Source organism: Ranitomeya variabilis, chromosome 4 (assembly GCF_051348905.1).
Source record: "Ranitomeya variabilis isolate aRanVar5 chromosome 4, aRanVar5.hap1, whole genome shotgun sequence".
Lineage (NCBI taxonomy): Eukaryota > Metazoa > Chordata > Amphibia > Anura > Dendrobatidae > Ranitomeya > Ranitomeya variabilis.
This window is the reverse complement of record NC_135235.1, coordinates 407,048,558-407,109,505: the sequence shown is the minus strand read 5'-3', so window position 1 is coordinate 407,109,505 and position 60,948 is coordinate 407,048,558. Positions and strand designations below refer to the sequence as shown.

The following is a 60,948-nucleotide window of genomic DNA, read 5'->3' as shown; positions in this document are numbered from 1 at the left end:
TTGTTTTATTTTGAATGGGGCGAAGGGTGGTGATTTGGACTTTTTTATAATTTTTTTTTCACTTTTTTTTTTTTTTTTTTCACTTTTGGCATGCTTCAATAGTCTCCTTTGGGAGACTAGAAGCTGCCATAACCCGATCGGTTCTGCTACATACAGGCAATGATCACCACCGGGCGGAGTTCATAGCAATCCGGCAGTGACAACCATAGAGGTCTCCAGAAGACTTCTGGTTGTCATGCCAACCCATCGGTGACCCGCGATCTCGTGACGGGGGTCACTAATGGGCGGATTTCTGGCGCGATTGCCGGAATTGCATGTTAAATACCGCTGTCAGTGTTTTACAGCAGCATTTAACGGGTTAACAGCCGCGGGTGGCTTCCACCCGCAGCTGTTCCAGGCACATGTCAACTGTTCAAAACAGCTGACATGTGCTGGGTAAGATGTGGGCTCACCGCCGGAGCCCACCTCAAAGGGAGGGTGTCGGACATTGGCATACTATTGTCCCAATGTCAGAAAGGGGTTAAGACTTGTGACTAGTGATGGGTGAACCCGAACAGTAAAGTTTGCCGTCTGTACCGAACACCTACTGTCTATGCACGGAGCCATGTGTGCCAGCAGCTGTGACCGGCGGTAAAAAGGTTACGGACGGTTAGGTCACGGTCATCATCTTGCATCTGCCCTCTTTCTCACGCAGCGAGCGGTGACATCAGTGAAGTGACCGGGGTTCGTCACTAGTGATGAGCGAGTGTACTCGTTGCTCAGGTTTTCCCAGAGCACGCTCGGTGACCTCCGAGTATTTGGAAGTGTTTGGAGATTTAGTTTTTATCACGGCAGATGAATGATTTACAGCTACAAGCCAGGCTGAGTACATGTGGGGGTTGCCTGGTTACTAGGGAACCCCCACATGTAATCAAGATGTTTAGTAGCTGTAAATCATTCAGCTGAGGCGATGAAAACGAAATCTCTGAACACTAACAAATACTCGGAGGTCCCCCGAGCAACGATTACACTCGCTCATCACTATTCGTCACTAATTACGCTCCTGTCCGTGTGTTCTGGCTGGCTTGCTGAGTGGTCGCATCATGCCACTGTTCAACAAACCACCCAGATGTAGCAGAGCTGGAGTTTTGGGGGACAGGTATGGATTATTTTCTGGTCAGACAGGTAAGGAATATGGTGGTTTATTATTTTTAATTTTTTAAAATAGGTAAAAGGGTGGGGAGGTTTTTTTTTTTTTTTTTTCAAATAAAGGACTTTATTTTGGATGTGTTTTATTACAATAGGACTATGGGGTTATTAATGGGGGAAGTCTTATAGATACCTCTCCATTACTGACCTGTGGGCTTGATATCAGCTGACATCAACTTCACAACTATTACCCCACTTGCCACCACACCAGGGCAAGTGGAAAGAGCGAGACTAAGCGCTAGGATTCGCGCACATAATACTTGCACCATTTCTGGGGTGGCTGAGAGCTGATGGTTTTTAGTCTGGGAGGGGGCCAATATTCTATTCCTGGCCCTTTCCAGGCTATCGATATCAGCCCACAGCTGTTTAATGTTGGCTGGTTATTGATTATATGGGTTACCACGTCATTTTTTTTTTTTTAGGTGGGGTGGGGTCTCCCTTATAATAACCAGTAAAGGCTAAGTAAACAGCTGTGAACTGATATTAATAGTCTGGGAACCTTTATTGCTATTGGCCCGTTCCAAGAGTATTAACATCAGCGTTCCCTCTGCTGGCTATGAAAATTACGGGGAACCCCACACCCATGTTTTTTTTTTTTAATTAACAAGTACAGTAAAATTTACATCTAGGGGTAACCTTAGTTAACAGCCTCCTGGTGTTTCAGCAGCTGGAAACACAAGTAACCGTAAAATGTCTCAAAGTTTCCCATGAGGTTTCTGTGCCTTGCAGCTGACGGGAGACCTGGTGGCTGTGAACTCTGGTAAGTTACCAGAGTTCACAGCCAACGGGTTTTACGGTAGCTCGAGTAGAGGGGAACCCACACCATTTTTATTTATTGCAGAGGTGCCGACTAATGAATACTCACATCAACCTCGCCTGCACTCGCTGCTGTAGGATGATGAGAGTAGTACTTTCAGCTAACGGCTGTGACCAGCGGTAACCTTTTTACTGCCAGTCACAGCTGACTCGCGCTGTTATCTGCATGGGAACCGCAGCACTCTGACTTGTAACGATCTTTGCGCCGATCAGAGCCCATGTTTCCCGTGCTGTTACGCAGATGACAGTGTGGGAAATAACGGATGTTTGGGTCCCCCATATGAATGGGGGTCCGGTTTTGAATTCTGGTACCTTAACTGAGCTTATTTTAGATGTTCGGCCAGACACGAACATTCATGGGTTCACCCATCACTACCTGTGACCCATGTATGCCTTCTAGCATGAAGGGTTAGCTTTTACTGAAAGCGCTCTTCTCTTTTTAGTGCAGATGTCTTATAAACCACCTCTGTAAGCTGTCTACAGATCAGTATCTGTACCTGATAATCCAAGTTATGGTTGAAGGCTCTTTAGAGGATGGTCACACAAGTTCTGAATACAAAGGATTATGCTATTCGAGTTCTGAACTTATGAACGTAATCCCTAAAATGTTTTTATTGCAGATCTAAAAGTGTTCACACTGGTTTTCAGCTCAGTTTTATGGGAGTGAGTATATAGTTACATAGGTTGGAAAAAAGACCTAGGTCAATCAAGCTCAACCTTCCTCCACCAATTGGACATTTTGCCACTAAGATAAGAATAACCCACAATGTTATGTGTATCGAGGAAATCATCCAGCACTCTTTTAAAGGGAACCTGTCACCTGAATTTGGCGGGACCGGTTTTCGGTCATATGGGCGGGGTTTTTTGGGTGTTTGATTCACCCTTTCCTTACCCGCTGGCTGCATGCTGGCCGCAATATTGGACTGAAGTTCATGCTCTGTCCTCCGTAGTACACGCCTGCGCAATATGCTTTGCCCAACTGCGGGCAAAGCTGAAAAGCATTAGTGCGCATGCGCCGGCGCACTATGTCCCGGAAGTATTTCGTTGTGTTCCGGGACATGGTGCGCCGGCGCATGCGCACTAATGCTTTTCGGCTTTGCCTGCAGTTGGGCAAAGCATACTGCGCAGGCGTGTACTACGGAGGACAGAGCATGAACTTCAATATTGCGGCCAGCATGCAGCCAGCAGGTAAGGAAAGGGTGAATCAAACACCCGAAAACCGGTCCCGCCAAATTCAGGTGCCAGGTTCCCTTTAAAAGCTGTTCTAGTGTCTGCCATTACTGCATCTTGCATTAGGGCATTCTACATTCTGACTGCTCTAACTGTAAAGAACCCTTTCCTATTTAGCTGCCAGAATCGCCTTTCTTCTATCTGTAATGAGTGTCCCCTGGTCATAGTCATGTGCAGGGGACCTCGCATCCCCTAGTCATGTGCAAGTACCTTGTACCCACCACACATATACCGTATTTATACATGTAAATGAGATCCTTTCTGAGGCGTCTTTTTTTTTTTTTAAGCTAAACAAGCCCAACTATTCATCATATGAGAGGCCCTCCATCCCTTGTAATAATCAGGTTGCCGCCTTTGAACTGACTCTAACTTCTGAATATCCTTTTTAAAATGTGGAGCCCAAAACTAGAGCCCATATTCTAGATGTGGCCTCACAAGTGATTTGTAAAGAGGTACTAATGCGTTGGGATCACAAGATTTTATCTCTTTATACATCCTAAAATCTTGTTTTGCTTTTGCAGCTGCTGCTTGACATTGAGTACTGCTGCTCAGCTTACTTGTAACCAAAATGCACAAGTCCTTCACCTGTTCTGTAGCCCCGTGTATACTCCCATTTAATGTACATGCAGCAATAGGATTACTCCGTCCTACAGAGGGGGAAATAATAGATGCAAAATCCACTGATACATATCAAAGTATCCTAAATGGCCATGTGCCAATTACATAGACCAATTATAAATAATATGGACACCCCAACCGATCATATATCCTACACAGAAAAACGGAGTATAAGTCCAAACAAGTTTTTTTTCTCAAATTGAAAACCCAATAATTTGATTAATAAATATGGTAGCTAACATACAAAACTAAGTAAACAGAAACAGACAAGGCACTTACAAAAACTCGTGTGGAAGGACACCGCTACTATTGTAACAGAGAACGATGGCTCGCAAGCCTTAAGGACACAATCCATAGCAAGTACTGCAGTAACAAGAATTGAGTAAAGTGCATAATGCAAGAAAAATATTAATAATGATCCATAAGTGCAATAGGCATGAGATGGATCCTGAACCCTCATTCTAAGGGCAGAGACACATGGCCGTATTTCTCCTGTGAGAATCGCATCGTAAAACTCGTACTGTCGGCTCTCCTGACCTGAGCTTGACAGCTGCATAGTAACCCATCATGCTGTCATGCTCCGGGCAGGAGAGGTGCCGGCCAGTCCGTGCAGTGCGGTGCGATCCTCACACGAGAAATCCGGCAGTGTGTCTCTGCCCTTACCTGCAAACTCCCTACAAAGTGTAAGGAACTATCCCTTTAAGGTTTGCTAGACTCACCCATATAAATATCTGTCAGTGAGTGTCCTATAGTGGCCCCAAGGGGAAGGGGAAATAATTATTTGATCCCTTGCTGATTTTGTAAGTTTGCCCACTGACAAATACATGAACAGTCTATAATTTGAAGGGTAGGTTAATTTTAACATTGAGAGATAGAATATCAAAAATAAAATCCTGAAAATCACATTGTATAAATTACATACAGTGGGTACGGAAAGTATTCAGACCCCTTTAAATTTTCACTCTGTTTCATTGCAGCCATTTGGTAAATTCAAAAAAGTTCATTTTTTCTCATTAATGTACACTCTGCACCCCATCTTGACTGAAAAAAAAAAACAAATGTAGAAATTTTTGCAAATTAATTAAAAAAGAAAAACTGAAATATCACATGGTCATAAGTGTTCAGACCCTTTGCTCAGTATTGAGTAGAAGCACCCTTTTGAGCTAGTACAGCCACGAGTCTTCTTGGGAATGATGCAACAAGTTTTTCACACCTGTTAAATGTCACTGTCAAACGCTGACAGCGGCATTTACCATGCGGTTCCCGCAATCGAGCCGCAAATCCGCCCATCGGTGACCCCCATCACGTGATCGTGGGTTACTGATGGGTTGACATGACAACTAGAAGTCTTCTGGAGACCTCTATGGTTGTCACTGCCGGATTGCCATGAGTGCCACACAGTGGTCGGCGGTCATAGCAACTGAGGTATTATGCAACATACAGGCGATCTGATCATCACCTGTATGTAGTAGAGCTGATCGGGTTATAGCAGCAGCTAGTCTCCCATGGAGACTGTTGAAGCATGCCAAAAACACACACATATTTGGTATCACCGTGTTCAGAATCGCCCGATCTATCAATATAAGAAAAAATTAACCTGATCGCTAAACGGCGTAATGAGAAAAAAAAATCAAAACGCCAGAATTACGTTTTTTGGTCGCCAAAACATTGTATTAAAATGCTATAAAAGGGAAATAAAAATATTGTAGCTATACTAAAATGGTATCATTAAAATCGTCATCTCGGTGCGCAAAAATTAAGCCCTCACCCAACCTGAGTTCATGAAAAATGGAGACGCTACGGGTATCAGAAAATGGAGTAATTTTTTTTTTTTTTAAACAAAATTTGGATTTTTTTCAACACTTAAATAAAAAAAGAACCTAGACATGTTTGGTGTCTATGAACTCGTAATGACCTGGAGAATCATAATGGCAGGTCAGTTTTAACTTTTGGTGAACATGGTAAAATCCAAACAACTGTTGTGGAATTGCACTTTTTGGTTTGCAATTTTCCCCGGACTTTGGAAGTTTTTTAGTACACAATATGGTAAAAACAATAGTGCCGTTCAAAATGACAACTTGTCCCTCAAAAAACAAGCCCTCACATGGCCATATTGACGGAAAAATAAAAACAATATGGCTCTGGGAAGAAGGGGAGCAAAAAACAAACGCAAAAACGGAAAAGGGCTTCAACTCAAAGGAGTTAAAGACAGCTGTCTTACATAGTCACCTTTATAATAGACTCCTGTGCACAGACTCAATTAATCAGTCAGACTCTAACCTCAACAACATGGGCAAGACCAAAGAGCTTTATAAGGATTTCAGAAGATCATAGACCTGCACAAAGCTGGAATGGGCTGCAAAACCATTAGTAAGACGTTGGGTGAGAAGGAGACAACTGTTGGTGCAATAGTAAGAAAATGGAAGAAATAAAAAAAATGACTCAATAGACATCGATCTGAGACGTCATGCAAAATCTCACCTCATGGGGTATCCTTGATCATGAGGAGGGTGAGAAATCAGCCTAAAACTACACGGGGGGAACTTGTTAATGATCTCAAGGCAGCTGGGACCACGGTCACCAAGAAAACCATTGGTAACACATTACACCATAAACATTTAAAATCCTGCAGTGCCCGCAAGGTCCCCCTGCTCAAGAAGGCACATGTGCCGGCCCTCCTGAAGTTTGCCAATGAACACCTGGATGATTCTGTGTGATTGGTAGAAGGTGATGTGGTCAGGTGAGACAAAAATTGAAGTCTTTGACATTAACTCAAATCGCAGTGTTTGGAGGAAGAGAAATGCTACCTATGACCCAAAGAACACCGTCCCCACTGTCAAGCATGGAGGTGGAAACATGCTTTGGGAGTGTTTCTCTGCTAAGGGCACGGGACTACTTCACCACATCAATGGGAGAATGGATGGAGCCATGTACCGTAAAATCCTGAGTGACAACCTCCTTCCCTCCGCTAGGACATTAAAAATGGGCCGAGGCTGGGTCTTCTAGCAACACAATGACCCAAAACATACAGCCAAGGAAACAAAGGAGTGGTTCAAAAAGAAGCACATTAAGGTCATGGTGTGGCCTAGCCAGTCTCCAGACCTTAATACCATAGAAAACGTATGGAGGGAGTTGGAAGCTCCGAGTTGCCAGGCGACAACCTCAAAATCTTAATGATTTAGAGATGATCTGCAAAGAGGAGTGGACTAAAATTCCAACCTGACATGTGAGCAAACCTCATCATCAACTACAAACAACGTCTGACTGCTGTGCTTGCCAACAAGGGTTTTGCTGCCAAGTATTACGTCTTGTTTGTCAGAAGGATCAAATACTTATTTCTCACTGCAAAATGAAAATAAATGTACTGTATATAATTTATACAATGTGATTTTCTGGATTTTATTTTTGATATTCTGATTCTCTATGTTAAAATTAACCTGCACTTAACATTATAGAGTGCTCATGTCTTTGTCAGGGGACAAACTTACAAACTCAGCAAGGGATCAAATACTTATTTACCGCGCTGTAGGTCCGTTACTCTCAATTTATCTACATTAAACCTCATTTGCCATTCTGACATCTTATCCAGATCGTTTTGCAAAATTGTAAAGTCCAAGTCAGATTTTAATATCCTACATAGTTTGGTGTCGTCAGCAGACTGACTCTTTACTTTCAATCTCATCCACAATGTCATTAATGAAGCGGTTACAAAGAATCGGTCCTAGCACAGATCTATGCGGTACCTCGCTGTTGACTAGATCTCATTTAGAGAACGCACCATTTATGACAACTCTTAGTTTCCGGTCAATTAGCCAATTCATTACCCATCTGCATATAGTTTCCGCTTCTGTAACTTTAGTATAAGGTTGTTATGTGGTACAGTATCAAATGCCTTTGCAAAGTATTTCCTCAAAAATGCCCCATTTATGTTCGGTATCCCCAATTACCATGACATTGTCCCAGACTATTTGATTAAGTTCTTCCCTTAATTTGTCGAAAATCAGCTTTCTTAAAGTTCCAGATTTTGACATTTCCCTTTTGAATGTTTGACTTAAACTTACCATATTATGGTCACTGCATCCATGTCCCATTGAATGTCTGGATAGTTGAAATCCCCAATAGTAAGGACCCAATTATTATCTGCTGCCTTGTTAATTTGTTGTAGCATTTCATCCTCGACCTGTTCAGTTATAATAGGAGGCTTGTAGCAAACGCCAATTAGCATCTTTCCTTTATTGTCTTCCTTTACAGGAATGTGTAGTGATACAATCACTTTTCTTCACATTCTAAGCCCCTTCCCCATAGTGTGACTTCCGGTGTTACCGCCATCTGGTTCTCTACTTATGCCTATGAGCGTACAACTTGACACAAACTCAACGACATTTATGAACTCTGGACATCTTCCGCTTTTATTTTTGGAGCAGTTATGTGCCTCCAGGACCATCCTGAGTACATTTTAGCCACAAGGACGACACTTTGTGTATTGTTTTTAACACTTTAGGTTTAGAATTCAGGTTTTATTTCTGTTAAAATATGTTCCCAGCAATAAAAACCTCATCCCCTCATGTGATAAGCGTTAACTCCTTAACAATTTTAATGTTTGCCATCATTTTTTTTCCTTTCTCCCCTTTTTCAAGAGGCATAACTTTATTTTTACATAAACAGACATTTGAGGGCTTATTTTTTGTCAAACTATAGTTTACCTTGTGATGTTTGGAAAATGGTGAAACAAAATTCCAACTGAAGTGAAATGGCGACAAAATAAAATTAGCTTTTTAAAGTGTTCATTTTGAGGTGCAAATGACCTAGGAACACAATTCTACATGTCAGTTTGATTACAGAGATTCCAAACATTTTGTATTTTTTTTATTTTTTTTTACTATTTTAGTGGCTTAAAATGAAAAAAATCTGAAATTTGAAAAAAAAAAAAAAAGTTTAATTTTTTGGGAGCTGCAACTTATTTTTTCGTCACATCAAGCTATAGTTTCTAATAATATCATTTTGGGGTACATACAGTTTATTGGCTTTTTTTAATGTATTTTTTTTGTGGAAGGTTTGGGGGTTCCTAAAAAAGAAAAAAAAATCATTTTCAGTATTTTTTTCCCCCTTTATGACTTATTGTATGGGTTAAAATATATTTTTTGTAAGTTGGACTTTTACAGATGTGGTGATACTAAAAATTTTATTTTTTTTTTTACTGTTTTTCATTGGGAATATGGGAGTGATTTTTTTTCCCTTTACTCCCCATAGGGGGACTTAAACCTGCTATTGTTTGATCACTTGTTCCATGTGCTACAATATTGCATCATTTCAATATATAGTAAAAATTCCATGACGCTTTCTCAGATTTCTGCTGTTAGAGGAATATGCTAACTAACCCGACCAGCGTGTGCCCCGAGGAACCTAATTCACACACCCTGACCGGCTCAATGTGTCTGTCTTGGGAGTGTAACAAAGTTGGCTGGTTAGAAGATATTGATGACCTATCATAAGGATACATTGTCAGTGTAAGATCTATAGGGGTCTGGCGATCCACTCGTTAGCTTTTATAAGGACCATCCGATATGAACACATTGAACAGAGCTGCATTCCATAGCTCCATCCAATGTAGTGGCCGCTGCCGGATACTGCAGAACAGCCATTATTCCAGGACAATCCTGTACACAGAAAACACTGCTGACATCCTTAGATCATCATTTCCACCCTTTAGGAGGGTCACAGGCAGGGAAATGGGAGACTAGAAAAATGGCCATACATAAGGGGTCTGGTTTTCTACAGTTACAGGTTCTGGAGAACGCAGACCATTTTTCCTAATCTGAGATAAGCCATTAATGACGCTCAGGAGAATATACAGAGACTTCGGAAATGGTTAGAGAGGAACCCTTTATTATAGCCTCTCACGGAATAAATCGGCAATGTTCATGGTTTGGATTACATGACTCTTCTAGTCGTGAGCAGACGTCACAACGTACACATAATGGCCGGCAGAGTCGCAGTTCCGTCTTGAAGATGTTGGCAAGAACGAGCAGAAATAGTGCAACAGTGGAGGGAGGACCGACACAAATGGAGAAATCACAGTCCCCTGGGCTGCCTCTTAACTATACATTCATTAAAAAAAATTGCCTTGACGAGGTTGAATGAAGAACTTGAAATCATTAATAGAATGGTAGTTCTATTCTATTTACAAGAGGATGGAGGAACATGAGCAGCAGCCCCCAAGTTACTGGTCCTTCTTGCTCTCAATTGGGGGATTCTCCTTTGCTTCTGCCTCATCTTGGTTCTTATAGGTCTTCTTCGCTTGCTGGTACAGCTCGTTCAGGTTGAACTCTCTAATAACATTTTCCTGATATACAAGGAGATAAAAAAACAAATAAATTTTAGATGCAGTCTATACCCAAATGGGACATCTTCACCAGAGGACCGGCTGCTGTCCAGCAGTAAGAGGACAGCCATTTAGAACACGACTCCTCCAGAGCTGCAGTTTGCAGGGACTCAGTAATAGGAATTCCACTCGAGTCTTCCCCAAAATTGAGCAAAACCAATATGGCTGCTTCAAGAATTGACAGACATTTAGGACACAACCATTTAGCTGTCATATTTTTCCAGTCTGTGGTAATAATTCCTGGTCCTGACCAGGGGCCTCCTGCCCGGACCCACAGTCCTCATTCATAGGAGTGGTTCCAAAATACAGAAGAGATGTAAATCTCTCTATTACTGGCTCTGCCTCTGGTCTTGTTCAGCCAAACATATAAATGGTCCGTGTGTGCCATGGGGGGTGTACTGCTGAGACAAGATATGCAGGATTACACATGGCTCTATTCACGCTTGTGCTTACAAAGAAAGTTACCTGAGAGAAGCTCCAAGACACCGCTCGCCCCTTTTTATCCACCTGTGGTCGCCGCAAGATCTCCTTGCCACCTTGAAACAAGATCAGTGTGGGAAGTTGCTTGGAGAGCGGAAAGGTGCTGACGTTGTACCTGTAATACATACATCATGTGAATGGTGGGACGCAGCAGTCCAGGAATAACAGGAGATGCTGCAGGGCAGAACGATTGTGAAGGCACCAGCCAGATGTGGGAGCCTCAATGGCCACAAGTGCTGGAGGCAGCCATTCTTACCTAGTGCTGACGTCTGGATATCGGCCTATATCCACTTTACCAAACTTCAGACCGGCACAGTTATACCTGTGGGCAGGAACGAGAAACATCGGGTCAGGAGAAAGCACATGTGTGTGTGTTAGAGTGCGCGACAGAATGGAAAGAGGACATACTTTAGTGACAGCTCTGCGTAAATGGGGGCAAATGACTGACATTCAGATGACCAGTTTGCAAAATATTCCACAATCCATGAAACGCGTCGATCCGATTGCATCTCCTCCTGCAAAGAAAGGGTAGATGATGTATGAACTTGATGCTGCACTCCGGTCATCACAGGAGTGACAAGAACTAGTGATGAGGTAAAGTGCTCGCTACTAGAGTTTCCTAGGGTGCTCCAGTGACACTTTCGAGTCCCCACAGCTGTTAGAGTCAGTACTGCTGAGGGGACGCACGACTTCCTAGATTTTTGTCAAGCAGTCTGTGCAATTTACATTCCACAACTAACCCCTGGTAATGAAAGGCCCCCGGGGCATTTACCTCGATTGTTTTGTCACTGAAATATTTGATATGCTCAGGGCCCAGATAGAGCGGGGGCTTACACGTCATCAGGAAGACTGCGGAGGAAAACAGTGACAGCAGTTCACATTTAACAATAGTAATAGCGTTCTTTTAAGAGTTAATTTGGGGGACTACAGAAGGGCCTGCACACATTACAATAGGTCTTTAGGACTCACCTAGGCACAGGGTGACATACAATAGGCCCATACGGATATCCAAGCGGAAGAACAGAATTGTGTTGGCCACCTTGCTGAACATGAAGATATTCCCAATGTGTTGTTCAATGGTGACTGAAAGAAAGAAATGGGTTCAGGCACTGACAATGCGGCATCACAACCAGTGCTGCCCCGTGCCATCCCACATCAGCCACAGCTGAGCAGAACAGCTGTCAGATCCTCATACTGTATGTCTGAAATATCACTTATATATCTGATGTTAAAAAAAATAAAGTTTCTCCTTGTGGAGATTACAAAGCCAGTGTAAGGAGACTTACAGTTATATGACAGTTTGGGCACCCCTATTAATCTTAAGCTTAATGTTTTATAAAATTTTTTTTTTTTGCAACAGCTATTTCAGTTTCATATATCTAATAACTGTTGGACACAGTAATGTTTCTGCCTTGAAATGAGGTTTATTGTACTAACAGAAAATGTGCAATCTGCATTCAAACAAAATTTGACCCCGGAGTTGGAAGGGACCTCCTGGGTCATTGTGTCCAACCCCCTGCTCAATGCTGGATTCACTAAACAACCTCAGACAAATCTCTGTCCAGTGTCTGTTTGAAGACTTCCACTAAAGGAGAACTCTCCACCTCTCGTGGTAGACTGTTCCACTCATTGATCACCTTCACTGTCAAAAAGTTTTTTCTAATATCTAATGTGTAACTTCTTCCTTTCAGTTTCATTCCATTGCTTCTTCTGTTTCTTGCTTATCTTTCTCGAATCCTTTTATTGTACTCTTGCAGATCTGGCTGGCAGTCTTTGGGGGTATGTTTCCTTGGGAAAATATCCAACATATCTCTCCCCAGAAGGAAGGAATGAAACTCTACTAGCCTCTCTTTAGGCGGCATAGCTTTGTAGTTTGTCGTCAATGTTGAATTAGGATTTCTTTGTTTGCACATTTGTTTGTCACAAAGATCTTTCAAGATGTTGTGCCCTTATTGTAGGTTGGCCATCAGGTTCCAGAAGCCGGTTTCTTCCTTCAGGGAGAATCAAACTAGATTTTCAGGCCTGTGGGCTACATTTATTGGTTCGATACCAGAACACAGACAAGTCTCCTTAGAGAAGAGACGTATTGTTAAAAACTCAATAGGGTGTGGGAAAATAAGTCTTTGCTCAGCATAAATGAGTACACCCTGTACTCATTCTGATCAGTATCTCACGGGATTCAAGAAAAGGGTCCAAAATTTTGACTAGGCTGAGTTTTATGGGTTAAAAAAAATGTTGTATAAGATAATAAGGTTAATATACGGTAACTTTCATTACAAAATCTTCAGTTACACTCAAATTAGTTGGTGCAAAAATGAATAAACCTCACATGAAAAACATGGAGGTCATACGAAATACTTGATGTAGTTGTTTTTGAAGGACAGCACAAAGTCTTCCAGGCATATAATTAACAAATTGGCGACCTATTGCAAAATCTATCTTTCGACATGCTTCTAGAATTACCTCTTTTAGGGCCTGGATGCTGGATGGAGAGTGATGCTCAACTTTTCAGTGTTTCAGTTGGGGTCAGATCAGGAGACCTACTTGGCCACCAAATCACTCTCATACTGTTCTTCAGAAATGCAGTTCTCTTGTAGCTGGAGTGCAATTTCAATTGTGGATGATGTTTGACAGGGAGATTCCGAAACCATGTGAGAATGAGATAAAAACTACGGTACATTATATCCAGTAGCTGTGGGGTAGAGATGGGTGGATGGTTATGGGGTAATGATGGATGTGAGATAAAGGTCGCCTACCAGAAGTCAAGAGACTGAAACTCCAGAAGAATGTATAAAGAGGCCAAGAGTGTTGATAATTATATTAGTGACAGGTTGGTTTTTTTTGCATTGATATGGTAAAAAGAATGCTTTGCATCACTCCAGAGATTATTTTTTTTCCTTAGCAATTCCACTTTAACCCCTTCATGTCTGGAGGTATTTTAGGTTTTGCATCTTCGTTTTTTGCTCCCCTTCTTCCCAGAGCCATAACTTTTTTTTATTTCCTGTCAATATGGCCATGTGAGGGCTTGTTTTTTTTGCGGGACAAGTTGTACTTTTGAACGGCATCATTGGTTTCAACATTTTGTGTACTGGAAAACGGGAAAAAAAAATTCCAAACGCGATGAAATTGCAAAAAAAGTGCAATCCCACAGTTGTTGGTTTTTTTGTTTGGCTTTTTTGCTAGGTTCACTAAATGCTAACATTGACCTGCGATTATGATTCTCCATGTCATTACGAGTTCATAGACACCAAACATGTCTAGGTTCTTTTTTTATCTAAGTGGTGAAAAAAAATTCCAAACTTTTTAAAAAAATTCCATAATTTTCCGATACTCGTAGTAGCTCCATTTTCGTGATCTCTGGTCTGGTGAGGGCTTATTTTTTGCGTGCTGAGCTGAAGTTTTTAATGATGCCATTTTGGTGCAGATACATTCTTTTAATCGCCCATTATTGCATTTTAATGCAATGTCGCAGCGACCAAAAAAATGTAATTCTAGCATTTTTAGTTTTTCTCGCTACGCCGTTTAGCGATCAGGCTAATCTTTTTTTCTTTCATTGATAGATCGGGCTATTCTGAAAGCAGCGATACCAAATATGTGTAGGTTTGATTTTTTTATTGTTTTATTTTGAATGGGGCGAAGGGTGGTGATTTGGACTTTTTTATAATTTTTTTTTTTTACTTTTTTTTTTTTTTTCACTTTTGGCATGCTTCAATAGTCTCCATGGGAGAATAGAAGCTGCCATAACCCGATCGGTTCTGCTACATACAGGCAATGATCACCACCGGGCGGAGTTCATAGCAATCCGGCAGTGACAACCATAGAGGTCTCCAGAAGACTTCTGGTTGTCATGCCAACCCATCGGTGACCCGCGATCTCGTGACGGGGGTCACTAATGGGCGGATTTCTGGCGCGATTGCCGGAATTGCATGTTAAATACCGCTGTCAGTGTTTTACAGCAGCATTTAACGGGTTAACAGCCGCGGGTGGCTTCCACCCGCAGCTGTTCCAGGCACATGTCAACTGTTCAAAACAGCTGACATGTGCCGGGTAAGATGTGGGCTCACCGCCGGAGCCCACCTCAAAGGGAGGGTGTCGGACATTGGCATACTATTGTCCCAATGTCAGAAAGGGGTTAAGACTTGTGACTAGTGATGGGTGAACCCGAACAGTAAAGTTTGCCGTCTGTACCGAACACCTACTGTCTATGCACGGAGCCATGTGTGCCAGCAGCTGTGACCGGCGGTAAAAAGGTTACGGACGGTTAGGTCACGGTCATCATCTTGCATCTGCCCTCTTTCTCACGCAGCGAGCGGTGACATCAGTGAAGTGACCGGGGTTCGTCACTAGTGATGAGCGAGTGTACTCGTTGCTCAGGTTTTCCCAGAGCACGCTCGGTGACCTCCGAGTATTTGGAAGTGTTCGGAGATTTCGTTTTTATCACGGCAGATGAATGATTTACAGCTACAAGCCAGGCTGAGTACATGTGGGGGTTGCCTGGTTACTAGGGAACCCCCACATGTAATCAAGATGTTTAGTAGCTGTAAATCATTCAGCTGAGGCGATGAAAACGAAATCTCCGAACACTAACAAATACTCGGAGGTCCCCCGAGCAACGAGTACACTCGCTCATCACTCACTATTCATCACTAATTACGCTCCTGTCCGTGTGTTCTGGCTGGCTTGCTGAGTGGTCGCATCATGCCACTGTTCAACAAACCACCCAGATGTAGCAGAGCTGGAGTTTTGGGGGACAGGTATGGATTATTTTCTGGTCAGACAGGTAAGGAATATGGTGGTTTATTATTTTTAATTTTTTAAAATAGGTAAAAGGGTGGGGAGGTTTTTTTTTTTTTTCAAATAAAGGACTTTATTTTGGATGTGTTTTATTACAATAGGACTATGGGGTTATTAATGGGGGAAGTCTTATAGATACCTCTCCATTACTGACCTGTGGGCTTGATATCAGCTGACATCAACTTCACAACTATTACCCCACTTGCCACCACACCAGGGCAAGTGGAAAGAGCGAGACTAAGCGCTAGGATTCGCGCACATAATACTTGCACCATTTCTGGGGTGGCTGAGAGCTGATGGTTTTTAGTCTGGGAGGGGGCCAATATTCTATTCCTGGCCCTTTCCAGGCTATCGATATCAGCCCACAGCTGTTTAATGTTGGCTGGTTATTGATTATATGGGTTACCACGTAATTTTTTTTTTTTCCTCACACGAGAAATCCGGCAGTGTGTCTCTGCCCTTACCTGCAAACTCCCTACAAAGTGTAAGGAACTATCCCTTTAAGGTTTGCTAGACTCACCCATATAAATATCTGTCAGTGAGTGTCCTATAGTGGCCCCAAGGGGAAGGGGAAATAATTATTTGATCCCTTGCTGATTTTGTAAGTTTGCCCACTGACAAATACATGAACAGTCTATAATTTGAAGGGTAGGTTAATTTTAACATTGAGAGATAGAATATCAAAAATAAAATCCTGAAAATCACATTGTATAAATTACATACAGTGGGTACAGAAAGTATTCAGACCCCTTTAAATTTTCACTCTGTTTCATTGCAGCCATTTGGTAAATTCAAAAAAGTTAATTTTTTCTCATTAATGTACACTCTGCACCCCATCTTGACTGAAAAAAAAACAAATGTAGAAATTTTTGCAAATTAATTAAAAAAGAAAAACTGAAATATCACATGGTCATAAGTGTTCAGACCCTTTGCTCAGTATTGAGTAGAAGCACCCTTTTGAGCTAGTACAGCCACGAGTCTTCTTGGGAATGATGCAACAAGTTTTTCACACCTGTTAAATGTCACTGTCAAACGCTGACAGCGGAATTTACCATGCGGTTCCCGCAATTGAGCCGCAAATCCGCCCATCGGTGACCCCCATCACGTGATCGTGGGTTACTGATGGGTTGACATGACAACTAGAAGTCTTCTGGAGACCTCTATGGTTGTCACTGCCGGATTGCCATGAGTGCCACACAGTGGTCGGCGGTCATAGCAACTGAGGTATTATGCAACATACAGGCGATCTGATCATCACCTGTATGTAGTAGAGCTGATTGGGTTATAGCAGCAGCTAGTCTCCCATGGAGACTGTTGAAGCATGCCAAAAACACACACATATTTGGTATCACCGTGTTCAGAATCGCCCGATCTATCAATATAAGAAAAAATTAACCTGATCGCTAAACGGCGTAATGAGAAAAAAAATCAAAACGTCAGAATTACGTTTTTTTGGTCGCCAAAACATTGCATTAAAATGCTATAAAAGGGAAATAAAAATATTGTATCTATACTAAAATGGTATTAAAATCGTCATCTCGGTGCGCAAAAATTAAGCCCTCACCCAACCTGAGTTCATGAAAAATGGAGACGCTACGGGTATCAGAAAATGGAGTAATTTTTTTTTTTTTTAAACAAAATTTGGATTTTTTTCAACACTTAAATAAAAAAAGAACCTAGACATGTTTGGTGTCTATGAACTCGTAATGACCTGGAGAATCATAATGGCAGGTCAGTTTTAACTTTTGGTGAACATGGTAAAATCCAAACAACTGTTGTGGAATTGCACTTTTTGGTTTGCAATTTTCCCCGGACTTTGGAAGTTTTTTAGTACACAATATGGTAAAAACAATAGTGCCGTTCAAAATGACAACTTGTCCCTCAAAAAACAAGCCCTCACATGGCCATATTGACGGAAAAATAAAAACAATATGGCTCTGGGAAGAAGGGGAGCAAAAAACAAACGCAAAAACGGAAAAGGGCTTCAACTCAAAGGAGTTAAAGACAGCTATCTTACATAGTCACCTTTATAATAGACTCCTGTGCACAGACTCAATTAATCAGTCAGACTCTAACCTCAACAACATGGGCAAGACCAAAGAGCTTTATAAGGATTTCAGAGAGAAGATCATAGACCTGCACAAAGCTGGAATGGGCTACAAAACCATTAGTAAGACGCTGGGTGAGAAGGAGACAACTGTTGGTGCAATAGTAAGAAAATGGAAGAAATAAAAAAAATGACTCAATAGACATCTATCTGAGACGTCATGCAAAATCTCACCTTGTGGGGTATCCTTGATCATGAGGAAGGTGAGAAATCAGCCTAAAACTACACGGGGGGAACTTGTTAATGATCTCAAGGCAGCTGGGACCACGGTCACCAAGAAAACCATTGGTAACACATTACACCATAAACATTTAAAATCCTGCAGTGCCCGCAAGGTCCCCCTGCTCAAGAAGGCACATGTGCAGGCCCTCCTGAAGTTTGCCAATGAACACCTGGATGATTCTGTGTGATTGGTAGAAGGTGATGTGGTCAGGTGAGACAAAAATTGAAGTCTTTGACATTAACTCAACTCGCAGTGTTTGGAGGAAGAGAAATGCTACCTATGACCCAAAGAACACCGTCCCCACTGTCAAGCATGGAGGTGGAAACATGCTTTGGGAGTGTTTCTCTGCTAAGGGCATGGGACTACTTCACCACATCAATGGGAGAATGGTGGAGCCATGTACCGTAAAATCCTGAGTGACAACCTCCTTCCCTCCGCTAGGACATTAAAAATGGGCCGAGGCTGGGTCTTCTAGCAACACAATGACCCAAAACATACAGCCAAGGAAACAAAGGAGTGGTTCAAAAAGAAGCACATTAAGGTCATGGTGTGGCCTAGCCAGTCTCCAGACCTTAATACCATAGAAAACGTATGGAGTGAGTTGGAAGCTCCGAGTTGCCAGGCGACAGCCTCAAAATCTTAATGATTTAGAGATGATCTGCAAAGAGGAGTGAACTAAAATTCCAACCTGACATGTGCGCAAACCTCATCATCAACTACAAACAACGTCTGACTGCTGTGCTTGCCAACAAGGGTTTTGCTGCCAAGTATTACGTCTTGTTTGTCAGAGGGATCAAATACTTATTTCTCACTGCAAAATGAAAATAAATGTACTGTATATAATTGATACAATGTGATTTTCTGGATTTTATTTTTGATATTCTGATTCTCTATGTTAAAATTAACCTGCACTTAACATTATAGAGTGCTCATGTCTTTGTCAGGGGACAAACTTACAAACTCAGCAAGGGATCAAATACTTATTTACCGCGCTGTAGGTCCGTTACTCTCAATTTATCTACATTAAACCTCATTTGCCATTCTGACATCTTATCCAGATCGTTTTGCAAAATTGTAAAGTCCAAGTCAGATTTTAATATCCTACATAGTTTGGTGTCGTCAGTAAGGTTGAGCGAAACGGGTCGGCCATTTTCAGAAGTCGCTGACTTTTGGCAAAGTCGGGTTTCATGAAACCCGACCCGACCCCTGTGTGGGGTCGGCCATGAGGTCGGCGATCTTCTGAATCTGGTATCGGAATTCCGATACCGAGTTCCGATATGTTTGCGATATCGGAAATCGGTATCGGAATCCACATTTAAGTGTAAAATAAAGAATGAAAATAAAAAATATTGATATACTCACCTCTCCAGAGGCCCCTGGACATCGCCGCTGGTAACCGGCAGCCTTCTTTGCTTAAAATGAGCGCGTTTACAGCCTTCCATGACGTCACGGCTTCTGATTGGTCGCGTGCCGCTCATGTGACCGCCACGCGACCAATCACAAGCCGTGACGTAATTCTCAGGTCCTAAATTCCTCATTCTAGGAATTTAGGACCTGAGAATTACGTCACGGCTTGTGATTGGTCGCGTGAGCGGTCACATGGGCGGCCACGGCCAATCGCAAGCCGTGACGTCATCTAAGGCCCTTCACGCGCTCATTCTTAAGAAGGAAGGATACCGGAAAGAAGCAGGGCGCGTCCGAGGGTGAGTATATACCTAATATGAATATACTCACCCTCGGCTTCTTTCCGGCAGCCTTCCTTCCTAAGAATGAGCGCGTTCAGGGCCTTAGATGACGTCACGGCTTGTGATTGGTCGCGGCCGCCCATGTGACCGCCACGCGACCAATCACAAGCCGTGACGTCATGGAAGGCCCTGAACGCGCTCATTTTAAGCAAAGAAGGCTGCCGGTTACCAGCGGTGATGTCCAGGGGCCTCCGGACGGGTGAGTATATCAATATTTTTTATTTTAATTCTTTATTTTACACATTAATATGGATCCCAGGGCCTGAAGGAGAGTTTCCTCTCCTTCAGACCCTGGGAACCATAGTATCCCATTGCACTGCATTGGGTTTCGTGTTTCAGCCGACCCCGACTTTTTTATAGGATCGGCCGATTTCGCTCGACCCGACTTTTGAGAAAGTCGGGTTTCGTGAAACCCGACCCGATCCTATAAAAATAAGTCGCTCAACCCTAGTCGTCAGCAAAGACTGACTCTTTACTTTCAATCTCATCCACAATGTCATTAATGAAGCGGTTACAAAGAATCGGTCCTAGCACAGATCTATGCGGTACCTCACTGTTGACTAGATCTCATTTAGAGAACGCACCATTTATGACAACTCTTAGTTTCCGGTCAATCAGCCAATTCATATACCCATCTGCATATAGTTTCCGCTTCTGTAACTTTAGTATAAGGTTGTTATGTGGTACAGTATCAAATGCCTTTGCAAAGTATTTCCTCAAAAATGCCCCATTTATGTTCGGTATCCTCAATTACCATGACATTGTCCCAGACTATTTGATTAAGTTCTTCCCTTAATTTGTCGAAAATCAGCTTTCTTAAAGTTCCAGATTTTGACATTTCCCTTTTGAATGTTTGACTTAAACTTACCATATTATGGTCACTGCATCCATGTCCCATTGAATGTCTGGATAGTTGAAATCCCCAATAGTAAGGACCCAATTATTATCTGCTGCCTTGTTAATTTGTTGTAGCATTTCATCCTCGACCTGTTCAGTTATAATAGGAGGCTTGTAGCAAACTCTGTTGTGAATTTCCTTTTGGCTCCCTCTAGTGGCTACTAGTGATTTGACTCTGGGTATGTCATTCATCCCTTGTATGCTCACCTGGGTCGTTAGGTCAGGGGTGTTGCTATATTAGCTCCCTGGACCTTCAGTTCAATGCCTGGCAACGTTGATATCAGAGCTAATCTGTAGTGCTCTTGTCTACTGATCCTGGTTCCTGTTTGATTAAGCTAAGTCTTCTTTCTTGCTTTTTGCTATTTGTTTTTGTTTGCATTTTTGTCCAGCTTGTATATAATCTGTTTCCTGACCTTGCTGGAAGCTCTAGGGTGGCTGGTGTTCTCCCCCCGGGCCGTTAGACGGTTCGGGGGTTCTTGAATCTCCAGTGTGGATTTTGATAGGGTTTTTGTTGACCATATAAGTTATCTTACTACATTCTGCTATTAGTGAGTGGGCCTCTCTTTGCTAAAATCTAGTTCATCTCTGTGTTTGTCATTTCCTCTTACCTCACCGTTATTATTTGTGGGGGGCTACTATCCTACTTTTGGGGTCTATTCTCTGGAGGCAAGAGAGGTCTTTGTTTTCCTCTTCTAGGGGTAGTTAGTCCTCCGGCTGGCGCGAGACATCTAGCGACCAACGTAGGCATGTTCCCCGGCTACTGCTAGTGTTGGCGTTAGGAGTAGATATATGGTCAACCCAGTTACCACTGCCCTATGAGCTGGATTTTTGTACGTCGCAGACTTACTTGTTTCTCTGAGGCCCTCGCCATTGGGGTCATAACAGTTTGCCAGGCCAGTATTAAATGTTAAATGCATTGCAGAAGCGGGATTATAAGAAAGAAAGTTCTGAGTTTTTTTTTCTCTCTCTCATTTTTTTTTCTTTTCCCCTTTACCTCTGAGTGGCTTGTGTTTGCTGCAGACATGAATGTCCAGACCTTGATTACAAGTGTGGACCAGCTTGCTGCTCGTGTGCAGGGCATACAAGATTATGTTTTCAGAAGTCCTATGTCAGAACCTAAGATACCGATTCCTGAACCGTTTTCCGGAGACCGATTTAAATTTAGAAATTTCAGGAATAATTGTAAATTGTTTTTGTCCCTGAAACCCTGTTCATCTGGAGACTCCGCTCAGCAAGTAAAAATTGTTATTTCTTTTTTACGGGGCGACCCTCAGGATTGGGCCTTCTCGCTGGCGCCAGGAGATCCGGCATTGGCTGATATTGATGCGTTTTTTCTGGCGCTCGGTTTGCTTTATGAGGAACCCAATCTTGAGATTCAGGCAGAAAAGGCCTTGCTGGCTATGTCTCAGGGCCAGGACGAGGCTGAAGTGTATTGCCAAAAATTTCGGAAATGGTCCGTGCTGACCCATTGGAACGAGTGTGCATTGGCTGCTAATTTTAGAAATGGCCTTTCTGAAGCCATTAAGAATGTGATGGTGGGTTTTCCCATTCCCACAGGTCTGAATGATTCTATGGCCCTGGCTATTCAAATCGACCGGCGGTTGCGGGAGCGCAAAACCGCTAATTCCCTCATGGTGTTGTCTGAACAGACACCTGATTTAATGCAATGTGATAGAATCCTGACTAGAAATGAGCGGAAAATTCATAGACGCCAGAATGGCTTGTGTTACTACTGTGGTGATTCTACACATGTTATCTCAGCATGCTCTAAACGTCTTACTAAGGTTGTTAGTCCGGTCGCCATTGGTAATTTGCAACCTAAATTTATTCTATCTGTAACTTTGATTTGCTCACTGTCATCATATCCTGTCATGGCGTTTGTGGACTCAGGTGCTGCTCTGAGCCTTATGGATCTGTCATTTGCCAAGCGCTGCGGATTTGTTCTTGAGCCATTGGAAAATCCTATCTCTCTTAGGGGTATTGATTCTACGCCATTGGCAAAAAATAAACCGCAGTTTTGGACACAGGTTACCATGTGCATGACTCCCGAACATCGGGAGGTAATACGTTTTCTTGTTCTGCATAAAATGCATGATTTGGTTGTTTTGGGTTTGCCATGGTTACAGACCCATAATCCAGTCTTGGACTGGAAGGCTATGTCAGTGTCAAGTTGGGGCTGCCATGGAATTCATGGAGATTCCCTGCCCTTGTCTATTGCTTCTTCTACGCCTTCGGAAGTTCCGGCGTATTTGTCTGATTATCAGGATGTCTTCAGCGAGTCTAAGTCCAGTGCACTGCCTCCTCATAGGGAATGTGACTGTGCAATAGATTTGATTCCTGGCAGTAAGTTTCCTAAGGGGAGACTGTTTAATCTGTCGGTACCTGAACATACCGCGATGCGTTCATATATCAAGGAGTCTCTTGAGAAGGGGCATATCCGTCCTTCTTCTTCCCCTCTTGGTGCGGGATTCTTTTTTGTGGCCAAAAAGGACGGATCTTTGAGGCCTTGTATTGACTATCGGCTTTTAAATAAGATCACTGTCAAATTTCAGTATCCTTTGCCGCTGTTGTCAGATTTGTTTGCCCGGATTAAAGGTGCCAAGTGGTTCACCAAGATAGACCTTCGTGGTGCGTACAACCTTGTGCGCATTAGGCAGGGCGATGAATGGAAAACCGCATTCAATACGCCCGAAGGTCATTTTGAGTACTTGGTGATGCCATTCGGTCTCTCTAATGCACCTTCAGTTTTTCAGTCCTTCATGCATGACATTTTCCGGAAGTATCTGGATAAATTTTTGATTGTTTATCTGGATGATATTCTGGTTTTTTCTGATGATTGGGACTCGCATGTGGAGCAGGTCAGGATGGTTTTTGAGATTCTGCGTGAAAATTCTTTGTTTGTAAAAGGCTCAAAGTGTATCTTTGGTGTACAGAAGGTTCCCTTTTTGGGGTTCATTTTTTCCCCTTCTGCTGTGGAGATGGATCCAGTCAAGGTCCGAGCTATTCATGATTGGACTCAACCCTCGTCAGTTAAGAGTCTTCAGAAGTTCTTGGGTTTTGCTAACTTTTACCGTCGTTTTATCGCAAATTTCTCTAGCGTTGTTAAACCGCTGACGGATATGACCAAGAAAGGCTCTGATGTAGCTAACTGGGCTCCTGCTGCCGTGGAGGCTTTCCAGGAGTTAAAACGCCGGTTTACTTCGGCGCCTGTTTTGTGCCAGCCTGACGTCTCACTTCCTTTTCAGGTTGAGGTGGATGCTTCGGAGATTGGGGCAGGGGCCGTTTTGTCACAGAGAGGCCCTGGTTGCTCTACTATGAGACCTTGTGCCTTTTTCTCTAGGAAGTTTTCGCCGGCAGAGCGAAATTATGATGTGGGCAATCGGGAGTTGTTGGCCATGAAGTGGGCATTTGAGGAGTGGCGTCATTGGCTCGAGGATGCTAAGCATCGTGTGGTGGTCTTGACTGATCACAAAAATCTGATGTATCTCGAGTCTGCTAAACGCCTGAATCCTAGACAGGCCCGCTGGTCATTGTTTTTCTCCCGTTTTGACTTTGTGGTCTCGTATTTACCAGGGTCTAAGAATGTGAAGGCCGACGCTCTGTCTAGGAGCTTTGTGCCTGATGCTCCTGGAGTCGCTGAACCTGTGGGTATTCTTAAGGAAGGAGTTATCGTGTCTGCTATTTCTCCAGATCTGCGACGTGTGTTGCAGAGATTTCAGGCTGGTAGGCCTGACTCTTGTCCACCTGACAGATTGTTTGTGCCTGCTAGATGGACCAGCAGAGTCATTTCCGAGGTTCATTCCTCGGTGTTGGCAGGGCACCCGGGAATTTTTGGCACCAGAGATCTGGTGGCCAGGTCCTTTTGGTGGCCTTCCTTGTCAAGGGATGTGCGGTCATTTGTACAGTCCTGTGGTACTTGTGCTCGAGCTAAGCCTTGCTGCTCTCGTGCCAGCGGGTTGCTCTTGCCCTTGCCTGTCCCGAAGAGACCTTGGACACACATCTCTATGGATTTCATTTCTGATCTTCCGGTGTCTCAGGGCATGTCTGTCATCTGGGTGATATGTGATCGTTTCTCCAAGATGGTCCATTTGGTTCCTTTGCCTAAGCTGCCCTCTTCTTCTGATCTGGTTCCTGTGTTCTTCCAGAACGTGGTTCGTTTGCATGGCATTCCTGAGAATATTGTGTCGGACAGAGGATCCCAGTTTGTTTCCAGGTTCTGGCGATCCTTTTGTGGTAGGATGGGCATTGAGTTGTCGTTTTCATCCGCTTTCCATCCCCAGACTAACGGACAAACGGAGCGAACTAATCAGACTCTGGAGGCTTATTTGAGGTGTTTTGTCTCTTCTGATCAGGATGATTGGGTGACCTTCTTGCCGTTGGCTGAATTTGCCCTTAATAATCGGGCTAGTTCCGCCACCTTGGTTTCGCCATTTTTCTGCAACTCTGGTTTCCATCCTCGTTTTTCCTCGGGACATGTGGAGCCTTCTGACTGTCCTGGGGTGGATTCCGTGGTGGATAGGTTGCAGCGGATCTGGGGGCATGTGGTGGACAACTTGAAGTTGTCACAGGAGAAGGCTCAGCGTTTTGCCAACCGCCGCCGCGGTGTGGGTCCCCGACTTCGCGTTGGGGATTTGGTATGGCTGTCTTCTCGATTTGTTCCTGTGAAGGTCTCCTCTCCCAAATTTAAGCCTCGCTTCATTGGTCCTTACAAGATATTGGAAATCATTAATCCTGTATCCTTTCGCCTGGATCTTCCGGTATCGTTTGCCATCCACAACGTATTTCATAGGTCCTTGTTGCGGCGGTACGTTGTGCCTGTGGTTCCTTCCGCTGAGCCTCCTGCTCCGGTGTTGGTTGAGGGCGAGTTGGAGTACGTGGTGGAGAAGATCTTAGATTCTCGTCTCTCCAGGCGGAGGCTTCAGTACCTGGTCAAGTGGAAGGGCTATGGTCAGGAGGATAATTCCTGGGTGGTCGCCTCTGATGTGCATGCGGCCGATTTAGTTCGTGCCTTTCACGCCGCTCATCCTGATCGCCCTGGTGGTCTTGGTGAGGGTTCGGTGACCCCTCACTAAGGGGGGGGTACTGTTGTGAATTTCCTTTTGGCTCCCTCTAGTGGCTACTAGTGATTTGACTCTGGGTATGTCATTCATCCCTTGTATGCTCACCTGGGTCGTTAGGTCAGGGGTGTTGCTATATTAGCTCCCTGGACCTTCAGTTCAATGCCTGGCAACGTTGATATCAGAGCTAATCTGTAGTGCTCTTGTCTACTGATCCTGGTTCCTGTTTGATTAAGCTAAGTCTGCTTTCTTGCTTTTTGCTATTTGTTTTTGTTTGCATTTTTGTCCAGCTTGTATATAATCTGTTTCCTGACCTTGCTGGAAGCTCTAGGGTGGCTGGTGTTCTCCCCCCGGGCCGTTAGACGGTTCGGGGGTTCTTGAATCTCCAGTGTGGATTTTGATAGGGTTTTTGTTGACCATATAAGTTATCTTACTACATTCTGCTATTAGTGAGTGGGCCTCTCTTTGCTAAAATCTAGTTCATCTCTGTGTTTGTCATTTCCTCTTACCTCACCGTTATTATTTGTGGGGGGCTACTATCCTACTTTTGGGGTCTATTCTCTGGAGGCAAGAGAGGTCTTTGTTTTCCTCTTCTAGGGGTAGTTAGTCCTCCGGCTGGCGCGAGACATCTAGCGACCAACGTAGGCATGTTCCCCGGCTACTGCTAGTGTTGGCGTTAGGAGTAGATATATGGTCAACCCAGTTACCACTGCCCTATGAGCTGGATTTTTGTACGTCGCAGACTTACTTCTTTCTCTGAGACCCTCGCCATTGGGGTCATAACAAAACTCCAATTAGCAGCTTTCCTTTATTGTCTTCCTTTACAGGAATGTGTAGTGATACAATCACTTTTCTTCACATTCTAAGCCCCTTCCCCATAGTGTGACTTCAGGTGTTACCGCCATCTGGTTCTCTACTTATGCCTATGAGCGTACAACTTGACACAAACTCAACGACATCTATGAACTCTGGACATCTTCCGCTTTTATTTTTGGAGCAGTTATGTGCCTCTAGGACCATCCTGAGTACATTTTAGCCACAAGGACGACACTTTGTGTATTGTTTTTAACACTTTAGGTTTAGAATTCAGGTTTTATTTCTGTTAAAATATGTTCCCAGCAATAAAAACCTCATCCCCTCATGTGATAAGCGTTAACTCCTTAACAATTTTAATGTTTGCCATCATTTTTTTTCCTTTCTCCCCTTTTTCAAGAGGCATAACTTTATTTTTACATAAACAGACATTTGAGGGCTTATTTTTTGTCAAACTATAGTTTACCTTGTGATGTTTGGAAAATAAACAAAATTCCAACTGAAGTGAAATGGCAACAAAATAAAATTAGCTTTTTAAAGTGTTCATTTTGAGGTGCAAATGACCTAGGAACACAATTCTACATGTCAGTTTGATTACAGAGATTCCAAACATTTTGTATTTTTTTTTTTTACTATTTTAGTGACGTAAAATGAAAAAAATCTGAAATTTGAAAAAAAAAAAAAAGTTTAATTTTTTGGGAGCTGCACCTTATTTTTTCGTCACATCAAGCTATAGTTTCTAATAATATCATTTTGGGGTACATACAATTTATTGGCTTTTTTTAATGTATTTTTTGTGGAAGGTTTGGGGTTTCCTAAAAAAGAAAAAAATTCACATTTTCAGTATTTTTTCCCCCTTTATGACTTATTGTATGGGTTCAAATATATTTTTTGTAAGTTGGACTTTTACAGATGTGGTGATACTAAAAAAATTTTTTTTAACTATTTTTCATTGGGAATACGGGAGTGATTTTTTTTCCCTTTACTCCCCATAGGGGGGACTTAAACCTGCTATTGTTTGATCACTTGTTCCATGTGCTACAATATTGCATCATTTCAATATATAGTAAAAATTCCATGACGCTTTCTCAGATTTCTGCTGTTAGAGGAATATGCTAACTAACCCGACCAGCGTGTGCCCCGAGGAACCTAATTCACACACCCTGACCGGCTCAATGTGTCTGTCTTGGGAGTGTAACAAAGTTGGCTGGTTAGAAGATATTGATGACCTATCCTAAGGATACATTGTCAGTGTAAGATCTATAGGGGTCTGGCGATCCACTCGTTAGCTTTTATAAGGACCATCCGATATGAACACATTGAACAGAGCTGCATTCCATAGCTCCATCTAATGTAGTGGCCGCTGCCGGATACTGCAGAACAGCCATTATTCCAGGACAATCCTGTACACAGAAAACACTGCTGACATCCTTAGATCGTCATTTCCACCCTTTAGGAGGGTCACAGGCAGGGAAATGGGAGACTAGAAAAATGGCCATACATAAGGGGTCTGGTTTTCTACAGTTACAGGTTCTGGAGAACGCAGACCATTTTTCCTAATCTGAGATAAGCCATTAATGACGCTCAGGAGAATATACAGAGACTTCGGAAATGGTTAGAGAGGAACCCTTTATTATAGCCTCTCACGGAATAAATCGGCAATGTTCATGGTTTGGATTACATGACTCTTCTAGTCGTGAGCAGACGTCACAACGTACACATAATGGCCGGCAGAGTCGCAGTTCCGTCTTGAAGATGTTGGCAAGAACGAGCAGAAATAGTGCAACAGTGGAGGGAGGACCGACACAAATGGAGAAATCACAGTCCCCTGGGCTGCCTCTTAACTATACATTCATTAAAAAAAATTGCCTTGACGAGGTTGAATGAAGAATTTGAAATCATTAATAGAATGGTAGTTCTATTCTATTTACAAGAGGATGGAGGAACATGAGCAGCAGCCCCCAAGTTACTGGTCCTTCTTGCTCTCAATTGGGGGATTCTCCTTTGCTTCTGCCTCATCTTGGTTCTTATAGGTCTTCTTCGCTTGCTGGTACAGCTCGTTCAGGTTGAACTCTCTAATAACATTTTCCTGATATACAAGGAGATAAAAAACAAATAAATTTTAGATGCAGTCTATACCCAAATGGGACATCTTCACCAGAGGACCGGCTGCTGTCCAGCAGTAGGAGGACAGCCATTTAGAACACGACTCCTCCAGAGCTGCAGTTTGCAGGGACTCAGTAATAGGAATTCCACTCGAGTCTTCCCCAAAATTGAGCAAAACCAATATGGCTGCTTCAAGAATTGACAGACATTTAGGACACAACCATTTAGCTGTCATATTTTTCCAGTCTGTGGTAATAATTCCTGGTCCTGACCAGGGGCCTCCTGCCCGGACCCACAGTCCTCATTCATAGGAGTGGTTCCAAAATACAGAAGAGATGTAAATCTCTCTATTACTGGCTCTGCCTCTGGTCTTGTTCAGCCAAACATATAAATGGTCCGTGTGTGCCATGGGGGGTGTACTGCTGAGACAAGATATGCAGGATTACACATGGCTCTATTCACGCTTGTGCTTACAAAGAAAGTTACCTGAGAGAAGCTCCAAGACACCGCTCGCCCCTTTTTATCCACCTGTGGTCGCCGCAAGATCTCCTTGCCACCTTGAAACAAGATCAGTGTGGGAAGTTGCTTGGACAGCGGAGAGGTGCTGACGTTGTACCTGTAATACATACATCATGTGAATGGTGGGACGCAGCAGTCCAGGAGTAACAGGAGATACTGCAGGGCAGAACGATTGTGAAGGCACCAGCCAGATGTGGGAGCCTCAATGGCCACAAGTGCTGGAGGCAACCATTCTTACCTAGTGCTGACGTCTGGATATCGGCCTATATCCACTTTACCAAACTTCAGACCGGCACAGTTATACCTGTGGGCAGGAACGAGAAACATCGGGTCAGGAGAAAGCACATGTGTGTGTGTTAGAGTGCGCGACAGAATGGAAAGAGGACATACTTTAGTGACAGCTCTGCGTAAATGGGGGCAAATGACTGACATTCAGATGACCAGTTTGCAAAATATTCCACAATCCATGAAACGCGTCGATCCGATTGCATCTCCTCCTGCAAAGAAAGGGTAGACGATGTATGAACTTGATGCTGCACTCCGGTCATCACAGGAGTGACAAGAACTAGTGATGAGGTAAAGTGCTCGCTACTAGTTTCCTAGGGTGCTCCAGTGACACGTTCGAGTCCCCACAGCTGTTAGAGTCAGTACTGCTGAGGGGACGCACGACTTCCTAGATTTTTGTCAAGCAGTCTGTGCAATTTACATTCCACAACTAACCCCTGGTAATGAAAGGCCCCCGGGGCATTTACCTCGATTGTTTTGTCACTGAAATATTTGATATGCTCAGGGCCCAGATAGAGCGGGGGCTTACACGTCATCAGGAAGACTGCGGAGGAAAACAGTGACAGCAGTTCACATTTAACAATAGTAATAGCGTTCTTTTAAGAGTTAATTTGGGGGACTACAGAAGGGCCTGCACACATTACAATAGGTCTTTAGGACTCACCTAGGCACAGGGTGACATACAATAGGCCCATACGGATATCCAAGCGGAAGAACAGAATTGTGTTGGCCACCTTGCTGAACATGAAGATATTCCCAATGTGCTGTTCAATGGTGACTGAAAGAAAGAAATGGGTTCAGGCACTGACAATGCAGCATCACAACCAGTGCCGCCCCGTGCCATCCCACATCAGTCACAGCTGAGGAGAACAGCTGTCAGATCCTCATATGTCTGAAATATCACTTATATATCTGATGTTAAAAAAAATAAAGTTTCTCCTTGTGGAGATTACAAAGCCAGTGTAAGGAGACTTAGTTATATGACAAAGTTTGGGCACCCCTATTAATCTTAAGCTTAATGTTTTATAAAAATTGGGTTTTTTTGCAACAGCTATTTCAGTTTCATATATCTAATAACTGTTGGACACAGTAATGTTTCTGCCTTGAAATGAGGTTTATTGTACTAACAGAAAATGTGCAATCTGCATTCAAACAAAATTTGACCCCGGAGTTGGAAGGGACCTCCTGGGTCATTGTGTCCAACCCCCTGCTCAATGCTGGATTCACTAAACAACCTCAGACAAATCTCTGTCCAGTGTCTGTTTGAAGACTTCCACTAAAGGAGAACTCGCCACCTCTCGTGGTAGACTGTTCCACTCATTGATCACCTTCACTGTCAAAAAGTTTTTTCTAATATCTAATGTGTAACTTCTTCCTTTCAGTTTCATTCCATTGCTTCTTCTGTTTCTTGCTTATCTTTCTCGAATCCTTTTATTGTACTCTTGCAGATCTGGCTGGCAGTCTTTGGGGGTATGTTTCCTTGGGAAAATATCCAACATATCTCTCCCCAGAAGGAAGGAATGAAACTCTACTAGCCTCTCTTTAGGCGGCATAGCTTTGTAGTTTTTCGTCAATGTTGAATTAGGATTTCTTTGTTTGCACATTTGTTTGTCACAAAGATCTTTCAAGATGTTGTGCCCTTATTGTAGGTTGGCCATCAGGTTCCAGAATCCGGTTTCTTCCTTCAGGGAGAATCAAACTAGATTTTCAGGCCTGTGGGCTACATTTATTGGTTCGATACCAGAACACAGACAAGTCTCCTTAGAGAAGAGACGTATTGTTAAAAACTCAATAGGGTGTGGGAAAATAAGTCTTTGCTCAGCATAAATGAGTACACCCTGTACTCATTCTGATCAGTATCTCACGGGATTCAAGAAAAGGGTCCAAAATTTTGACTAGGCTGAGTTTTATGGGTTAAAAAAAATGTTGTATAAGATAATAAGGTTAATATACGGTAACTTTCATTACAAAATCTTCAGTTTCACTCAAATTAGTTGGTGCAAAAATGAATACACCTCACATGAAAAACATGGAGGTCATACGAAATACTTGATGTAGTTGTTTTTGAAGGACAGCACAAAGTCTTCCAGGCATATAATTAACAAATTGGCGACCTATTGCAAAATCTATCTTTCGACATGCTTCTAGAATTACCTCTTTTAGGGCCTGGATGCTGGATGGAGAGTGATGCTCAACTTTTCAGTGTTTCAGTTGGGGTCAGATCAGGAGACCTACTTGGCCACCAAATCACTCTCATACTGTTCTTCAGAAATGCAGTTCTCTTGTAGCTGGAGTACAATTTCAATTGTGGATGATGTTTGACAGGGAGATTCCGAAACCATGTGAGAATGAGATAAAAACTACGGTACATTATATCCAGTAGCTGTGGGGTAGAGATGGGTGGATGGTTATGGGGTAATGATGGATGTGAGATAAAGGTCGCCTACCAGAAGTCAAGAGACTGAAACTCCAGAAGAATGTATAAAGAGGCCAAGAGTGTTGATAATTATATTAGTGACAGGTTGGTTTTTTTTGCATTGATATGGTAAAAAGAATGCTTTGCATCACTCCAGAGATTATTTTTTTTCCTTAGCAATTCCACTTTAACCCCTTCATGTCTGGAGGTATTTTAGGTTTTGCATCTTCGTTTTTTGCTCCCCTTCTTCCCAGAGCCATAACTTTTTTTTATTTCCTGTCAATATGGCCATGTGAGGGCTTGTTTTTTTTGCGGGACAAGTTGTACTTTTGAACGGCATAATTGGTTTCAACATTTTGTGTACTGGAAAACGGGGGAAAAAAATTCCAAACGCGATGAAATTGCAAAAAAAGTGCAATCCCACAGTTGTTGGTTGTTTTGTTTGGCTTTTTTGCTAGGTTCACTAAATGCTAACATTGACCTGCCATTATGATTCTCCATGTCATTACGAGTTCATAGACACCAAACATGTCTAGGTTCTTTTTTTATCTAAGTGGTGAAAAAAAATTCCAAACTTTTAAAAAAAATTCCATCATTTTCCGATACTCGTAGTAGCTCCATTTTCGTGATCTCTGGTCTGGTGAGGGCTTATTTTTTGCGTGCTGAGCTGAAGTTTTTAATGATGCCATTTTGGTGCAGATACATTCTTTTAATCGCCCATTATTGCATTTTAATGCAATGTCGCAGCGACCAAAAAAAATGTAATTCTAGCATTTTTAGTTTTTCTCGCTACGCCGTTTAGAACGCAGCGATACCAAATATGTGTAGGTTTGATTTTTTTATTGTTTTATTTTGAATGGGGCGAAGGGTGGTGATTTGGACTTTTTTATAATTTTTTTTTCACTTTTTTTTTTTTTTTTTCACTTTTGGCATGCTTCAATAGTCTCCTTTGGGAGACTAGAAGCTGCCATAACCCGATCGGTTCTGCTACATACAGGCAATGATCACCACCGGGCGGAGTTCATAGCAATCCGGCAGTGACAACCATAGAGGTCTCCAGAAGACTTCTGGTTGTCATGCCAACCCATCGGTGACCCGCGATCTCGTGACGGGGGTCACTAATGGGCGGATTTCTGGCGCGATTGCCGGAATTGCATGTTAAATACCGCTGTCAGTGTTTTACAGCAGCATTTAACGGGTTAACAGCCGTGGGTGGCTTCCACCCGCAGCTGTTCCAGGCACATGTCAACTGTTCAAAACAGCTGACATGTGCCGGGTAAGATGTGGGCTCACCGCCGGAGCCCACCTCAAAGGGAGGGTGTCGGACATTGGCATACTATTGTCCCAATGTCAGAAAGGGGTTAAGACTTGTGACTAGTGATGGGTGAACCCGAACAGTAAAGTTTGCCGTCTGTACCGAACACCTACTGTCTATGCACGGAGCCATGTGTGCCAGCAGCTGTGACCGGCGGTAAAAAGGTTACGGACGGTTAGGTCACGGTCATCATCTTGCATCTGCCCTCTTTCTCACGCAGCGAGCGGTGACATCAGTGAAGTGACCGGGGTTCGTCACTAGTGATGAGCGAGTGTACTCGTTGCTCAGGTTTTCCCAGAGCACGCTCGGTGACCTCCGAGTATTTGGAAGTGTTCGGAGATTTAGTTTTTATCACGGCAGATGAATGATTTACAGCTACAAGCCACGCTGAGTACATGTGGGGGTTGCCTGGTTACTAGGGAACCCCCACATGTAATCAAGATGTTTAGTAGCTGTAAATCATTCAGCTGAGGCGATGAAAACGGAATCTCCGAACACTAACAAATACTCGGAGGTCCCCCGAGCAACGAGTACACTCGCTCATCACTATTCGTCACTAATTACGCTCCTGTCCGTGTGTTCTGGCTGGCTTGCTGAGTGGTCGCATCATGCCACTGTTCAACAAACCACCCAGATGTAGCAGAGCTGGAGTTTGGGGGGACAGGTATGGATTATTTTCTGGTCAGACAGGTAAGGAATATGGTGGTTTATTATTTTTAGTTTTTTAAAATAGGTAAAAGGGTGGGGAGTTTTTTTTTTTTTTTCAAATAAAGGACTTTATTTTGGATGTGTTTTATTACAATAGGACTATGGGGTTATTAATGGGGGAAGTCTTATAGATACCTCTCCATTACTGACCTGTGGGCTTGATATCAGCTGACATCAACTTCACAACTATTACCCCACTTGCCACCACACCAGGGCAAGTGGAAAGAGCGAGACTAAGCGCTAGGATTCGCGCACATAATACTTGCACCATTTCTGGGGTGGCTGAGAGCTGATGGTTTTTAGTCTGGGAGGGGGCCAATATTCTATTCCTGGCCCTTTCCAGGCTATCGATATCAGCCCACAGCTGTTTAATGTTGGCTGGTTATTGATTATATGGGTTACCACGTCATTTTTTTTTTTAGGTGGGGTGGGGTCTCCCTTATAATAACCAGTAAAGGCTAAGTAAACAGCTGTGAACTGATATTAATAGTCTGGGAACCTTTATTGCTATTGGCCCGTTCCAAGAGTATTAACATCAGCGTTCCCTCTGCTGGCTATGAAAATTACGGGGAACCCCACACCCATGTTTTTTTTTTTAATTAACAAGTACAGTAAAATTTACATCTAGGGGTAACCTTAGTTAACAGCCTCCTGGTGTTTCAGCAGCTGGAAACACAAGTAACCGTAAAATGTCTCAAAGTTTCCCATGAGGTTTCTATGCCTTGCAGCTGACGGGAGACCTGGTGGCTGTGAACTCTGGTAAGTTACCAGAGTTCACAGGCAACGGGTTTTACGGTAGCTCGAGTAGAGGGGAACCCACACCATTTTTATTTATTGCAGAGGTGCCGACTAATGAATACTCACATCAACCTCGCCTGCACTCGCTGCTGTAGGATGATGAGAGTAGTACTTTCAGCTAACGGCTGTGACCAGCGGTAACCTTTTTACTGCCAGTCACAGCTGACTCGCGCTGTTATCTGCATGGGAACCGCAGCACTCTGACTTGTAACGATCTTTGCGCCGATCAGAGCCCATGTTTCCCGTGCTGTTACGCAGATGACAGTGTGGGAAATAACGGATGTTTGGGTCCCCCATATGAATGGGGGTCCGGTTTTGAATTCTGGTACCTTAACTGAGCTTATTTTAGATGTTCGGCCAGACACGAACATTCATGGGTTCACCCATCACTACCTGTGACCCATGTATGCCTTCTAGCATGAAGGGTTAGCTTTTACTGAAAGCGCTCTTCTCTTTTTAGTGCAGATGTCTTATAAACCACCTCTGTAAGCTGTCTACAGATCAGTATCTGTACCTGATAATCCAAGTTATGGTTGAAGGCTCTTTAGAGGATGGTCACACAAGTTCTGAAGACAAAGGATTATGCTATTCGAGTTCTGAACTTATGAAAGTAATCCCTAAAATGTTTTTATTGCAGATATAAAAGTGTTCACACTGGTTTTCGGCTCAGTTTTATGGGAGTGAGTATATAGTTACATAGGTTGGAAAAAAGACCTAGGTCAATCAAGCTCAACCTTCCTCCACCAATTGGACATTTTGCCACTAAGATAAGAATAACCCACAATGTTATGTGTATCGAGGAAATCATCCAGCACTCTTTTAAAGGGAACCTGCCACCTGAATTTGGCGGGACCGGTTTTCGGTCATATGGGCGGGGTTTTTTGGGTGTTTGATTCACCCTTTCCTTACCCGCTGGCTGCATGCTGGCCGCAATATTGGACTGAAGTTCATGCTCTGTCCTCCGTAGTACACGCCTGCGCAGTATGCTTTGCCCAACTGCGGGCAAAGCTGAAAAGCATTAGTGCGCATGCGCCGGCGCACTATGTCCCGGAAGTATTTCGTTGTATTCCGGGACATAGTGCGCCGGCGCATGCGCACTAATGCTTTTCGGCTTTGCCTGCAGTTGGGCAAAGCATACTGCGCAGGCGTGTACTACGGAGGACAGAGCATGAACTTCAATATTGCGGCCAGCATGCAGCCAGCAGGTAAGGAAAGGGTGAATCAAACACCCGAAAACCGGTCCCGCCAAATTCAGGTGCCAGGTTCCCTTTAAAAGCTGTTCTAGTGTCTGCCATTACTGCATCTTGCATTAGGGCATTCTACATTCTGACTGCTCTAACTGTAAAGAACCCTTTCCTATTTAGCTGCCAGAATCGCCTTTCTTCTATCTGTAATGAGTGTCCCCTGGTCATAGTCATGTGCAGGGGACCCCGCATCCCCTAGTCATGTGCAAGTACCTTGTACCCACCACACATATACCGTATTTATACATGTAAATGAGATCCTTTCTGAGGCGTCTTTTTTTTTTTTTAAGCTAAACAAGCCCAACTATTCATCATATGAGAGGCCCTCCATCCCTTGTAATAATCAGGTTGCCGCCTTTGAACTGACTAACTTCTGAATATCCTTTTTAAAATGTGGAGCCCAAAACTAGAGCCCATATTCTAGATGTGGCCTCACAAGTGATTTGTAAAGAGGTACTAATGCGTTGGGATCACAAGATTTTATCTCTTTATACATCCTAAAATCTTGTTTTGCTTTTGCAGCTGCTGCTTGACATTGAGTACTGCTGCTCAGCTTACTTGTAACCAAAATGCACAAGTCCTTCACCTGTTCTGTAGCCCCGTGTATACTCCCATTTAATGTACATGCAGCAATAGGATTACTCCGTCCTACAGAGGGGGAAATAATAGATGCAAAATCCACTGATACATATCAAAGTATCCTAAATGGCCATGTGCCAATTACATAGACCAATTATAAATAATATGGACACCCCAACCGATCATATATCCTACACAGAAAAACGGAGTATAAGTCCAAACAAGTTTTTTTTCTCAAATTGAAAACCCAATAATTTGATTAATAAATATGGTAGCTAACATACAAAACTAAGTAAACAGAAACAGACAAGGCACGTACAAAAACTCGTGTGGAAGGACACCGCTACTATTGTAACAGAGAACGATGGCTCGCAAGCCTTAAGGACACAATCCATAGCAAGTACTGCAGTAACAAGAATTGAGTAAAGTGCATAATGCAAGAAAAATATTAATAATGATCCATAAGTGCAATAGGCATGAGATGGATCCTGAACCCTCATTCTAAGGGCAGAGACACATGGCCGTATTTCTCCTGTGAGAATCGCATCGTAAAACTCGTACTGTCGGCTCTCCTGACCTGAGCTTGACAGCTGCATAGTAACCCATCATGCTGTCATGCTCCGGGCAGGAGAGGTGCCGGCCAGTCCGTGCAGTGCGGTGCGATCCTCACACGAGAAATCCGGCAGTGTGTCTCTGCCCTTACCTGCAAACTCCCTACAAAGTGTAAGGAACTATCCCTTTAAGGTTTGCTAGACTCACCCATATAAATATCTGTCAGTGAGTGTCCTATAGTGGCCCCAAGGGGAAGGGGAAATAATTATTTGATCCCTTGCTGATTTTGTAAGTTTGCCCACTGACAAATACATGAACAGTATAATTTGAAGGGTAGGTTAATTTTAACATTGAGAGATAGAATATCAAAAATAAAATCCTGAAAATCACATTGTATAAATTACATACAGTGGGTACGGAAAGTATTCAGACCCCTTTAAATTTTCACTCTGTTTCATTGCAGCCATTTGGTAAATTCAAAAAAGTTAATTTTTTCTCATTAATATACATTCTGCACCCCATCTTGACTGAAAAAAAAAACAAATGTAGAAATGTTTGCAAATTAATTAAAAAAGAAAAACTGAAATATCACATGGTCATAAGTGTTCAGACCCTTTGCTCAGTATTGAGTAGAAGCACCCTTTTGAGCTAGTACAGCCACGAGTCTTCTTGGGAATGATGCAACAAGTTTTTCACACCTGTTAAATGTCACTGTCAAACGCTGACAGCGGCATTTACCATGCGGTTCCCGCAATCGAGCCGCAAATCCGCCCATCGGTGACCCCCATCACGTGATCGTGGGTTACTGATGGGTTGGCATGACAACTAGAAGTCTTCTGGAGACCTCTATGGTTGTCACTGCCGGATTGCCATGAGTGCCACACAGTGGTCGGCGGTCATAGCAACTGAGGTATTATGCAACATACAGGCGATCTGATCATCACCTGTATGTAGTAGAGCTGATCGGGTTATAGCAGCAGCTAGTCTCCCATGGAGACTGTTGAAGCATGCCAAAAACACACACATATTTGGTATCACCGTGTTCAGAATTGCCCGATCTATCAATATAAGAAAAAATTAACCTGATCGCTAAACGGCGTAATGAGAAAAAAAATCAAGACACCAGAATTACGTTTTTTGGTCGCCAAAACATTGCATTAAAATGCTATAAAAGGGAAATAAAAATATTGTATCTATACTAAAATGGTATCATTAAAATCGTCATCTCGGTTCGCAAAAAATAAACCCTCACCCAACCTGAGTTCATGAAAAATGGAGACGCTACGGGTATCAGAAAATGGAGTAATTTTTTTTTTTTTAAACAAAATTTTGATTTTTTTCAACACTTAAATAAAAAAAGAACCTACACATGTTTGGTGTCTATGAACTCGTAATGACCTGGAGAATCATAATGGCAGGTCAGTTTTAACTTTTGGTGAACATGGTAAAATCCAAACAACTGTTGTGGAATTGTACTTTTTGGTTTGCAATTTTCCCCGGACTTTGGAAGTTTTTTAGTACACAATATGGTAAAAACAATAGTGCCGTTCAAAATGACAACTTGTCCCTCAAAAAACAAGCCCTCACAAGCCTCAATATAGCTCTGGGAAGAAGGGGAGCAAAAAACAAACGCAAAAACAGAAAAGGGCTTCAACTCAAAGGAGTTAAAGACAGCTATCTTACATAGTCACCTTTATAATAGACTCCTGTGCACAGACTCAATCAGTCAGACTCTAACCTCAACAACATGGGCAAGACCAAAGAGCTTTATAAGGATTTCAGAGAGAAGATCATAGACCTGCACAAAGCTGGAATGGGCTACAAAACCATTAGTAAGACGTTGGGTGAGAAGGAGACAACTGTTGGTGCAATAGTAAGAAAATGGAAGAAATAAAAAAAATGACTCAATAGACATCGATCTGAGACGTCATGCAAAATCTCACCTCATGGGGTATCCTTGATCATGAGGAAGGTGAGAAATCAGCCTAAAACTACACGGGGGGAACTTGTTAATGATCTCAAGGCAGCTGGGACCACGGTCACCAAGAAAACCATTGGTAACACATTACACCATAAACATTTAAAATCCTGCAGTGCCCGCAAGGTCCCCTTGCTCAAGAAGGCACATGTGCAGGCCCTCCTGAAGTTTGCCAATGAACACCTGGATGATTCTGTGTGATTGGTAGAAGGTGATGTGGTCAGGTGAGACAAAAATTGAAGTCTTTGACATTAACTCAACTCGCAGTGTTTGGAGGAAGAGAAATGCTACCTATGACTCAAAGAACACCGTCCCCACTGTCAAGCATGGAGGTGGAAACATGCTTTGGGAGTGTTTCTCTGCTAAGGGCATGGGACTTCACCACATCAATGGGAGAATGGATGGAGCCATGTACCGTAAAATGCTGAGTGACAACCTCCTTCCCTCCGCTAGGACATTAAAAATGGGCCGAGGCTGGGTCTTCTAGCAACACAATGACCCAAAACATACAGCCAAGGAAACAAATGAGTGGTTCAAAAAGAAGCACATTAAGGTCATGGTGTGGCCTAGCCAGTCTCCAGACCTTAATACCATAGAAAACGTATGGAGGGAGTTGGAAGCTCCGAGTTGCCAGGCGACAGCCTCAAAATCTTAATGATTTAGAGATGATCTGCAAAGAGGAGTGGACTAAAATTCCAACCTGACATGTGCGCAAACCTCATCATCAACTACAAACAACGTCTGACGGCTGTGCTTGCTAACAAGGGTTTTGCTGCCAAGTATTAAGTCTTGTCAGAAGGATCAAATACTTATTTCTCACTGCAAAATGAAAATAAATGTACTGTATATTTTTTATACAATGTGATTTTCTGGATTTTATTTTTGATATTCTGATTCTCTGTTAAAATTAACCTGCACTTAACATTATAGAGTGCTCATGTCTTTGTCAGGGGACAAACTTACAAACTCAGCAAGGGATCAAATACTTATTTACCGCGCTGTAGGTCCGTTACTCTCAATTTATCTACATTAAACCTCATTTGCCATTCTGACATCTTATCCAGATCATTTTGCAAAATTGTAAAGTCCAAGTCAGATTTTAATATCCTACATAGTTTGGTGTCGTCAGCAAAGACTGACTCTTTACTTTCAATCTCATCCACAATGTCATTAATGAAGCGGTTACAAAGAATCGGTCCTAGCACAGATCTATGCGGTACCTCACTGTTGACTAGATCTCATTTAGAGAACGCACCATTTATGACAACTCTTAGTTTCCGGTCAATCAGCCAATTCATATACCCATCTGCATATAGTTTCCGCTTCTGTAACTTTAGTATAAGGTTGTTATGTGGTACAGTATCAAATGCCTTTGCAAAGTATTTCCTCAAAAATGCCCCATTTATGTTCAGTATCCCCAATTACCATGACATTGTCCCAGACTATTTGATTAAGTTCTTCCCTTAATTTGTCGAAAATCAGCTTTCTTAAAGTTCCAGATTTTGACCTTTCCCCTTTTGAATGTTTGACTTAAACTTACCATATTATGGTCACTGCAACCATGTCCCATTGAATGTCTGGATAGTTGAAATCCCCAATAGTAAGGACCCAATTATTATCTGCTGCCTTGTTAATTTGTTGTAGCATTTCATCCTCGACCTGTTCAGTTATAATAGGAGGCTTGTAGCAAACTCCAATTAGCATCTTTCCTTTATTGTCTTCCTTTACAGGAATGTGTAGTGATACAATCACTTTTCTTCACATTCTAAGCCCCTTCCCCATAGTGTGACTTCAGGTGTTACCGCCATCTGGTTCTCTACTTATGCCTATGAGCGTACAACTTGACACAAACTCAACGACATCTATGAACTCTGGACATCTTCCGCTTTTATTTTTGGAGCAGTTATGTGCCTCCAGGACCATCCTGAGTACATTTTAGCCACAAGGACGACACTTTGTGTATTGTTTTTAACACTTTAGGTTTAGAATTCAGGTTTTATTTCTGTTAAAATATGTTCCCAACAATAAAAACCTCATCCCCTCATGTGATAAGCGTTAACTCCTTAACAATTTTAATGTTTGCCATCATTTTTTTTCCTTTCTCCCCTTTTTCAAGAGGCATAACTTTATTTTTACATAAACAGACATTTGAGGGCTTATTTTTTGTCAAACTATAGTTTACCTTGTGATGTTTGGAAAATGGTGAAACAAAATTCCAACTGAAGTGAAATGGCGACAAAATAAAATTAGCTTTTTAAAGTGTTCATTTTGAGGTGCAAATGACCTAGGAACACAATTCTACATGTCAGTTTGATTACAGAGATTCCAAACATTTTGTATTTATTTATTTTTTTTTTTTTACTATTTTAGTGGCTTAAAATGAAAAAAATCTGAAATTTGAAAAAAAAAAAAAAAAGTTTAATTTTTTGGGAGCTGCAACTTATTTTTTCGTCACATCAAGCTATAGTTTCTAATAATATCATTTTGGGGTACATACAGTTTATTGGCTTTTTTTAATGTATTTTTTGTGGAAGGTTTGGGGGGGTTCCTAAAAAAGAAAAAAATTCATTTTCAGTATTTTTTTCCCCCTTTATGACTTATTGTATGGGTTAAAATATATTTTTTGTAAGTTGGACTTTTACAGATGTGGTGATACTAAAAAAAATTTTTTTAACTATTTTTCATTGGGAATATGGGAGTGATTTTTTTTCCCTTTACTCCCCATAGGGGGACTTAAACCTGCTATTGTTTGATCACTTGTTCCATGTGCTACAATATTGCATCATTTCAATATATAGTAAAAATTCCATGACGCTTTCTCAGATTTCTGCTGTTAGAGGAATATGCTAACTAACCCGACCAGCGTGTGCCCCGAGGAACCTAATTCACACACCCTGACCGGCTCAATGTGTCTGTCTTGGGAGTGTAACAAAGTTGGCTGGTTAGAAGATATTGATGACCTATCCTAAGGATACATTGTCAGTGTAAGATCTATAGGGGTCTGGCGATCCACTCGTTAGCTTTTATAAGGACCATCCGATATGAACACATTGAACAGAGCTGCATTCCATAGCTCCATCCAATGTAGTGGCCGCTGCCGGATACTGCAGAACAACCATTATTCCAGGACAATCCTGTACACAGAAAACACTGCTGACATCCTTAGATCATCATTTCCACCCTTTAGGAGGGTCACAGGCAGGGAAATGGGAGACTAGAAAAATGGCCATACATAAGGGGTCTGGTTTTCTACAGTTACAGGTTCTGGAGAACGCAGACCATTTTTCCTAATCTGAGATAAGCCATTAATGACGCTCAGGAGAATATACAGAGACTTCGGAAATGGTTAGAGAGGAACCCTTTATTATAGCCTCTCACGGAATAAATCGGCAATGTTCATGGTTTGGATTACATGACTCTTCTAGTCGTGAGCAGACGTCACAACGTACACATAATGGCCGGCAGAGTCGCAGTTCCGTCTTGAAGATGTTGGCAAGAACGAGCAGAAATAGTGCAACAGTGGAGGGAGGACCGACACAAATGGAGAAATCACAGTCCCCTGGGCTGCCTCTTAACTATACATTCATTAAAAAAAATTGCCTTGACGAGGTTGAATGAAGAACTTGAAATCATTAATAGAATGGTAGTTCTATTCTATTTACAAGAGGATGGAGGAACATGAGCAGCAGCCCCCAAGTTACTGGTCCTTCTTGCTCTCAATTGGGGGATTCTCCTTTGCTTCTGCCTCATCTTGGTTCTTATAGGTCTTCTTCGCTTGCTGGTACAGCTCGTTCAGGTTGAACTCTCTAATAACATTTTCCTGATATACAAGGAGATAAAAAACAATAAATAAATTTTAGATGCAGTCTATACCCAAATGGGACATCTTCACCAGAGGACCGGCTGCTGTCCAGCAGTAAGAGGACAGCCATTTAGAACACGACTCCTCCAGAGCTGCAGTTTGCAGGGACTCAGTAATAGGAATTCCACTCGAGTCTTCCCCAAAATTGAGCAAAACCAATATGGCTGCTTCAAGAATTGACAGACATTTAGGACACAACCATTTAGCTGTCATATTTTTCCAGTCTGTGGTAATAATTCCTGGTCCTGACCAGGGGTCTCTGTGCCCGGACCCACAGTCCTCATTCAAAGGAGTGGTTCCAAAATACAGAAGACATGTAAATCTCTCTATTACTGGCTCTGCCTCTGGTCTTGTTCAGCCAAACATATAAATGGTCCGTGTGTGCCATGGGGGGTGTACTGCTGAGACAAGATATGCAGGATTACACATGGCTCTATTCACGCTTGTGCTTACAAAGAAAGTTACCTGAGAGAAGCTCCAAGACACCGCCCGCCCCTTTTTATCCACCTGTGGTCGCCGCAAGATCTCCTTGCCACCTTGAAACAAGATAAGTGTGGGAAGTTGCTTGGACAGCGGAGAGGTGCTGACGTTGTACCTGTAATACATACATCATGTGAATGGTGGGACGCAGCAGTCCAGGAATAACAGGAGATGCTGCAGGGCAGAACGATTGTGAAGGCACCAGCCAGATGTGGGAGCCTCAATGGCCACAAGTTCTGGGGGCAACCATTCTTACCTAGTGCTGACGTCTGGATATCGGCCTATATCCACTTTACCAAACTTCAGACCGGCACAGTTATACCTGTGGGCAGGAACGAGAAACATCGGGTCAGGAGAAAGCACATGTGTGTGTGTTAGAGTGCGCGACAGAATGGAAAGAGGACATACTTTAGTGACAGCTCTGCGTAAATGGGGGCAAATGACTGACATTCAGATGACCAGTTTGCAAAATATTCCACAATCCATGAAACGCGTCGATCCGATTGCATCTCCTCCTGCAAAGAAAGGGTAGACGATGTATGAACTTGATGCTGCACTCCGGTCATCACAGGAGTGACAAGAACTAGTGATGAGGTAAAGTGCTCGCTACTAGAGTTTCCTAGGGTGCTCCAGTGACACGTTCGAGTCCCCACAGCTGTTAGAGTCAGTACTGCTGAGGGGACGCACGACTTCCTAGATTTTGGTCAAGCAGTCTGTGCCATTTACATTCCACAAATAACCCCTGGTAATGAAAGGCCCCCCGGGGCATTTACCTCGATTGTTTTGTCACTGAAATATTTGATATGCTCAGGGCCCAGATAGAGCGGGGGCTTACACGTCATCAGGAAGACTGCGGAGGAAAACAGTGACAGCAGTTCACATTTAACAATAGTAATAGCGTTCTTTTAAGAGTTAATTTGGGGGACTACAGAAGGGCCTGCACACATTACAATAGGTCTTTAGGACTCACCTAGGCACAGGGTGACATACAATAGGCCCATACGGATATCCAAGCGGAAGAACAGAATTGTGTTGGCCACCTTGCTGAACATGAAGATATTCCCAATGTGCTGTTCAATGGTGACTGAAAGAAAGAAATGGGTTCAGGCACTGACAATGCAGCATCACAACCAGTGCTGCCCCGTGCCATCCCACATCAGCCACAGCTGAGCAGAACAGCTGTCAGATCCTCATATGTCTGAAATATCACTTATATATCTGATGTTAAAAAAAATAAAGTTTCTCCTTGTGGAGATTACAAAGCCAGTGTAAGGAGACTTATAGGCCATGTAATGCTAACCTAAGACTATATATGCAAATAGTCTTTCATCGAGAAAGGACTGCAAATCTAGTCCCACCCATTATGTATAGCAATCCTATAAGTCAGTATCGACCCTGTATAATAAATCAAGTTCCAAGGCTCTTTATCGGGTCGCCATTGACATTTAGGATTGCTACCCCCAATAGATGGCACTGGAGCCCCTGTCCTCCTGCTATTTGCATTCTTCATACACAAACATGGTGAAAGAGGAAAAACAGGAAGGGGCACTTTCTGTAAACTGGAAAGATGAGGGCTCGTCTCTCCGCGCCGCTGCACCAGGAGTTATGGTGTCCCATTAAGCTTAGAGCTCCAATTCATGGCTAAATGGCGATATTAGCACCAATCGGGACTGGAACGTTATGAGGGCAACACTCAGACTTACTACTCCGCCTGTTCTTCATCATCACGATGGCGCTGAGAAACATCAAGATCTCCACTTCTCTCTTGGAAAAAAAAAAGAAGAAAAGTCAGCTCCGACTGTGTATGGGGTTTGCCATTTAGTCTCCAGCACTCCCTACTTTGGTCAGTCCTTCCCCCATGCTTTATACTGCAGCTATGCTAGTTGGAGCTACTTTCCATTACAGAAAGCAGAGAATAATTCGGAGTTACACACAAACATAAGAATCTTCCTCCTTGGTCCCACAGGGGGCTGAGAAACGTTTACTAATACCGGTTTCCTCCACAGCCCTGATACCTGGTACGGACTATAGACAGGAGATCGGTGCAGCCATCCAGGTACGATCGCAGGGCACAACAACTCAACCAGCGCAGCTGTGCCCAGTACTTCAGCTTAGCCTATACAAATTATGGCGGATGAGCGGTGCCAGGCACAGTCACATTTACTGCGCTGCAAAGTCCAGATCATCAGCGTACACCATCAATATATGGCCAGAAGAAACAACCAGAGCAGTACCCAATGCAGCCGTGCCCGGCACCACAGCTCGCACAAGAGGCGGTGAGGCAGCCGTGCCCGGCACTACAGCTCATACAAGCGGCGATGGGACAGCCGTGCCCGGCACTACAGCTCGTACAAGCGGCGATGGGACAGCTGTGTCCGGCACTACAGCTCATACAAGCGGCGATGAGGCAGCTGTGTCCGGCACTACAGCTCACACAAGGGGCAGCGGTGCCTGGCACTACAGCTCACACAAGAGGCAGCGGTGCCAGGCACTACAGCTCACACAAGGGGCAGCGGTGCCAGGCACTACAGCTCACACAAGGGGCAGCAGTGCCAGGCACTACAGCTCACACAAGGGGCAGCGGTGCCCGCCACTACAGCTCACACAAGGGGCAGCGGTGCCAGGCACTAGAGCTCACACAAGGGGCAGCGGTGCCAGGCACTACAGCTCACAAAAGGGGCAGCGGTGCCAGGCACTACAGCTCACACAAGGGGCAGCGGTGCCAGGCACTAGAGCTCACACAAGGGGCAGCAGTGCCAGGCACTAGAGCTCACACAAGGGGCAGCAGTGCCAGGCACTAGAGCTCACACAAGGGGCAGCGGTGCCCGCCACTACAGCTCACACAAGGGGCAGCGGTGCCAGGCACTACAGCTCACACAAGGGGCAGCGGTGCCAGGCACTACAGCTCACACAAGGGGCAGCGGTGCCAGGCACTACAGCTCACACAAGGGGCAGCGGTGCCAGGCACTAGAGCTCACACAAGGGGCAGCAGTGCCAGGCACTAGAGCTCACACAAGGGGCAGCAGTGCCAGGCACTAGAGCTCACACAAGGGGCAGCGGTGCCCGCCACTACAGCTCACACAAGGGGCAGCGGTGCCAAGCACTGTTTCTGAGCTGTAGTGGAAGAGGCTGATCAAGGGCATCGGAGGCGAGACCCCCAGTGACCACACACTGGCAAGCCAGGGAATACGAGCGGCCACCACAACCTTAGGAATAGAAGCGAGACCTGGAAACCGATCACAGTACCGGAGCAATGTCTCCCGGTGTGGCCACATGTGCCAGGCTATAAGGGAGAGGGGCACACTACCGTACAGCAGTGCAGTACCCGTGCCCACCCTGTGCCCACCCTGTGCCCTTGAGCACCTGCAGTATCCTCACCCAGTCAAAGTCACAGGGGTTGCCATCCTCCCGCTGGCTCGGCAGCGCAGTGCACAGAGGGGGAACCTTACGGATCAGGAGGAAGGAGGCTGACAGCAGCGCAGAGAGCAGGTAATAGGGCTGCGACACCCAGCGCCATAGTCCGGGCGCCGCATACACCAGAGCCAGCAGCGGAGCGATCACCGCCATACTGTCAGTGTGAGAGCTTCCACTCTAACTGCACAGAAACCCAGAGCAGCAGGACCTAGCGCAGGGACGCACGGACCAATCACAGCGCGCTATACTACACTGGCCAATGAGACGCAGAAGTGCCCAGGCTGAACGTTACATCACAACACCGCCAACCTATCAGGGACGGCGACAGTGACGAATGAGGACCGAGAATGGGCCTGTGCGCTGAGACCTGCAGGCGCGCATGGTCATTGGATGGAGGAAGAGAAGGCTCAGCCCACCGGAAGTGGCAACAGATTCTCTGAGCTTGCGAGAGCAGGAGGCGGGACTTAGCATAATGTTCCAATTGGTCGCTCGTCAGAAAGAGGCTGCGTTTGATTGGCTGGATATCAATGCAGGATGATGGAGGGCTTCTCTGGACTGTTTGTCCCTTCGGATCCGCCACCGACACTTCCCTCTGGGCCGGGGGTAGCGGCGGTTGTCTCTGGGGGCGGCGTTGGGTTTGGGGCAGGTAAACCTCATCCCGTTTCTGGAGCGCCCAACTCCTTAGTTCCCGGCCCTCCCCTGCCGCCTCCGCCGTCACTGTCTGCAGGTCCTGCCGGGGAGGATGGAGCCCGGCGCTCGTCCGGTCCCTTCTACCTGCTCCGAGAACTGCCAGGTGGGTAATGCCGACTTCTGTGTGCCCGGTGACCTGCTGTTACTGTCTCCTAGCCCGAGCCATGACACGGAGGGTATCGGTCACCGAAACCGGTCCTGAACCGGAGCACAAGCACTGGTAGGGGGCGTACTCTCAGCATCCCCGGCGGGCGAGGAGGGCACCGCCATGTCCGTGCTGGGCACAGCAGAGTCTCCAGGGTGGGGGGCTCTGATCTGCCAGTGGGTTATTTCTTTATCGGATCGGTGCTCCCTCCCCGGGGTGTGTGTGTGTGTGGGGGGAGATCCCTAGCGGATCATGCCCCCGGGGGGGGGGGGGGTGTTATCCTTAGCGGATTGTGCCCCCGAAGTGTGTTGAGGGTTATCCCTAGTGGATCGGTGCCCCCGGAGTGTGTGGGGGTGGGGGGGGGGGGAGGTGTTTATCCTTAGCGGACTGCTGCCCCAGAGTGTGTGTGTTCATAGCGGATCGGTGCCCCCAGGATGTGTGGGGGGGTGGTTATCTGCTTGTACCCTTTAGATTCTACTTATTTTTTCGATTTGTCTCTTTTGTCTCTTTCAGGGCTCTCTGACCTCACAGGCAGCGTTAATCTTATTCTACATTACAATCTGGAACATTCATTTGGGAAATTCTGTGGCAAGAAAGTTAAAGAAAAACTCAGCAACTTTCTTCCGGACCTGCCAGGTAAGAAGTGAAAATGACCACTGTCCAGGCATATGGACGTTGTGGAGAGAAGCCCTGCCCCGGGTCAGAGAGGAGAGTCATGACACTGCGGCTTTCGCAGACTCGGCCATCCAGGGGCGGCGACGGTAGCCAGCCATTTGATCAGATGCCTTAGAAGGAAAGTATGAATGCTTCAGTGCCTGCCATCACAAGCGGGTTGCTAGGCTTCATGGGCAGTTGAAGGGTCGGGCACTCCGGGAATATATCAGTGCTGATACATGAGAGCTAGTGAAGATGGCCGCCTCCTGGACACAGACCTCACATTGAGCATGAAATATAAATTGCCATAATGCTGGAGTCTATAGTGTTCATCACTGTGGGTCCGGGTGCTGTGCCCCCTTTTCCCCCCGCACTGCCTTCACTGATTAATGAACTCTCCTCAGAGATTGAAGACGGGCTGAACAGAAAGTGCAATCCATAGTTGCCACCGGAATTAAACCCTTCGTACGCCTGCATCTCCCTCTCTTCCTATACTGGAGGAAACAAAGCTGTCGGAGAATGTGTTCTCTATCATTGCACAGAGGGGCCCATGTCACACAACACGCTGTATTACTGGTGAAACCTTTAGGCTATGTGCACACGTTCAGGATTTTTAGCGGTTTTTTTTAGCGTTTTTCGCCGAAAAAACACCAAAAAAACTTACATAAGCATCCCATCATTTTTAATGCATTCAGCATTTTTTTGTGCACATGCTGCTTATTACTCCACGGCAGAATCGCATTCCAGAAAAAAACGCAGCATGTTCATTCTTTGTGCGGAATGGCGGGGATTCCGCACACATAGGAATGCATTGATCCGCTTACTTTCCGCATGTGGCTATGCACACCATGCGGGAAGTAAGCGGATCATGTGCGGTTGGTACCCAGGGTGGAGGAGAGGAGACTCTCCTCCATATATCTGTAAAAAAATAATAATAATTATTAAAATAAAAAATCGTGATATTCTCACCTTTCGCCGCCCCCCGCAACCTTCCCGCTCCTCGCTATGCTTCCATTCCCAGTAATGCCTTGTGACAATGACCTGTGATGACGTAGCAGTCTCGCGTGATGCTACGTCATCTGGGGTCATTACTGGGAACGGGAGCATTGCGAGGAGCGGGAAGTCTGCGGGGGATGCCGAAAGGTGACAATATCACGATTTATTTTTTTTATTATTTTTAACATTATATCTTTTACTATTGATGCTGCATAGGCTGCATCAGTAGTAAAAAGATGGTCACACTTGTCAAGCACTATGTTTGACAAATGTGACCAACCTGTCGCTCAGTTTTCCAAGCGATGCTACAGATCGCTTGCAAAACGCTTGTGTTTAGCGGGAATACGCATGCCAATTCTGCATGCGTATTTCCCACGGCAGGGAGTTGCAGAATTGCCGCAGAAATTTCCACTGCAATTCTGCAACGTGTGCACATAGCCTTAGTGTTATGTAGGTGGTGGAGGCCAGTAAATTCTGAGAATGGCCCGTGCTTTCTGACCTAATCCTATCAGTCACTTCCGTTTCTCCGTGTCCTCTTTTGTAGGTATGATCGATACCCCCGGCTCTCAGGATAACAGCAGTCTCCGATCTTTAATTGAAAAGCCACCGATCTGCGGAAATTCCTTCACTCCTCTGACTGGCGCACTACTAACTGGCTTCAGACTACATGCAGGCCCGGTGAGACGAAGTGTATTTGTGTACCGCCAATGCTGTCATTACCAATTGATAGGAGTGACTGGTTTTCTTGTAGAACACCCCAATAAATGCAATGTCTACTGCATTGTTTCCCAAATCAACTTGTGACCCCGATCATGGGACCCAAACCTGTCCTCACTGGCAATATGAGATGAGAGGCGGTAGGAGGCGGTGGGCCACTAAGGCCGGTTACTTGTCTTTAGGGTGGGCAACTTTTCAAAGCTAGAAATTTGGACAGTGCAGTGGAGTTTTGTATTGTCCATATCCATGCAGTGCTGAGGCTGGATTGCACCGTCCTCTGCTTCATATATATGTTCTGCCATCTTCCTTCAGCTTCCAGAACACTGTCGTCTAATGCACATACAGCCCCCAAAGAAAAAGAACAAGAAACACAAAGCAAGCAGAACACAGGAGCCGGCTCCTCCAGGTCTGTATGATGGGTGTGTGTATGTGATGGGCGAGGAGGTGATCTCCATTTCACTGTTCTGCCTTCTGCTACAGAAACACCATCAGATTCTGATCACAGGAAAAAGAAGAAGAAACAAAGAGAAGATGACCCAGAAAGAAGGAGAAAGAAGAAAGACAAGAAGAAAAAGAAGGTAAGATGAAATGGATGGATGGAAGCCAGGGGCAGAACGAGGCACCCTGTGCGTCCTTTCTTATTTCTCCTTCAGCCCCCTAGCTGCTTTCTATATTGGATGTAAATGGGAATTTCGCAACACTGTGTGCGAGCCTGGTGATGGCAAGTGTACCACTGACTGATAGCATCTAGCTCAGTGACCATCAGTCACTGGTCATCGTCCGGTTCATACATTGTTACTGGTTGTGGAGTCCTAAATATAATGCAATGTAATGCTAGAGACTGGCCTTCTGCCTGCTCAAGCGGCATGAATTTTGGCTTCTGACTTGGAGCATTATATGTACAGCTGCCTGTGGGGTACAGTGTCTGGTATTGTCTTGAAATAAGACCCAAGTATTGGGACACCTCCATATTACTCCTATAGGAGTTCTTATGACCTCCCATTCTACATCCATAGACATTAATATAGAGCAGGTCCCCATTCTGCATCCAGAACAGTTTTTGGAGCTTGTGTTCATTTTTGCACATTCTTCCAGATAAGCATTTGTGGGGTCAGACGCTGATGTTAGATGAGGCAGCCGGGCTCAGAATCTGTTCTTGTTCATCACTAATGGTATTCGAATGGGATGAGGTCTGGATTCTGTGCGGTCAGTCAGGTTTTTGCCCACCAAACTCGCCCTAACTATTTATTTAAAGACCTTGATTTATGCACTGGGGCACAGTCATGCTGGAACAGAAAATAATAATAATAATTTTTATTTATATAGCGCCAACATATTCCGCAGCGCTTTACAACTTATAGAGGGGACTTGTACAGACAATAGACATTACAGCATAACAGAAATCACAGTTCAAAACAGATACCAGGAGGAATGAGGGCCCTGCTGCTCGCAAGCTTACAAACTATGAGGAAAAGGGGAGACACAAGAGGTGGATGGTAACAATTGCTTTAGTTATTTGGACCAACCATAGTGTAAGGCTCGGGTGTTCATGTAAAGCTGCATGAACCAGTTAACAGCCTAAGTATGTAGCAGTACAGACACAGAGGGCTATTAACTGCATAAAGTGTATGAGAGCATGATGCGAGGAACCTGATTTTTTTTTTTTTTTTTTGTTGAATGGGCCACACAGGGATAGTTAGGTTAATGCGTTGAGGCGGTAGGCCAGTCTGAGCAAATGAGTTTTTAGGGCCTTCCCCAAACCTTTCCTCAAACTTGGAAGCTAAAGTTGTCCAAAATGTCTTGGAGTGCTGAAGTATTGAGATTCCCCTTCACTGGAAATTAGGGGCGCAGGCTGACCCCTGTAAAACAATCCTATAGCATTATGTCTCCTGCACCAAACATGGCAGTGGCACATTGCAGTCAGGAAGGTAACATTTTCCTGGCCTTCATCAAACCCAGAACAATCCATCAGATGCCAGATGGAGAAGTGTGATTCATCAATCCATAGAACAAGTTTCTACAGCTTTAGAGTTCAGTGGTGGCGTCTTTACACTACTCCATCTGACTCTTGGCATTGTGCTTGGTGATGTAAGGCTTTCATGTAGTTGCCTGGCCAAGGAAACCCATGCCGTGCAGCTCTTGATGCAGTTTTTGTGCTGATGTTAATGCCAGAGGAGGTAGGTGCTTTGCAGTTATTGACTCAGCGTAGCTGTGGTGACTTCTCTGTACCATGCCCCTCAGCACTCGTAGTCCCTACTCTGCAACTTTACGTCATCTGTCACTTTGTGGCTCCTAAACCCTTCCATTTTTCAATAATAAACTCAGATTTGATTGTAGATAATTTAGGAGACCAGAAATGTCCTGTTACACTGGTGACATCCTATGTCAGGCCGCACTTGTATCTGAGCTCTATAGAACGTTCTTTCACAAATGTTAGTGAAGGCGACTGCAAAGTGAGGGGCTGGGTTTTATATACCCGTGATAATGGTAACCTGAATTCACTGATTTAAGAGGAGTGTCCCAATATTTGTGTCCAACCATGTATAGTCTGTGGTTTTGGGAGTTGTCGGCAGATAAATGGGTCACTGTCCAATTGTGCATTTCATTGCCCAGCAGTCCATGCACGGTAGCACAGATCAGCAGTGGTGTGGAGGAAGACACAAAGGGGGAAACAAATGGAAAGGTATACATTTGGGGTGGAATCCGTGCAGCTTGGTTTACATTAGCAGATAATGGCTTATTAGTATTTTTATCCCCTTTAGAGTGAAGGAGCAACTGTGCGTTCAGCCGTTCTCCCCTTGGCCGTGCCACCTGCTGCGCTGGAGTTCTGTACACAGCTGGATTCTTGTGAATGGGGCTGTGTTTTAGCGCTCGGCTCAGCAGGTGGTCAGGAGCACTGTAGGGAGAAAATCTGAGAAGTGACAGCACTTGGCCATGTTCTTATGTGGCTTTTTGCTGTGTATCTTACACAGTATATTTGATGCACAACATTTACATAATACAACAGTACCAGCATAAATGACGAACCTCCTGAAATCTGATGTGTACAATTTTTTTTTTTTCTGGGGGGAGAGGTCCTTAGACCTCCACAGATTGCCCATAAGTCCCCTGAGAATTGCACAGATCTAGCCATAGTTTTCTTTTGTATGTTTTTTTTTCATTTGTACGCCACACTGTGCAAACTCTGGACACCTGAGCTGCACACTTCACGGAGGACTCTTGAATGATCTCACCACCCAGACCACCACTGATCTGCAAGCACTTAAACTGACTGCAATGTACAGTGCCTTGCGAAAGTATTCGGCCCCCTGGAGCTTTCCAACCTTTTCCCACATATCATGCTTCAAACATAAAGATACCAAATGTAAATTTTTGGTGAAGAATCAACAACAAGTGGAACACAATTGTGAAGTTGAACGAAATTTATTGGTTATTTTAAATTTTTGTGGAAATTCAAAAACTGAAAAGTGGGGCGTGCAATATTATTCGGCCCCTTTCAGTGCAGCAAACTCACTCCAGAAGTTCATTGTGGATCTCTAAATGATCCAATGTTGTCCTAAATGCCTAATGATGATAAATATAATCTACCTGTGTGTAGTCAAGTCTCCGTATAAATGCACCTGCTCTGTGATAGTCTCAGGGTTCTGTTTGAAGCACAGAGAGCATCATGAAGACCAAGGAACACAACAGGCAGGTCCATGATACTGTTGTGGAGAAGTTTAAAGCCGGATTTCGATACAAAATGATTTCCAAAACTTTAAGCATCCCAAGGAGCACTGTGCAAGCGATCATATTGAAATGGAAGGAATATCATACCACTGCAAATCTACCAAGACCCGGCCGTCCCTCTAAACTTTCATCTCAAAGAAGGAGAAGACTGACCAGAGATGCAGCCAAGAGGCCCATGATCACTCTGGATGAACTGCAGAGATCTACAGCTGAGGTGGGACAGTCTGTCCATCGGACAACAATCAGTCGTACACTGCACAAATCTGTCCTTTATGGAAGAGTGGCAAGAAGAAAGCCATTTCTCAAAGATACTTTTTATGGGTATCGTTTAAAGTTTGCAACAAGCCACCTGGGAGACACCCCAAACATGTGGAAGAAGGTGCTCTGGTCAGATGAAACCAAAATCGAACTTTTTGGCAACAATGCCAAACGATATTTTGGCGTAAAGGTAACACCGCTCATCACCCTGAACACATCATCCCCACTGTCAAACATGGTGGTGGCAGCATCATGGTTTGGGCCTGCTTTTCTTCAGCAGGGACAGGGAAGATGGATGGATGGATAGAGCTAAATACAGGACCATTCTTGAAGAAAACCTGTTGGAGTCTGCAAAAGACCTGAGACTGGGACGGAGATTTGTCTTACAACAAGACAATGATCCCAAACATAAAGCAAAATCTACAATGGAATGGTTCACAAATAAACGTATCCAGGTGTTAGAATGGCCAAGTCAAAGTCCAGACCTCAATCCAATCGAGAATCTGTGGAAAGAGCTGAAACTGCTGTTCACAAACGATCTCCATCAAACCTCACTGAGCTCGAGCTGTTTGCCAAGGAAGAATGGGCAAGAATTTCAGTCTCTCGATGTACAAAACTGATAGAGACATACCCCAAGCGACTTGAAGCTGTAATCGTAGCAAAAGATGGTGCAACAAAGTATTAAGTTAAAGGGGCTGAATAATATTCCACGCCCCACTTTTCAGTTTTTGAATTTCCACAAAAATTTAAAATAATCAATAAATTTCGTTCAACTTCACAATTGTGTTCCACTTGTTGGTTCTTCACCAAAAATTTACATTTGGTATCTTTTATATTTGAAGCATGATATGTGGGAAAAGATTGAAAAGTTCCAGGGGGCTGAATACTTTCGCAAGGCACTGTATAAAAGAAATAAAACAAAAAAAACAATGTGACTGTTTAATTATTCATTAACGCCTCTATATTGAGGATCCGTCTGAGCCCTGCCAGGTGGACCCCCAACTACCAGGAAGTATTGGAATATTGTAATATACCATAACCTCTTTTCTCACGCCTTGTAACGTGTGATTTTTTTATTTTTTTTTTTTATTTTTTTTTTTTCTTCATTCCTTTCCAGAATCGCCATAGTCCTGAGCACCCAGGAGCCGGAAGCTCACAAAGTGGATTACGTTGAGAATCCCGCTTTATTTGTACATACAATTTTCTGTTACTTTTATAGGGTTTGTTCATTTTAATAAAGCTCCCTCTGTCCCCTGAACAGTTTGTGTGACTTTTACTTTCTCCACTGGTATCCTTTTCTAATGAATATGTTCCATATTGGGGGCCATGTTTTAAAAGGGGTAAGTCTGTTAGATAAAATGTTATTGTTTGCATCATGAAAAGCTATAGTGTTCCAGTATATGTTCCCGTACCTCAGAGTGCAGTCATTTACTAGCGTCCTTCATTGTTTAATCCCATGGCATTAGGAAATAAATCTGCCCTGGTCACAACTCTAGCCATTTCTTTTAGGGGAGACCTGTGTTAAAACAAGAAAAATCTGATGAGGTTTATCATAATTCCTTCCTGATTGATGGTGGCCACCACTGCCAGGTCACTAATACCAGAAGGGATGTCATTTTAACAGGTGCAGAAAGGACCACACGGGAGCATGGGTGCATTCAGTTGTGATGGAGGGCGATATCGGGTGTCAATGTTGTTTATGTAGTTAAGTGTTGAGTGTTACAGAACCCCTCAGCACCCAGATTATGTTGTGCAGTTATTTGTATGTATAATAGTTTCCATGTGAGAGGCATGTCCCTAATGCATCAGCCCACAGGCTGCGCCCCCTGGGCAGAGGGGACAAGATATTCCCCTTCTGACCTCTCCCACCTTTGTAATTCCCACAGTAAATATCGGCAGGCTCCGGCCCCCTGCGGCTATTGTGTCTGGCCTGCCGCTTTTCAATAGGCCTGCCCTCTGTACCTGTGTGATATATATTCTGTGTCCTGTGAGTAAAGTGTGGTCATATTGGAAATACGTGGAGAAGCAGTGATATTTTATATGCGCCCATGTAATCAAGGAATTCCAGCCAGCGTCCTTCATTCAGACTCCAGCTAAAGCAGAGTGGACCTCCTGAAACACGGAGTGGTACTGAAAGAGGTACTCCAGCACGGAAGACCCCGTACACTGGTGGCATACAGCGGGATGTGATACCCCGTCTACAGGAGGAAAGGAATGAATGGAAAACAACTACCAGAAGTTAAAGAGGACTACATTAAAAGATCTGGTGGAAGCCCGAGGGTTAATCGCCAACAACAAAACAAAAGCGGATTTGATAGCAGCCATCATGGAACACGACAGTGCAGCGCCCCCCAATGTGAACGTGGAGGAGACTGAATTCCAGAGGGAGGTAAAGAACAGACTGGCGTTCTATGGCCCAAACCCTGCAGTAGAGATCATACGAGAGGTGATGGCTGATGTGCGTACTGATCTGAAGGATAAGATGGCCGAGCGGACCAGGATAGAGCTAGCCAAGATGGAGATGGCAGAGCGGAGAGAGGAGAGTCAGCGAGCAGGGGGATCTCTGGCCTCCGACCAAGTACCTTCAACAGTAAGCCACAAAAAGATCCAGTATAATGCCTTCCGACAGTTGGGGGAGGCAGAGGAAGACATTGATGGCTTTCTGCAGGACTTTGAGCGACAGTGTGCCCTTCATCAAGTGAAGCCGGAGGAACGAGTTCAGATTCTGGCCAGCAAGCTGACAGGCCGGGCAGCGGACGCCTATCGCACGGTACCTGATGAGGACTGTATGGACTATGAGCAGATCAAAGAAGTGATCTTGGCCTGGTATGCGCTGACACCAGAGGCATACCGCCAAAAGTTCCGCAGACTTATAAAACGGGTAACCGATACCCACGCTGGATGGGCCTGTAAATTACGGCGGTCACTGCTACAGTGGGTGCAAGGGAGCCAAGCAACCACTAAGGAGGACGTCCTCCAGCTCTTCTTGTTGGAACGATTCTTTAATGGACTAACCCGCGAGACACGGATGGCTTTGGGACAGGCAGCCAACGACTCTTGAGGAGGCCGCTCGTCTGGCCGATGAACATCATGATGCCAGGAGGCCTCAGTTGTCCGGATCAAAGATGGTCGCTAGGAGTCCGCCCATGGACCTGGAGGCCCCCAAACCACCGAAGATTGTAGGGGGACCAGCTAAAAACCCAACTAGACTCAGCATACCCAGTGGCCAAAGGCGGGAACAGCTACCTTCAGCCGGGCCGCTGTACACTGCTACCAAGGCGAAGCTGACCCGGCATTGGGGGCTATGACTAACCAGGGGGTGGAAGTGATGGAGGAAGTGCTGCATGAAGTAGACCCCAATACAAAACAAAAAGGCTAAACAGCCATAAAGTCCCATAAAATAAATTTTATTAAATAACATGCAAACAAGGCATAGCAATGCTAACAAGGGAGTAGACACACAAAACAAATGGCCATAGCAGAAAACGGGCACAGACCATCCACATCCAACCTGCCTAGCTGTACCACCGGGTCATATAACGATAAATGCCCATCATTAAAAGAAGATACAAAAGGACAATGCCATAGCATGGGACGTATAGGTACATACGTACATACCCAGTGTGCGCACACAAAACAGGCTGGACCGGCGGCTGGACCCGACCCCGACGCACGTTTCACAGCACAAGCTCCTTCATCAGGGGGTAGGTGTGGACAGCGCAATGTCACAATATATACTGTACCGTAATTAAGAGGGCTCAACCATCCCGTGCACCTGCGGCAGGACGCCAAGACAAACGCGCGGCATCCATGATGGCCGCCAACACCGGAAACACGTGGGGCCCCACGTGATCCTGCGTCAGACGGATGAAGATGCCGCGCGGCGCGTAGCTCCCCAGCGCATGCGCACAGGACAGTGAGCACATCTCGGCCATATTAGAGAAGGGAAATAGTACACAGCAAAAAGACAATTAACCCTAACAGTGAACTACCAACAAATGCCATACAATATAATAGGGAAGATATCCTGTATCCATAAATAATACCATTAGTGGCACAATAAGACAATTATTAGAAATGGGCATACAATATAATAATGTATATATAACATATATCAAATAGAAAATATCAATAATACAAATTATATAGGGAAGGAATATAATATATAGTCAAGATACATCTAGAAAGGATGGCATATAGAGAAACATGTCATGTAGTCAACATGAAATACTGCCCTGACTGACATATCATATGGATAACCAATACAGTACAAATACATATATATATACACACATTGTACAACCAATAATCGATAGGCAATATAAGGCCAACGCAGTATAGCACATAGTTCTGTCATTGCTGTCTATATTATGTTATACTATCATCTTGACACGTCGTAATATATCTTCCTCAAGAATGATACGCAGAATCCCATATGAGCTTCAAAATTCACCCACATCAGTGCCTCAGTAGGCTCTTTATTATAGTATATCTTCCTTCAAAACGGTATACAGAATTCCATACGAACTTCAATATTTACCCAAATCAATACTGTAAACAAACAAACAAACAAGAATAAGAACTAGAAACACCACACCAATGTATATATGTATATATATATATATATATATATATATATATATATATATATATATATATATATATATATACATATACATACACACATAAAAAGTATATAAAAAAGAGAATTAAAAGCCAGACCAAAAGTACTGGCATCCTAAATAATGTACAGCCATAATGTGGATCACAAGAATGGGGCAAATTAAATGTTCTCATTCAACCCGTCAGGGTGAATGGTGCGCAAAGTCCATATCCACCTTGTCTCCAATTGTGCAAGGCGTTTAGACAGACAACCTCCCCTGATATTAATATTCAGGAGATCAATACCCCGTACCCTCAGTAGCGCTGAATCACAGGAGTGGAATTCCCTAAAATGTCTGGGTATCGTTTTAAGCATCGTGGCATCATTGCATTCTGCTGCCGCCTGTATCCCAAGAATGTGCTCTCTGACTCGAACTTTCAATTGCCTTGTAGTTAGGCCAACATATATTAGGCCACAAGGGCAAGTGGCGTAGTAAATCACATATCTAGAAACGCATGATATGCGCTTCTTAATTATAAAGTTCTTAGTGCCATCGGAGTTCGAGAAAGAAGAGCAACGTTCAATGTTTGGGCAGGCGACGCATTTACCACATGGTATACATCCACGGGCGTCGGGGTCGGGTCCAGCCGCCGGTCCAGCCTGTTTTGTGTGCGCACACTGGGTATGTACGTATGTACTTATACGTCCCATGCTATGGCATTGTCCTTTTGTATCTTCTTTTAGTGATGGGGATTTATCGTTATATGACCCGGTGGTACAGCTAGGCAGGTTGGATGTGGATGGTCTGTGCCCGTTTTCTGCTATGGCCATTTGTATTGTGTGTCTACTCCCTTGTTAGCATTGCTATGCCTTGTTTGCATGTTTTTAATGTTATTTAATAAAATTTATTTTATGGGACTTTATGGCTGTTTAGCCTTTTTGTTTTGCATTCGTATTTGGCAGCTGGCCCCTTACTTATACAGTGGGGCAAAAAAGTATTTAGTCATTCAGCAATAGTGCAAGTTCCACCACTTAAAAAGATGAGAGGCGTCTGTAATTTACATCATAGGTAGACCTCAACTATGGGAGACAAACTGAGAAAAAAAAATCCAGAAAATCACATTGTCTGTTTTTTTATCATTTTATTTGCATATTATGGTGGAAAATAAGTATTTGGTCAGAAACAAACAATCAAGATTTCGGGCTCTCACAGACCTGTAACTTCTTCTTTAAGAGTCTCCTCTTTCCTCCACTCTTTACCTGTAGTAATGGCACCTGTTTAAACTTGTTATCAGTATAAAAAGACACCTGTGCGCACCCTCAAACAGTCTGACTCCAAACTCCACTATGGTGAAGACCAAAGAGCTGTCAAAGGACACCAGAAACAAAATTGTAGCCCTGCACCAGGCTGGGAAGACTGAATCTGCAATAGCCAACCAGCTTGGAGTGAAGAAATCAACAGTGGGAGCAATAATTATAAAATGGAAGACATTCAAGACCACTGATAATCTCCCTCGATCTGGGGCTCCACGCAAAATCCCACCCCGTGGGGTCAGAATGATCACAAGAACGGTGAGCAAAAATCCCAGAACCACGCGGGGGACCTAGTGAATGAACTGCAGAGAGCTGGGACCAATGTAACAAGGCCTACCATAAGTAACACACTACGCCACCATGGACTCAGATCCTGCAGTGCCAGACGTGTCCCACTGCTTAAGCCAGTACATGTCCGGGCCCGTCTGAAGTTTGCTAGAGAGCATTTGGATGATCCAGAGGAGTTTTGGGAGAATGTCCTATGGTCTGATGAAACCAAACTGGAACTGTTTGGTAGAAACACAACTTGTCGTGTTTGGAGGAAAAAGAATACTGAGTTGCATCCATCAAACACCATACCTACTGTAAAGCATGGTGGTGGAAACATCATGCTTTGGGGCTGTTTCTCTGCAAAGGGGCCAGGACGACTGATCCGGGTACATGAAAGAATGAAAGGGGCCATGTATCGTGAGATTTTGAGTGCAAACCTCCTTCCATCAGCAAGGGCATTGAAGATGAAACGTGGCTGGGTCTTTCAACATGACAATGATCCAAAGCACACCGCCAGGGCAACGAAGGAGTGGCTTCGTAAGAAGCATTTCAAGGTCCTGGAGTGGCCTAGCCAGTCTCCAGATCTCAACCCTATAGAAAACCTTTGGAGGGAGTTGAAAGTCCGTGTTGCCAAGCGAAAAGCCAAAAACATCACTGCTCTAGAGGAGATCTGCATGGAGGAATGGGCCAACATACCAACAACAGTGTGTGGCAACCTTGTGAAGACTTACAGAAAACGTTTGACCTCTGTCATTGCCAACAAAGGATATATTACAAAGTATTGAGATGAAATTTTGTTTCTGACCAAATACTTATTTTCCACCATAATATGCAAATAAAATGATAAAAAAACAGACAATGTGATTTTCTGGATTTTTTTTTCTCAGTTTGTCTCCCATAGTTGAGGTCTACCTATGATGTAAATTACAGACGCCTCTCATCTTTTTAAGTGGTGGAACTTGCACT

General features: G+C 44.0%; 3 protein-coding genes across 4 annotated transcripts; 1 reads left to right on the top strand and 2 right to left on the bottom strand.

The window, feature by feature from the left end:
• Nucleotides 1–9,716: 9,716 nt before the first annotated feature.
• Nucleotides 9,717–46,960, bottom strand: TMX2 (thioredoxin related transmembrane protein 2). 2 transcript variants are annotated; one of them, XM_077251121.1, is made up of 8 exons: nucleotides 46,571–46,849; nucleotides 44,896–44,956; nucleotides 11,684–11,797; nucleotides 11,487–11,563; nucleotides 11,123–11,229; nucleotides 10,971–11,036; nucleotides 10,700–10,829; nucleotides 9,717–10,195 (listed from the first exon to the last, which is right to left on the bottom strand). In XM_077251121.1, exons 1-8 carry the CDS (start codon nucleotides 46,757–46,759, stop codon nucleotides 10,073–10,075), a joined length of 867 nt encoding a protein of 288 aa, XP_077107236.1. In that variant the 5' UTR covers nucleotides 46,760–46,849; the 3' UTR covers nucleotides 9,717–10,072. The 2 variants fall into 2 exon arrangements, with proteins under 2 accessions (XP_077107236.1, XP_077107235.1); XM_077251120.1 differs by lacking the exons at nucleotides 9,717–10,195; nucleotides 10,700–10,829; nucleotides 10,971–11,036; ... (1 more) ...; nucleotides 11,487–11,563; nucleotides 11,684–11,797 and adding exons at nucleotides 42,192–42,670; nucleotides 43,178–43,307; nucleotides 43,449–43,514; ... (1 more) ...; nucleotides 43,966–44,042; nucleotides 44,163–44,276 and having other exon boundaries at nucleotides 46,571–46,960.
• On the bottom strand, nucleotides 27,961–30,067 carry LOC143764964 (thioredoxin-related transmembrane protein 2-like). Its single transcript, XM_077251119.1, has 6 exons — nucleotides 29,925–30,067; nucleotides 29,728–29,804; nucleotides 29,366–29,472; nucleotides 29,214–29,279; nucleotides 28,943–29,072; nucleotides 27,961–28,439 (listed from the first exon to the last, which is right to left on the bottom strand). The coding sequence occupies exons 1-6, from the start codon at nucleotides 30,004–30,006 to the stop codon at nucleotides 28,317–28,319; spliced, it is 585 nt and encodes a 194-aa protein (XP_077107234.1). The 5' UTR covers nucleotides 30,007–30,067; the 3' UTR covers nucleotides 27,961–28,316.
• Nucleotides 46,961–46,970: 10 nt separating the features above from the next.
• Nucleotides 46,971–55,053, top strand: MED19 (mediator complex subunit 19). The gene is made up of 6 exons (XM_077251123.1): nucleotides 46,971–47,399; nucleotides 47,955–48,077; nucleotides 49,636–49,769; nucleotides 50,121–50,214; nucleotides 50,289–50,386; nucleotides 54,913–55,053. Exons 1-6 carry the CDS (start codon nucleotides 47,141–47,143, stop codon nucleotides 54,967–54,969), a joined length of 765 nt encoding a protein of 254 aa, XP_077107238.1. The 5' UTR covers nucleotides 46,971–47,140; the 3' UTR covers nucleotides 54,970–55,053.
• The last annotated feature ends 5,895 nt before the right edge of the window (nucleotides 55,054–60,948 follow it).

What these genes read in the sequence shown, in the direction of transcription:
- TMX2 (XM_077251120.1), bottom strand. Translation starts at nt 46,759, where the DNA reads ATGGCGGTGATCGCTCCGCTGCTGGCTCTGGTGTATGCGGCGCCCGGA. An exon ending in GATGAAGAACAGGCGGAGTA is followed by an intron (nt 44,277 to 44,895) that starts GTAAGTCTGAGT and finishes TCTTTCTTTCAG; the next exon opens with TCACCATTGAACAGCACATT. An exon ending in TCAGTGACAAAACAATCGAG is followed by an intron (nt 43,708 to 43,965) that starts GTAAATGCCCCG and finishes CTTTCTTTGCAG; the next exon opens with GAGGAGATGCAATCGGATCG.
- LOC143764964 (XM_077251119.1), bottom strand. Translation starts at nt 30,006, where the DNA reads ATGTTCAGCAAGGTGGCCAACACAATTCTGTTCTTCCGCTTGGATATC. An exon ending in GTATGTCACCCTGTGCCTAG is followed by an intron (nt 29,805 to 29,924) that starts GTGAGTCCTAAA and finishes TTTCCTCCGCAG; the next exon opens with TCTTCCTGATGACGTGTAAG. An exon ending in TATCCAGACGTCAGCACTAG is followed by an intron (nt 29,073 to 29,213) that starts GTAAGAATGGTT and finishes TATGTATTACAG; the next exon opens with GTACAACGTCAGCACCTCTC.
- MED19 (XM_077251123.1), top strand. Translation starts at nt 47,141, where the DNA reads ATGATGGAGGGCTTCTCTGGACTGTTTGTCCCTTCGGATCCGCCACCG. An exon ending in CCTGCTCCGAGAACTGCCAG is followed by an intron (nt 47,400 to 47,954) that starts GTGGGTAATGCC and finishes TGTCTCTTTCAG; the next exon opens with GGCTCTCTGACCTCACAGGC. An exon ending in ACAGGAGCCGGCTCCTCCAG is followed by an intron (nt 50,215 to 50,288) that starts GTCTGTATGATG and finishes CTTCTGCTACAG; the next exon opens with AAACACCATCAGATTCTGAT.